The sequence below is a fragment of the Chiloscyllium punctatum genome, chromosome 34 (genome assembly GCF_047496795.1).
Source record: "Chiloscyllium punctatum isolate Juve2018m chromosome 34, sChiPun1.3, whole genome shotgun sequence".
NCBI lineage: Eukaryota > Metazoa > Chordata > Chondrichthyes > Orectolobiformes > Hemiscylliidae > Chiloscyllium > Chiloscyllium punctatum.
Window position 1 is genome coordinate 21,053,169 of NC_092772.1, and position 72,089 is coordinate 21,125,257.

The 72,089-nt window shown below is 49.7% G+C and overlaps 1 long non-coding RNA gene across 1 annotated transcript; it reads right to left on the reverse strand.

The window, feature by feature from the left end:
• Positions 1 to 22,916: 22,916 nt before the first annotated feature.
• LOC140458994 (uncharacterized) lies at positions 22,917 to 34,279 on the reverse strand. The gene is made up of 4 exons (XR_011953803.1): positions 34,207 to 34,279; positions 27,596 to 27,759; positions 24,208 to 24,333; positions 22,917 to 23,196 (listed from the first exon to the last, which is right to left on the reverse strand). It is a non-coding gene; the product is annotated as an uncharacterized lncRNA (long non-coding RNA).
• Positions 34,280 to 72,089: the final 37,810 nt, after the last annotated feature.

Below are 72,089 nucleotides of genomic sequence, written 5' to 3' on the forward strand. Positions count from 1 at the left end.
GTACTTCTACCTTCATCTATTCCTTTCCCTACTATTATTTTGGAATCCTTTATACCTGGCAATATTTAACACAAAGGTCTGCCATTGCCTGAGCCAGCTCTCGGTGATCAGTACATCAGATCTCCACACACCAATCTGCACCTGGAACGCCCCACATCCCGAGTATTCATGTCCATGTCCATAAGGCTTTCTTTCTCATTCCATCTTGCACTGATAAACTTGTTGTTGTAAATTAGTACCAACTATATCTCCCATTATTTTGAGATTCCTGGTAGTCTCCTCTACTATTCCTTTTTGGATCCTAAGCACACGCACAGTTATTTTCAATCACTCCCAAACACCCCGTAAGAAATTTAGTCCTGGTTCTGTCACGTTAGCCCATCCAGCTTGTACAGCTGCTGCCTTTCCCAGAATCAGTCCCAATGTCCCAGGAATCTGAAGCCCTTCCTGCTGCACCATCGTTCCAGTCACACTCTCATCTCCCTAAAACTCCGAGTTCTGTTCTCACTTGGACAAGGCACTGGCAGTAACCAAGGGACTGCTACATTTGAGGTCCTGCTTGCTAACCATACACCAAGCTCCCTAAATTCTGATTCCCAGACCACTTCAAACTTCCCTCCAAGGTCATTCCTACCAACATGGCTGCTCACTGTCCATCAGACGAATGTCCTGCAGACACCGTGACATTCTTCACTCCACTATCCTGGAATTACAGGAACACTGACACCTTCTTCAATTTCCTGACTCCCCTGTGCCTATTACTCCACCTTCCTTATCCCCCACATCCCCCCCCCCCCACCTCCTGTACAGTCAGGCTGCTTGTGGTGCAGCAGACATGGCTCCGACTGCCCTCCCTGAGCATCCAGCACCTTCATCAGCTTCCAAACCAGGAAACTGAATTGGGACGGAGATATCAGGATATTATCCCATTCCTTGAATGTTTCTCTTCGATTGTCTATTCCCCTGTTCACTTTCTTCTCCTCAGCTGCCATGTCTGCAGGGTGATCTACTCTGTGTGTGTACTATCCCCCTAACTCTCAGCATCACAGATGTCCCATTGAGTCTCTAGTCACTGTCTGAGCTCCAACACCCAGTGTCCATCTAGGACACGAGCAGGGGCTATAACATCCCAATGTAACAGAACACATTTTCCATCTGACAAATATGTCTTGTCATGTCTTAAAATGCAACATGTCTAGAGTAACTTCATTCTTAGTAATTAATTAAGTTAATATCAGGGAAATAACATTAATGGTTAACTCTCTAATTCCACTATGGCTTACTGAGGATAATTTATTATATTGGCTCAGAATTTCACTTCTTCCTCTTAGTTGTGAGTTCAACTCTTATTTCAGAAGTTGACAAAATACATTTGCTGACTTACAGCAGTTAACTGACAGTCGCTAATAACGGCGTCATTAGAAGCCAATGAAACTTATAGCCTTTTCTGTGATGGCTCGAGCCCTTCTGTCAAACTCGGTGCAGGCAGGTCCAAGTAGCAGAAAGTTATCTCTCTGACTCCCAGGGACGTGTAATCCTCCAGCTCCCACTGCACCCTGCTCCCTCACAGGGTCACCGTCTCTGTGACTCCCAGGTACGTGTAATCCTCCAGCTCCCACTCCACTCTGCTCCCTCACAGGGTCACCGTCTCTCTGACTCCCAGGTACGTGTAATCCTCCAGCTCCCACTCCACTCTGCTCCCTCACAGGGTCACCGTCTCTGTGACTCCCAGGCACGTGTAATCCTCCAGCTCCCACTCCACTCTGCTCCCTCACAGGGTCACCGTCTCTGTGACTCCCAGGTACGTGTAATCCTCCAGCTCCCACTCCACTCTGCTCCCTCACAGGGTCACCGTCTCTGTGACTCCCAGGTACGTGTAATCCTCCAGCTCCCACTCCACTCTGCACCCTCACAGGGTCACCGTCTCTGTGACTCCCAGGCACGTGTAATCCTCCAGCTCCCACTCCACTCTGCTCCCTCACAGGGTCACCGTCTGTGTGACTCCCAGGTACGTGTAATCCTGAAGCTCCCACTCCACTCTGCTCCCTCACAGTGTCACCGTCTCTCTGACTCCCAGGGATGTGTAATCCTCCAGCTCCCACTCCACTCTGCTCCCTCACAGGGTCACCATGTCTGTGACTCCCAGGCACGATTAGGCCTTGACCCTCAGTGCTGATTTATATCCTCCCACTTTGGTGCTTCTGTAACACCCAGGTGAGTGTGAGCCTCATGTTCCTGCTTCAAGTTGCTGCCTCACGTGGTCACTCCCTTGTGACTTGGTGCTGGTTTAGAGCCTCCTGCTCTGCTGTTTGTTCAACACCAAGTCCCAGTCGGCCCCGATCCTCGCTGCTGATTTATATTCTCCAGCTTTGTGCTGCTCAAGGTCAGGTTTTCTCCCTTTGTCATTCCCAGCTAATGGTAGGCCTCAAGCCTCAGCTGAGATGTATAATATCCCACTCCACACTGCTCCCACATAGGATCGCCGCTGTGCCTTGGAGGACAGAGGAAAAGAGGAGGTTTAGAGTATACAGAGGGTGTTACAGTGATTGAGCGAGCTGTCGGGGATGGAACAGGTTATCTGGAGAGGTAGGCAGACCTGCAGTGTCTAAAGCAGGTTACTGGAAGATACAGGGAGGATTGTAGGCACTGAGGGAGGCAAAATAAATAGAGGGATGGTGGTTTGTTGGTTACGGAGCCTTGTAGACTCTAAAGGGCTTTTTGTGAGCTCCTTACTGAGATGTGAAGACTTCAACAAATTCAAATTGACAGCCAGTAAGTGTTGTACGGTACTGGAGACTGTTGGATGTTACAGAGTTAGAAGACTCGCAGTAACTGGGGGGGTTACAGATGTTTGAAGCACTCGTGATATTCAAGGACCCTCAGGACATAAGGAGGTACAGAGAATGGGAGCATTGCAAATTAGTGGGATTGCAGCGGCTGGAAGAGCTAACATGGATAAGGGGGATGAAAGTACCAATTTAGCACAACCAGCCGCTGTAATTCACAGAGATTTAAGGAAGGGAACCTGTGCTGTCATTGATTACAGTTATATGGAGAGTTGCAGATACCGAGGGGTTACAAATTTAGAAAGGAAGAGGCTATAGATGATCAGAAGTTTAAACAAGAATAAAAAAATTGGAGAGATCATGAGTGTAGATGGGAATGGAGGTGGTGAGACATTCTGATGAACAATAAGTGTTGTCGGTAGAGGAAGATGTCACATATACAGGAAGAGCTGCATTGTCTGTATGAATTTACAGACATGAGGAGTGTTGTGGCGCCTGCTGGAGGGGATACAGATAACAGCATTTCCATCGGCTGGTGCAGTGGTTCAGGAAGGAAGCTCACCATCACATTATCAGGGACAACTCAAAATCAACAATACATCCAGCAATGCTCATGACCATGAGTGAATAAAGAAATAAAAGATCTTCAAGTAGCACTGAGGTCACTCAGGAAGGCTCTTTCAACAGTCCTTCACAAACCCGGAACCACTATACCCTGGAAGTACATTAGTTCCAGGTGCACGGGAACACCAGCATTTCAGTGACTGCCAAGCCACACTCCATCCTCCCAGCGCTGTATCTGTCCCTACACCTAAAAGGACTGCAGTGCGTCAGGAAGGCAGGTTACCATCACCTTCTCCAGGGAAGTACAAATGGGAAGGTAATGATGGCCGAGCAAGTGATGGCCACATCCCATCAATGAATTTGAACAAGGGAAACTCATGGACTGTTCATGTCCCCTTTGCTTCCTCCACACAACCCACATTCCTATCGAGTTCGATGTCAGCAACAAACATGGAATCAGTCGATTTTGTCCATCCATCAAATGTATCGAATCCCTATGTGAATAGTTAGGGGTCAAGCACTAATCCATTTATTCCCGCTTAGTTTTCAGTTAAAGAATTCCCATACCATGCCAGTACATTCCCTCCATCCCCACACGTGTTAATTTTGCTTATCCTCCTCTTCATTGGGACCTTGTTGAAATATTTATAAAATTCCTGACAAACTGTTCCTCCTTTTTACCTACTCTGCTGTTTACAGCCAGACAGGAAATCAAATCCGGCAGGGTTTATGAAATGGAATTTCAGGTTCAGAACAACATGCTTGGCATGGATAGAGGATTGGCTGATTGACAGAAGACAGGGAGTGAGTAAAAAGGCGTTGTTTTCACGATGGGATCTGGTGATGAGGGGAACTCCGCAGGGGTCAGTGTTGGGACCACGCTGTACATGTCATGCATTAACAGTCTGGAAAAAAATGTGAAGTGGTACAAGAACTAGTTTTCCAAGAATGAGCCCAGAATGAAATGCGTGTCATATGAGGAGCAGGTGAAGTCTCTGGATCTGTACTCGATGAGGTTTAGGAGGCAGTGGCTGAAACTCATTCAAACTTACACAATACTGAGGGGCCTAAATGGAGATGATGTGGGGAAGATGTTTCCACTCGGCAGAGAGACTAGGGGCCAAGGGCACATCATCCGTGTGAAGGTACGACCCTTTAGAATGGAGATGTGAAGGAATTTATTCAGCCAGAGGGTGATGGATCAGTGGAACTCACTACCTCATGGGGCTGTGGAGGTAAGTAATTCAGTGCATTTAACTCAGAGATAGATAGGCTGTTCATGAACGAAGAGATCAATGGTTACAGGGAGTAGCTGAGAGAATGGGGCTCACACAAAATACAGCCATATTTGAATGGTGTGGCAGATTCGATAGACTGAATGGCCTAATTCTATTCTTGTATCCGATGGTCTTGTGGACAGTGCTTATTCCATAGGATTCTAAGTATGCATTTGTCCTTTCTGCCATATCGTTTACCATGCATTCGGGCATTTTCCTAATTTTTGCAGTCACCTCTTGGTTTCAGACAGACTGCAGAAAGCTGCACCACAGAGTAAGGTGGGGATCCTTGTGTATAAACCTCAGAAAGGTGGTATACAAGGTCAGCAGGTCATAAAGAAGGCAAGTGGAATGCTGGGATTGATTCCAAAGGGAATGGAGAATAACAGTAGGGAAAGCCTGTAACAACTATAGAGGATTCCAGTCAGCTCACACTGAGAATACTGTGAACAGGTTCGGTCCCCTATCTTGAGGGGGAATGTTCTTGCATTGGAGGCAGCCCAGAGAAGGTTCAACAGACTGTTGCTCAAAATGGAAGGTTATTGATTGAGTAGGTGGAGAAGGTTGAACTTGAACTCATTAGAATTTAGAAAATGAGGCAAAATTATTCATACACCGAATATCCTTGTGTTCTTACAGGTTCGGTACTGAGACGTTGTTCCCCTGAGCAAGAATCTGTAACCGGAGATAATGGGGAAAGCAGGCACGAGGGAAGCTTACATAGAAAAGCAGGGAGACTGGAGGATGTTATAGAGTTCGGATGGTTTGAGATCACTGTTGGTGGTTAGAAATCAAATAGGTTGTCGGGATGAAAGATATCTCATAGAGGTAGAAGATTATCAGTCCAGAAGAAGTTACAGCGATAGGGAGGAATATAGGGACTAGAGATTACACAGATAGGGCTGGTAGGTGGAGCTCCAGGAGATACAGAGACTGGAAGGTGGTCGGGACTGGAGATTACACAGATATGGATGGTAGTTGGAGCGACAGGAGGTTTTGGAGAAAAGGAGGGGCGTAGGCACTGGAAATTACAGAGATAGTGGTGGTGGTCGGAGCTGCAGGAGTTTTTAGAGAAAGGGAAGATTTGAGGGACTGGAGATTGCACAGAAAAGGGTGACAATTGGAGATGCAGGACTTACAGAAATGGGGACGGTTATAGGTCTGGAGTGTACGCAGATAGGGATGGTGGTTGGAGCTTATGGAGTTTATAGGATAGGGAGGATTGTTAGTGCTGGGGATTACACTAACAAGGACAGTACTTGGATCTGCAGGGATCAGTGAGATAGGGAGGTTCAAAGTGGCTGGATAAGTTCACAGAGCCAGGGAGAATTTTTGCGATTTAAGAAGTCAGAGATACTGAGGATTGTAAGGCCACAGGAGTTCAGAGAGTTAGTGGGGTCTATGAAGGCAGGATTGCAGCATTCCCATCAGTTACAGAGATGTGGAGTGCTGCTATGGAGGAGGTTACAGAAATCAAGAGGGTTGGAGATGCTGGAAGATGTTACAAAGACAGTGAGCTGTAGTATTTGAGGAGGTTACAGCGACAGGGTGCATTGAGGAGTTGGAGGCTGCTACAGGTGTTAAACATGCTGCAAGGGATCAATAACCTTCCATCGATCAGGGGAGTTGGAATGTCTGGAGATAGAGAACGAGAATTGCATGGAATGAAGAATATCATTGTATTCAAAGGAGTCAGGGAAGATACAGGGAGATCTGAACGGACCACAGGTGATCAAAAGGACAGTGAGGCTTCTCACTGTAGGATGGGGCAGTTTACGCAGACAGTGAGTATTTTATGGAATGGTACAAGTTACTGAGATTACAAAGTTGTATAGAATTGAGGAACGAACAGAGATGTGAAAGGCTGTAGTTAATGAAGACATTTGTCAATGTCGGCTGCTAAGGTTCTGGAAATTAAATGGATGTGAGAGCTGGACAGTCTGTTAGAGCTTACAGAGACAGGAACATCAATAGAGCTTGGTGACAATAACACATATTAGGAAGCATTACACACACTGGAGGAGGTTCCTGCGGTAGAGAGGGTTCTGGGCGAGGGTGACGTTTACACAGATAGAGGTGTAAGAGCTGGAGAAGATTATGGACATGATTAGAAAGATAAAGAGACCACAGGAGCTTACATTGACAGGGCGGGTGAAGTGACGGGAGGAGGTTACATAGATAGAGAGTTTTGTAGGAACTGGATTGAGACAGTCACAGGCATTGGAGTGGGTTCCACAGATTGCGAGTGGTGCAGCAACCAAACGCAGAGGATGACGCAGATAGGGAGGATGGTAAGATCTCCACATTATCAGAGGGTTTTAGGACTGAAAGAGTTTACATAGAAAAGGAGGAATGTTGGAGCTGTCGGAGTTTACAGAGACAGGGCGGTTTGGAGGGTTTGGGGTTATTTATGGATAGAGATATATTTTTAGGGACTTTAATATGGAACGCAGAGGTAGAGTTTAGATTAGACTAAATCCCCTACAGTACTGAAACAGGCACTTTGGCCCAACAAGTCCACACCGACCTAACACGATGGACAAATTAGAATGGCCAATTCACGTAATCTGAATATCTTTGGACTGTGGGAGGAAACCAGAGCACCTGAAGGAAATCCACGCAGGCATGGGGAGAATGTGAAAGCTCCACACAGACAGTCACCCAAGCCTGGAATCAAACCTCAGTCCCTGCCACTGTCAGGCATCAGTGTTCATCACGGAGCCATCATGATGCCCCAAATTACAGAGTTACACAAAGAGAGAGTTTGAGATGGTGGGAGGGTTGTAGGATGTGGAGGAGCAAATAGAGGTATATGGTGTTGTTTCAGCTGGAAAATGGTCTGTAGCTGTTTACATAGATAAGGAGGTCTTTAGGGATGGGAGATGGTTACTGAGGTCGTGTGGTGCTATAGGCCAGGAGGCAGGAATATGATCGAGCCTGCAGAAGGTTACAGTGATATCATGGTCTCTTGGGGCTTGAGAAAGATACACAGGTCGGTATTTTGGTCCGGGCTGGAGGACTTTACAGAGACAGGGTGGACTGTAGTTGTTTTGCAAGACTACAGGAATAAGGATTATTGTACTGAGTCCAGGATGAGGTTATTGAGATTGGGCATGTTATTGAGACTGGAGCAATTTACAAATAGGGAGAGTCGTCAGTATTGGAGTAGGTTTCAAATATATAGCAGGATTATGGGACGGGTGGAGGTTACAGAAATAAGACATTTCCTGGGAATTACAAGCATTCAAGACACTAGTGCAGATGAGTTGGACCAAAAGGTGTGTTTCCTTGCTGTATGACGCTTTCACACGACAAGAGACAGTGTGAGAGGGGAACCTAGAACAGAAAGATCCCAGGTTTCAATACCACCTTCCTAAGGGAGGCCTGCTTTCCCCTCTGTTGTACTGATCCTCACTAAGACAGCACAGGCCTGGATTGATAACTGTGAACTTCCGATATTGTCAGAGGAAGGCTCAGTACAGCAGAGATGAAAGTAAACAAGAGGGTGGGGATTGAGCCTGGGATCTTCATGCTCTGTGTTCACCCTTCAACACTGTATCTGTATTGTGTCTTCTGTATCAAACATCAATCCCTTAAATACGCTCTGCTCTGTTCACTGTGAGTGACCGTACCTCATTGCAGTATTTACTGAAGGTTCCAGATCTCACAATTCATCTCTCTCTGGCTGACTAACCATCCTCAATGAGGTGATTGACGAGATAGGGGTTGAGAATTCTGCTGAGTCAGGAATATCCTGAGTACAGACAGAAGACAGAGAAATAGACAGAATGGGAAATTAGACTGATGCATTGAGGGTTACACATGGAGAATTACACTGAGTCCCAGAGATCTGAAATATCCCAGTCTCCATCCCTGGCCTGTGCTGCCTCGACTCTCTGAAGTGGAGAATTCTGTTGGCTCAGGATCTGGAGTAGCTGCAAAAGGTGGAATCAGAGACAGCAATTAGACCCTGACAGTGACAGATACCAAATGGACAGATACTGAGTGATATCACCAGAGTGCAGGAAGGCATCAGGATCAAACCACAGTCAGGAAGAAGAGTGTTTGATTCATGGTGAATTGGGATCAGTACTCAGGGATGAGGGAGCTATCAGTGAGCCAGGCAATGGTCTGGTGTTACTCTCACTAGACTGTTCATCCAGAATTTAATGCCGGTGTCAGGCATACCCATGTGAATATTCAATAGCCTTTATGGAAGGAAATCTGTTGTAGGCAGCTGGTCTGGCCTACATATGAATTCAGACCCACAACAATGGGACTGACACTCAACTGCCCTCTGACATGATCTAACAAGCCACTCAGCTCAAGGGCAGCTCGGGGTGGGCATGTCGTGCTGGCCAGCCAAAGACAGCAACATCCCATGAATGCTTTAAAACTAACCCTGCTGATAGCAGTATCCTGGCCAGTCATATCAGTAGGTTTATTTACAGAGAGGATTCGGGGATAGGGTTCAGGTGAAAGGAGCTTTCCAAATTCAGAGACGAAAGGTGAAGCATCGGAACAGCATGGGGAATGGGGCTGAAGACAAGCAGAAAGGAACGGGAAGGGACAGAGTTGAACTAAAACTGTACATCAGTGAATAGGTTTGTGACAGGACATTGTGGGAAAGAGTAAATTATAATGTTGTTTTCTGGAATTGCCAAAGTATCTGCAATAAGGTAATAGATTAGTGACATAGAGATAGCTGAGATTTAGTCACCAGACAGTCATAATTACAGTGTGAACAAAAGGTGGAACATAAATATTTAATGGTAAACAACCTTAATGGATCTCAGGCCGAATAGGAGCGCAGGAGCATAACCCTGACAGTGATGTGGTACAAAGGCAGTACAGAGATGATGTGGCTTAATCAGCCTGAATGTGAATTCTATGTCCTATGAGAGAAAAGCACAACAGAAGAACTTTTATTTTTAAGGCTCCCTAGCAGCATTTCGTTGTTCATCACTGCAATAAACAGGAATTTGTTGGAATTTGTAACAAAGGTGGTGTGATAATTTTGAGAGACTTCAATATTTGCATGATCTGGGACAGTCGCACTGGCAAGAATGATATTCTGCAAGCTCCTGTTTGAATGTTTTTGTCAGTGTTTCTTTGAGTAACATATTGTGCAAATGGCTAGGGATGTCACTATCTCAGATCAACCGTTGAGTGATGAAGCTGACTGAAGGAGTGATGTAACACAGAGATCCTCCAGGAGATTGCAATATGGTGGAATTCAAAGAGATTATCAAGTTTTCAAGTGACCATAAAGCACACACGAGCATCAGAAACAAAGCCAATTACATGAGTGCGAGTGGAGAACTGACCAAGGTAAACAGGGGAAACCGACTAAAATACATGGTTGTAAGTGAACAGTGGAAAACAATTAGGGTCATACAGTCATAGAGATATACAGCTGAGAAATAAGCCCCTCAGTCCAATTCATCCACGCCGACCAGATGTCATAACCATTCTTGTCCCATTTACCGGCATTTAGCCCATATCCCACTAAACCCTTCCTATTCATATCGCCATCCAGGTGCCTTTTAAATGTTGCAACTATACTAGCCTCCACCACTTCCTCTGGCAGTTGATTCTGTACATACAACTCCCTCTGCATGAAATATTTGCCCCTTAGGTCCCTTTTAAATCTTTCACCTCTCACTTGAACTTATGCCTTCTGTTCTGGACTCCCCTACCCCAGGGATAAGACCTTGTCTGTTTATTCTAACCATGCTCCACATGATATTATAAACCTCGATAAGGCCAGCCCCTCAGCCTCTGACACTCGACTGCTTTCTCTCGAGTCTTTGTTACAAATTCCAACAAATTCCTGTTTATTGCAGTGATGAACAATGAAATGCTGCTCGGGAGCCTTATAAATAAACGTTCTTCTGTTGTGCCTTTCTCTCCAGCTGACACGCTTCACTCCATTGGCTCATCTGATAAAGAGGAGACAGTGAGGTCTACAAATGTTGGAGATCAGAGTTGAGTGTGTATTGCTGGAAAAGCACAAGTCAGGCACCATCTGAGTAGCAGGATAGTCGATGTTTTGGGCTGGAGCCCTTCCTCAGGAATGAGGCTGGGAGCCTCGGGGGTGGAGAGATAAATGGGAAGGGGAGTTGGGGGAAAGGTCACTGAGAGTGCAATAGGTGGTTGTTGATGGGGATAAGATTGTTAGGTCAGAGAGGACGGTGGAGTGGATAGGTGGGAAGGAAGATTGACAGGTGGGACAGGTCATGAGGGTAGCGCTGAGCTGGATGGTTGGAACTCGGGTAAGGGGGGAGGGAGACGTCCACATTGATGTCATGGGGTTGAAGGGTCCCAAGGCAGAAGATAAGACGTTCTTCTCTCTTCCTTCCTCAGGTGGTGAGGGAGTGGCGAAGTTCTTGGCAGAGTGGGAGGGGGAGTTCAAATGTTTGGCCACAGGGCGGTGAGTTGATTTTCAGGTGTCGTGGAGATGTTCTGTGAAGCAAGATGTGAGAAGGCATCAGTTTCCTCATCTCCTCGCAGAGCACTTTAGAGAACATCTCCTAACACCTGCACCAATCAACCCCACCGCCCTGTTGGCGAGGATTCAAACCTGTGTGGGCAAGCCCCAATGGATTTCTAACCCATCGCCTAAACCACACGTCTACCACCACATGCTTACAGAGGATACAGAGCTAAGGAGGATTGTAGGGACTGGAAGATGTTTCACAGTTTAAGAGTGTAGTGGGGACTGGAGGAAAATACCAAAATCTGGAGGGTTTAAGATTGAAGGATTCTGCAGAGAAATGTTACAAGGTTAAAGCCAGGATTCTTGACAGTGAGGAGTAACAGAAAATTCTTGGGGTCAACGTCCAGAGATTCTTCAAAGTTGCCAACCAAGTTGTTAAGGGTTGTTAAGAAAGCCAATGATGTGTCAGCTTTCCTTAGTAGGGGATTGAGTTTAAGAGCTGTGAGGTTATGCTGCAGCTTGATACAGCCTGTGGTTAGACCACAATTGGAATATTGTGCTTAGTTTTGGTTGCCTCATTTCAGGAAAAACGTGGAAGCTTTGGAGATGGTGCAGAGGAGATTTATCAACATTCAGCCTGGACTGGAGGGGAGGACTTATGAAGAAAGGTTGAGGAGCCAGGGCTTTTCTGTTTGGAATAAAAAAGGATGAGAAGTGACTTGATAGAGGTGTATGAGATGATGAGAGGCATACATAGAGTGGGTGGCCTGAGTTTTTTTTTCCAATTGCGAAAATGGCTATATCTTGGAGGCAAAATTGTCAGGTAATTGGAGGAAGGTTGAGGGGTGATGTCAGAGGGAGGTACTTTAGACAGAGTGTGGTGGATGAGTGGAATGTATTGCCAGTATTGGTGGTAGAGTCAGATACATTAGGACATTTAAATACATTTTGGATAGGCACATGAATGACAGCAAAATTAATTTCTCAAAATGGAGACCTGTGACCAGTGGAGCAGTCCCAGCACGGACCACAGGGATCCGTGCTGGGACCACTGTTGCTTTCGATACATATCAATGATTTGGAAGAAGGTATCGGTTCCTTGATTAGTTTGCAGATGACACTAAGATTCGTGGAGTAGCAGACAGTGAACGGAACTGTCAGAGAATACTACAGAATATAAATGGATTGGAGAGGCGGGCAGAGAAACGGCAGATGGAGTTCAATCTTGGCAAATGCAAGGTGATGCATGTCGGAAGATCCAATTCAAAAGTGAACCCACAGTAAATGGAAAAGTCCTGGGGAAAATTGATGTACAGAGATGTCTGGGTATTCAGGTCTATTATTCCTTGAAGGTGGTAACGCAGGTCAGTAAAGTGGTCAAGGTGGCATACGGCATACTTTCCTTCATTGGACGGGGTATTGAGTACAAGAGTTGGCAGGTCATGTTACAGTTGCTTAGGAGTTTGGTTTAGAATATTACGTACAGTTCTGGTCTCCACATTACCAAAAGGATGTGCATGCTTTGGAGAGGGTGCAGAGGAGGTTCAGCAGAATGTTGCCTGGCATAGAGGGCGCTAGCAATAAGGAGAGATTGAATAGTTTTGGATTATTTTCATTAGAAATACAAAGTTTGATTGGGGACCTGATTGAGGTCTGCAAAATCATGGGATTTATAGACAAGGTGAATAGCAAGAAGCTTTTTTCCCCAGAGTGCGAAACTCAATTACTAGGGGTCACGAGTTCACAGTAAGAGAGGAAAGATTTAGGGCAGATATGCATGGCAGGCCCCCATACGCAGAGAGTGATGGGGTCCTGGAACACTTTGCCAGCGGAGGAGGAACAGGCAGGAATGATAACGTCAGTTAAGATGTATCCAGACAGATGCCTGAATGGGCAGGGAGCAGATCCTCACAAAATAGGTGAAGGGTTTAGACAGAGAATCTGGATCAGCGGAGTCTTAGTGGGCTGAAGAGCCTGTTCCTGTGCTGTGATTTTCTTTGTTCTTTCAATGGTCTGCAGGTTAAATTGATCTTAGAGTAGGATAAAAGATTGGCACAACACTGAGGGCTGAAGGGCTTGTACTCTGCTGTACTGTTCCTTGTTTTAAATAGGGAGAGTTACGATGGCAGAAAGAGGTTTCAGGAGGCTGGAGAGAATGGGATCTGAATGAATAGACACATTAGGAAGGGTTTACTAGGATTGTCGGAGGTAACAGAGACAGCAATAATCTGATCTGGAGAAGACGACCCAGACTGGGAGGGTTGTGGGGAGTGGAGGTGGTTTCACAGGGAGCACATAGAGCCCCAGGATGTTACAGAAATGTGGAGAGCTGTACTGTCTACATGTGTTCATGAAGATGGAGAGGTTGGGAGGGAAGGAGCAGTTTACAGGGAGAAGGATGTTAGTAGGATGGAGCGGTTTACACAGACAGGGAGGATTTTCGGTGAATGGAGGAGATCACAGAGATAAAGTGGATTGTATAAACTGGAGGACCAAACAGAGATATGGAGGGTAGTCGTGACTGAAGATGTTTACAGATATAGGACGTTTAACTTTGCAGATTATTTAGATATGAAGAGTGTGGAGTCTGACAGATTTTCCAGAAGGGCAGTAATTTTGGTTGGAGACAGTTTCACAGATTAGGGAGCATTAGTAACCTCCTCCAGAATGGTCAAAGTGGGAAGGGTTGTAGGGGAGGGCGACATTTACACAAGTAGGGGCGTAAATGCTGGAGAAGGTTGTAGAGATGAGTAAATGGATGGAGATACAGGAGGGGCTTACATTGAAAAGGTGGGTGTTAGCGATGGGATGATGTTACACAGAGAGTGAGTCTTGTCCGAACTGGTTCGCGAGAGTCACAGGCTTTCAGTGGGTTCGACAGATCGGGAGTGCTGCAGGGACCTGAGAGGGTTGTTGTGTCTCCACTGAGTGATCGTGTCTTTAGGACTGGAAGAGGTTACGTAGATACGGAAACATCGAAGACAATGTGTGACGCCTTCTTTTTCTTGAACAGAGCCTCAATATCCCCCATCAGCCATGGATCCCTAAACCTGCCAGCTTTTCCCGTCACTCTAACAGAGATCGCACTTTTAAAATCCTCCCATTTGCCAGTCATTCCATTTCCTTCAAACAGACTCACCCAGTTGACAGGAGCATGATGTGGAGGAGCTGGTGTTGGACTGGGATGGACAACATTAAAAACCCCCCAACCCCAGCTTACAGTCCAGCGGGTTTATTTGGAGGCACTGGGTTTCATCGCGCTGCTCCTTCAGCAGGTGGTTGTGGAGCACAATAATCAGGCACAGAATTTATAGCAACAGAATTGCAGTGTCATGGAATGTAATACCAAACATATTTAGTTGAAGTTTTCATCTTTCAGAATGATCACCTGGATTTCGAAAGCTGGTCCTTTGAATTAAACCTGTTCGACTATAACCTGGTGTTGTGTGATTTTTAATTCACCCAATCGACCTCTGCTCAATCTACCAAATAGCCCCAAAATTGGCCCCGCTCCAGATTAAGACCTTAATCTGTGGACCTGCCTGATCTTTTTCCATAACTATGTTAAAACGAGGACAGTTGTGGTCATTGGACCCAAAGTGCTCTCCGACTGACACTTCAGTCACTTGCCTGAACTCGTTTTCTGAGAGGAGGTCTCGTTTTCAGCTGCCTGAGTAGAGTGGGGCCCTCTCCATTTTGATCGAGGAAACTTTCTTGGACACATTTGACAAATTTCACCCCATACAGGACTTTTTACACTCCGGGTGGTCCAGTCAATCCAGGGGAAGGTAAAATCTCCAACCAATACTATTCTATTATTTCTATAGGTACCTGCAATCTCTCTACACATTTTCTCCTCTAGTACCCGCTGGCTATTTGTGGGTCCAGAACACAATCCCAGCAGACTGACCATCCCCTTTTTGATTCTAAATTCTAACCATATGACCTCATTTGATCACCCCGAAAGAGTATCCTCTCTCAGCACTGTTGTTATGTCCTCCCTTACCAAAAGGGACAACTCCCCCTCCTCACTTACTTGCCCTTCTATCACGCCTGTAGCTTCCGTGTCCTGGAACACTGAGTTGCCAGTCCTGGCCTTCTCCCAGCGATGTTTCTGTTATGGTTATAATATCCTAGTCCCCAGAGCCAATCCATGCTCTGATCTCGTCTGCCTTACCTGTCAGGCCTCATGTCTCAAAATAAATGTCCTTTAAACCAGAAGTCTTTTCCCTCCCTTTACTGTGCCCCTAGATATCCTGGATAGAAAACATGCTCTCGATGGCTGATGCATTTTTCCCTTGACTGATCAATGGGCCGTCTCTTACTTAGAGTCAAAAACCCTGCCAAACTAGTTTAAACCCTCTGGGGTAAGACAAACAAATCTCCCCCCAGGGATACTGGTGCACCTCTGGTTCAAGTCTAACCTGCCCCCCTTTTTCAGGTCACCTCTACCCCAGAAGAGATCCCAATGATCCAAGAACTGAAAACCCTGCCCCCTCCACCAGCTCCTCAGCCACGTATCCATCTCGCCAATCTTTCTATTTCTACCCTTATTGGCATGTGGCACTGGGAGTATTCTGGAGATCACAACCCTTGATTTATTGCTTTTTAACTTCTTTCCGCACTCCCTGTACGTATTTCACAGGATACCATCCCTTTGACTAACTGTGTCATGTGGACCAATGTGAACAATAACCTCTGAATATTTATCCTTCCACTTCAGAATGTTCTGTAACTGCTCAGAGACATCCTTGACCCTCATACCAGGGAGGCAGCACACCATCCTGGGGTCTCTTCTGCAGCCACACAACCTCCTGTCTGTCCCCCTCACAACTGAACCTCCTATCAGTATCACTATCAATAGAGAGGATCTGACAAACAGAGATTGGGAGGACTATCTGGAGTTGGGTCTATATTTGGAAAGTGGGAGTACGTTAAAGCGATGCAGTGAGAGTTCAGGGCCAGTGTGTTCCTGACGAGGGAATAGTAAAGGCAGCTGGTCCAGCAAATACTAATCAAGTGATATCGTGAGTTTGATAAACAAAATACACTGCAATAAATACAGGTGAAGCCATTAAAAAGTATAGGGAGTGCAAGTTGGGCTCCAGAAAAATGAATGTATTTTAGCAGTATAGTAAGGATAGGAAAATTACTGAGGGAAGAGTTGGAAACTAAAGGACCAATCTGTGCATGGAGCCAGAGGGAGTAGGTGAGAGCTTCAATTAATACTTCCCATCTGTATTCACACAGGAGAAAGGCATTGTACCCGGGGACTTCAGTTGGGATGGCAAGTTTCTCGAACGTGTTAAGATCAATAAGGCGGAAGTGTTCCATTTGTTCACATGCTTAAAGTTGGAGGAATCCCCAGTGCCCAATGAAATGTATTCCAGGCTGCTATGGGAGGTAAGGAAGGAGATTGCTGGGGCCCTGATGGATATGTTTAATACTTTGTTGGCCACAGGTGAAGTGTTGAATGACTGGAGAATCGCTAATGTGGTTCCTTTATTCAAGAAGGGCAGCAGGGATAGGCCAGGTAATTACAGAGCAGAGAGTCTGACAGCAGGGGCACGGAAATCATTCGAAACAATTCTGATTGACAGAATGAATCAACATTTGGAAAGGCAGAGATTGATTATGGATACTCATCACGAATTTGATAAAGATCCTGTCCCAAATTCAGCAGAGATTTTTGTTTGAAATTATGATTGAGGATTTTGATGAGGGCAGTGCAGAAGCTGTAGGTTACATGAAGTTCATTAAGGAGCTTGACAAAGTCCCTCATGGAACGCAGGTCTAACAGACCAATGGGATCCAAGGCAATTTGGCAACCTGGATCCATAACGGTGGAGGGTAAGTTTTGTGTTTGAAATACTTTCACCAGCGGGTGTACCACAGGGATCTGTGCAGCAACCATTGCTGTTTATTATAGAAAATAGAACATCGAAAAGTACAGCACAGAACAGGCCCATAGGCCCACGAAGTTGTGCTGAGATTTAATCCTAATGTAAAATATATTAACTTAACCTACGCACCCCTCACCTCACTGCTATCCATGTGCATGTCCAGCAGTCGCTTAAATGTCCCCAATGACTTCGCTTCCACCAGCACCGCTGGCAACGCATTCCATGCATTCACAACTCTCTGCGTAAAGAACCTACCTCTGTTGTCTCCATTATACCTTCCTCCTAATATCTTCAAACTATGACTTCTCGTACCAGTCAATCCTGCCCTGGGGAAAAAGGTCTCTGGCTATTGACTCTATGCATTCCTCTCATTATTTTGTACAGTATTATATGCATTTATGAGTTGGATGTGAAAGCAGAAGGTATCATTAGTAAGTTTGCAGCTGACGTGAAGGTGAGGGTGTTGTCCACAGTGAGGGAGATGGTCTCAGGCTACAGTCTGAAGGTTGAGGCTGGGACAGAATTTCAAGACAGGAATTTAAATAGAGGGAAAACTGATTAATTAAAGTGCATTTATTCGAAAGTAAAAAGCCTAACAGTTCAGGCAGATGAACTCAGTGCATGGACGGGAACATGGGACCGGGGTACCATGGTATGACAGAATCACAGCCGAGGGAGGGGCAGGACTGGGGGCTCAATGTTCCAGGGTACAGATTCTACAGGATGGAGAGAACAGGTGGTGAGAGAGAAGGGGGAGTGGAGTTTTTGATCAATGAAAACATTACAGCAGGACTTCGAGAGGATGTTCTAGAGAACGCCCAGTGAAGCCATAATGGTGCAACTGAGAAATGAGAATGGGTTATCAGTTTGATATGACTGTACGACAGGCCCCCAACAGTCAGTGGGAATTTGAGCAGCAAATATATCGGGAGATCTCAGAGATCTGTAAGAATGATAGGATTGTAATGGTCGGGGAGTTTAACTTTCCAAACCAAGACTCGGACTGCTAGAATGTTCAGCGCTTGGGAGCGAAGAATTTGTTAGTCATATTTAAGAAAACTGTCTCAGTCAGAATGTAAATGGTCAGACTGCAGAAAGGGGTAAAACCTGACCTCCCCTTGGGAAACAAGGAAAGGAAAGGGACTGAGTCATTAGTGGGGCAACACTTTCGCAAAGTTCTCACGATTCTATTAGTTTGAAAATAGCGATGGAAAAGGATAAGCCTGGTCCACAAGTTAAAGATCAAAACTGGCCTTGCTTCAAGAGCTTTTAACAATTGATTGTGGAGGATATTTGCAGGTAAAGGGACGTCAGGCAGGTGGGAAACTTTCAAAAGAGAGATAAAATGAAAGGTCAGGGCCAGCATATTCCTGTTAGTGTGAATGACAATGCTGACACAAGTAGGAACCATTGGATAAGGGGGGGGGGGGGTGGTATTGAGGCTCTGGTCAACAAAAGGGGCACATGTCACATATAGCCAGCTGGATTAAGGGAATTCATTGAAGAACATTGCGGGTGGAGTAATACATTTAAGAGGGAAATCACGAGGGCCCAAAGGGGACCTGAGAAAGCTTTGGCAAATCAGGCTGAGGAAAATCCAAAGAGATTCTACAATTATATTAACAACACAAGATTAAGTAGGGGGAGAATACGGCTCCTTGAAGATGAATGGAGCCAGCCACAGGAGATGGGTGAAATACTGAACGAAAATGTCACGTTTGAACTTACTGTGGAGGAAGACTGGTGAAGTCAGGGGGAAAAATGTGATGTCTTCAAAAGACTCCAGATAACAGGAGGTACTAGAGGTATTAAAATGCATATAAGGGAGACAAGTCCTTGGGAACTAATGCAGTATATCTCAGGATATTGTGAGAAGCTCAGGAAGAAATTGCGGAGTCCCAAAAAGAGAATTTTCTATCACTGATAGCCTGAAGTTATCAGTGTCTCCAGGGAGCCAGGAGGGGGGCTAATGTTGTGCCAGTGCTTAGGAAAGGCTCCGAGGGAAAGCCAAGGGACATCAACACCAATTGGCTTGATGTTAGTGGTGCATACATTGTTGGAAGCAAGTCCGCAGGACAGGAGTTATATGCATTCCAAAGACAAGGATTGATTAGGGATAGTCAGCACAGCTTTGGAGTACTGCATAGAATTCTGATCATCCTGATTTAGGAAGCATTTTCTGAAACTGTAAATGCTGCAAGGATTGATGAAGATGTTACTGATACTGGAGGGTGTGACAGAAACAGAGAGGATGGATAAGCTGGAAAGTAACATGGGGGTGGGGGGGATGAGATAGTTTTGGCAGATAAGGTAAAGGAGAATGCAACGGGTTTTCTACAGCACAAAAGTACAAAAAAGCAACTGGAGAGACACTAGGGCCCCTCAAAGATCAGTGAGGCCATCAATGTGTGGAACCACAGGAGATGGGCAAGAGCCAAAATGAGCATTTCATGTCAGAACGTACTGTGAACAAAAACTAGGAAACAAAGGAAAGAAACAGTGATGGCTTGTAAAGAGTCCCTATTACAGAAGAGGTGGCACTGGAGGTCTTAGAACACAAAGGAAGAGAAAGCCCTAGGTCCTAAACAAGTGTATCCCAGAACATTGTGACAGCGTAGTGGCAGGGACATGAGCAGGGATATTTATATCATTGTCTTTCTCATTTCCATTGGGTGTAGGTGCCTGAGGGGTGACCTTATAAAGGTTTAGAAAACCATGATGGGTACAGGAAAGTTGATTAGCCAACGTCTTTACCCCAGGGTAGTGGGGTCCATAACTAGATGGGATTGAACTGCAGAAGGAGAAGGTGTTAGCAATTCTGGAAAGTGTTAAAATTGGTAAGTCCCTTGCACTAGATAGGATTGATCCTTGGATTCTCTGGTAAGCCAGGAAGGAGATTGCCGAGCCTTTGGCTTTGATCTTTATGCCATCATTGTGTACAAGAATAGGGCCAGATGGCCGGAGGATAGCAAATGTTGACCCCTTGACCAAGAAGGGAAGTAGAGACAACCCTGGGTAATGATAGACCTGTGAGCCTTACTCCGATTCTGGGCAAAGTGTTGGAAAGGCTTATAAAAGAGGCTAGGATTTATAATCATCTGGAGGTGAATACGTTGATGAGGGATAGTCAGCACGGTTTTGTGAAGGGTAGGTCATGCCTCACAAACCTTATTGACGTATTTGAGAAGGTGACCTAACAGGTGGATGTGGGTAAAGCAGATATTGGTAATGCAGATCAACAGAGAGATCAGTGTGTCTATGGACATGGATTCATTGAAAGTCGCCACCCAGGTTGAAAGAGTTATTAAGAAGGCATTCAGCGTGTGAACTTTTATTGGTACAGGGATTGACTGTCAGAACCATGAGATAATGCTGCAGCTGTTCAAAACTCTGGTGCGGCCGCATTTGGAGTTAGACCATAAGACATAGGAGTGGAAGTAAGGCCATTCGGCCCATCGAGTCCACTCCGCCATTCAATCATGGCTGATGCGCATTTCAGCTCCACTTACCAGCATTCTCCCCGTAGCCCTTAATTCCTCTAGACAACAAGAACCTATCAATCTCGGCCTTGAAGACATTTAGCGTCCCGGCTTCCACTGCACTCCGTGGCAATGAATTCCACAGGCCCACCACTCTCTGGCTGAAGAAATGTCTCCCCATTTCTGTTCTGAAATGACCCCCTCAAATTCTAAGGCTGTGTCCACGGGTCCTAGTCTCCTCGCCTAACAGAAACAATTTTCTAGCATCCACCTTTTCAAAGCCATGTATTATTTTGTACGTCTCTATTAGATCTCCCCTTAATCTTCTAAACTCCAACGAATACAATCCCAGTATCCTCAGCCGTTCCTCATATGCTAGACCTGTCATTCCAGGGATCATCCGTGTGAATCTCCACTGGACACGTTCCAGTGCCAGTATGTCCTTCCTGAGGTGTGGGGACCAGAACTGGACACAGTACTCCAAATGGGGCCTAACTAGAGCTTTATAAATTCTTAGTAGTACATCTCTGCTTTTATATTCCAACCCTCTTGAGATAAGAGACAACATTGCATTCGCTTTCTTAATCACAGACTCAACCTGCATGTTTACCTTTAGAGAAACCTCGACTAGCACTCCCAGATCCCTTTATGCTTTGGCTTTATTAATTTTCTCACCATTTAGAAAGTAGACCATGCTTATATTCTTTTTGCCAAAGTGCAAGACCTCGCACTTGCTCACGTTAAATTCCATCAGCCATTTCCTGGACCACTCTCCCAACCTGTCTAGATCCTTCTGTAGCCTCCCCACTTCCTCAGTACTACCTGCGTGTCCACCTAACTTCGTATCATCGGCAAACTTCGCTAGAATGCCCCCGGTTCCCTCATCCAAATCATTAATATATAATGCGAACAGCTGTGGCCCCAGAACCGAACCCTGCGGGACACCGCTCGTCACCGCCTGCCATTCTGAAAAAGAACCTTTTATCCCAACTCTCTGCCTTCTGTTAGATAGCCAATCCTCAATCCATCCCAGCAGCTCACCTCGAACACCATGGGCCCTCACCTTGCTCAGCAGCCTCTCGTGTGGCACCTTATCAAAGGCCTTTTGAAAGTCCAGATAGACCACATCCACTGGGTTTCCCTGGTCTAACGTACTTGTTACCTCTTCAAAAAATTCCAACAGGTTTGTCAGGCATGACCTCCCTTTACTAAATCCATGTTGACTTGTTCTAATCAGACTCTGCTCTTCCAAGAATTTAGAAACCTCATTCTTAATGATGGATTCTAGAATTTTACCAACAACCGAGGTTAAGTTAATTGGTCTATAGTTTTCCATCTTTTGCCTTGATCCTTTCTTGAACAAGGGGGTTACTACAGCCATCTTCCAATCATCCGGGACCTTTCCTGACTCCAGTGACTCTTGAAAGATCTTAACCAATGCCTCTGCTATTTCCTCAGCAACCTCTCTCAGAACTCTAGGATGTATCCCATCGGGGCCAGGAGATTTATCAATTTTAAGACTTTTTAACTTTTCTAGCACTATCTCTTTCGTAATGGCAACATACTCAACTCAGCCCCGTGACACCCTTTAATTTTTGGGATATTACTCAGGTCTTCCACTGTGAAAACTGACGCAAAGTACTTGTTAAGTTCTCCTGCTATTTCCTTATCTCCCATCACTAGGCTCCCTGCATCAGTTTGAAGTGTCCCAATGTCTACTTTTGCCTGTCGTTTGTTTCTTATGTACTGAAAGAAACTTTTACGATTATTTCTAATATTACTGGCTAGCCTACCTTCATATTTGATCCTCTCATTTCTTATTACACTCTTTGTTATCCTCTGTTGGCTTTTGTATCCTTCCCAATCTTCTGATTTCCCACTGTTCTTAGCCACTTTATAGGATCTCTCTTTTTCTTTAATACATTTCCTGACTTCCTTTGTCAGCCAAGGTTGTCTAATCCCTCCCCGGTTAATCTTTCTTTTCTTGGGAATGAACCTCTGTAGTGTCCTCAATTATACCTACAAACTCCTGCCATTTTTGCTCTAGTGTCTTTTCGGTTAGCCTCTTCTTTCAGTCTATTTTAGTCAGTTCCTCTCTCATGCCTTCATAATTACCTTTATTTAACTGTAACACCATTACATCAGATTTTGCCTTCTCCCTTTCAAACTCCAGACTGAACTCTACCATATTATGGTCGCTACTTCCTAACGGTTCCCTTACTTTAAGATCTTTTATAGAGTCTGGTTCATTGCAAAGCACGAGGTCCAGAATAGCCTGCTCTCTTGTGGGCTCCATGACAAGCTGTTCCAAAAAGCCATCCTGTAAGCATTCCATGAATTCCCTTTCTTTAGATCCTTCCAGACTTATATACTCACTTTTCCTTCCCGGCTGCCCCTCTGCTCGCCGTCACTTCCTCTGCAGCTCCCGCTCTTTCTGTGGAGAGAGAGAGAAAAAAAAACACACCGCTGCCCGCTACAGGTAAGCAATTTTAAAACGAACTGTCTTACCTTTGCTGTAGTCTCCCGGGTTCGCTTTTACTTCGACGCTGCTCCCGCTCAAATTTTGACTATGGTTCATAGTCATAGTTTTGACTATGGTTCAGACCAACGCATTACAGGAAGGATGTTGAAGATTTGGATAGGGTTCAGAGGAGACTTACTAAGATTTTACCGAGTCTGGAGTGAAGGACTTATGAGTAATGCTGAGAGACTTGAATCTGTTTCTGGTCGTGAGAAGACATTTGAGGCCTATTAATTGAGACATATAACATAAACAGAGTTAGATGAGTTGGACAGTGAGAGCCTTTTGTCTTGGATCGCGATGCCTAATGCGAGGGGAGACAGTAAATTGAGGTAGATACTAATACTAATAAATAGATATGGGACAGATGCCAGAGGTAGGTTCTTTACTCAGAGTAGTCGGGCCATGGAATGCATTGCCGGCAACAGTGGTAGACTCGTCAACTTTAAGGGCATTTAAATGGTCATTGGATAGGCATATGGACAAGAATGGACTAGTGTTAGTTACTTGGGCTTCAGATTAGTTCCACAGGTCAGTGCAACATCGAGAGCTGAAAGGCCAGTACTGCACTGTCATGATCTGTGTTCTAGAGGGCATAAATATGAGATGGGAGAGGAAAGACTTAGATGGGATTGGAGGAGAACATTTTTCACACAGAGGATGGTGCAGGCATGGAATGGGTTCCCAGGGGAAGTGGTAGAGAAAAGTACAATAACAACATGTAAAAAACAATTGGGCAGGTACATGGAGAGGAGAAGGTTTGAAGGGATATGGGTCAAGTGCAGGGAAACATGACTTGTTCAGGGACTCTGGTCAGCATGGACTAGTTGGATCCAAGGAACCCTTTTATGCTGCATGGCTCTGTCTCCAGTTATTGGAGGAGGAGATAAGGCATGTGATAGACACTGTAGCAAGTCACAGTGATAGTGATTGTAGTCTGGAATGCAGTACATTTCAAATATGTGGAGGGGCTATCGGGAAGTGAGGAGGTTACAGAGACAGGAACTGTTATAGGAGTTACAAATTATTGAAGACACTGGTGCACAAGACATGCCACAGATATAGTGTTGCAGAGTAATGAGTCTTAGTACAACAGAACTTACAGTAGGTGTGGGGATTGAGCCTGAGGGGTGTGTGTACTGTGCTCCCCCTCCAGCACTGTATCTATGTCATGTCTTGTTGGCTGATGTTTGGAGCCCACCCTTGCTCTCTGCTCTGTGCGCTGTGAGTGATCTTACCTCATGCAGGATTTATTGAAGACTCCAGATCTCCCTTCCCTTTGTCTTTCTGGCTGACCAACTATATTCAATGTGGTGATGGACGAGACACCCAGCAGATGGGAAGTCTATTTAGTCATGAACCTACTGGAGACAGAGAAATAGACAGAATGGGATGTTAGACGGATGAACTGAGGGTTACACATACAGAATGGCACTAAGTCACACAGAGATCTGGAAAATCCCAGTCTGCATCCTTGGCCTGTTCTGCCTCATCTCTCTGGAGTGGAGAATTCTGTTGGCTGAGGATCTGGAGTAGCTGCAAGAGTGAGAGACACTGACAGCGGCAGCAGTTAGACCCCCACAGTGAGGGATACCACGTGGAGAGAGACTGAGTGATATCACCAGACTGCTTGAAGATGTCAGAATCAAATAATTGTGTAGGAAGAACGGGTTTTGCTTCAGTATGCACTGGCATAAACGATCAGGAATGAGCAACCTGTGAGCAGGTGAAGTGATGGCCGAGTGGTATTATTGCTAGAGCATGTATCCCAAACCTCAGCTAATGGTCAGGGGAGACAGGTTTGAATCCCACCAACAGAAATGGGGGAAGTTTAAATCAATAATTAAAAACAACTTGCAATTACAAATTCATGAATAAGTATGAAACCATTGCTGATGTCCAAAATAATCTTTGTTCATCAAAAAGACACTGGTCCTTAAGAGAAGAACATCTGCCTATCCTCACGTGGTCTGCACGACATACCCACAGTAAAGTGTTTGTCTCTCAATTTACCTCTGAAATGGCCGAGCAAGTTACTCAACTCAAAGGCAGCTCAGGCTGGGCAGCCAGAGACACCCATATCCCAGAAGTAAATAAAAACAATCCCATTGCACTGGGATCCAGTGGAACCATGATGAGAACGGAGTATTGGTAATTATGTTGGCAGGTTTATGGACAGAGCTTTAAATTGATAGAGAGGATGCAGGGACAGGGTTCAAGTGCAAGGAGCTTTCCAAATCCAAAGATAAAAAGTGAAGCATCAGAACAGCATGGGAATGTAACTGAAGTCAAGCAGACAGGAACAGGATGGAAAAACTTTAACTAAAACTGTACATCAGGTTTGTGACAGGAGATTATGGGAAAGAGTAAATTATGTTTTATTTTGGAATGGACAAAGTATTTTCAATAAGGTAGATGGATTTGTGACACAGAGATAAATGGGATTTAGACACTAGAGAGACATGGTTACAGGACGAACAAAAGGTGGAACATAAATATTCAATGGTTCACAATCTTGCGGGGTCTAAGGCAGAATGGGAAAGGACGGTTGGGTAACGCTGACAGACATGGGTAACAAAGGCATTACAGAGAAAGTATTTGGCCACAGATCATGAAGTAGAATCTGTCTGAATGTAAATTCTGGCTACTACTTGCCAAGGTCACAAGCAGCAGAACAGTTTTAGCCACCGAACAGGATTTCCTTGCTCATCATTGCATTAAACAGGAACTCATTGGAATTTTTAACAAAGGCATTGAGATAATTTTGGGAAACTTCAATATTCGCATAATCTAGCACAATCACACTGACAAGAGTGATATTCGAAGAGGAGAACTTTTTTTTCCCATCAGTGTTTCTTTGAATATCACATTGTGCAACTGGCGAGGGACGCAGCTATCTCAGAGCGACTGTTGTCTGATGAAGCTGAGTGAATGAGTAATGGCACACAGGGAGATCCTCTGGGAAACTTGGAAAAAGTGAAATTTAATTAATTCTAAAGCTTTAACATGAATCACAGAATGGACAAGACACAATGTGAAACAAAATAGCCCATTTACATGGGTTTGAGAGGAGAACTGACCAAGGGTGAACAGGATGAACAGACTAGAATGTGTGCCTGTAAGCAAACAGTTGAAAACACTTGAAGAATGATGTAAAACACTCAACAAAAGGACATTCCATTGAAACAGTCAAAATCTCAGCAAGAAATTTCCTGCTGTCCCTCACTCAGGACAAATGGATCTTATTAGATTATCAGGCTTAGAAGATCACCAAAAAGTACTAACAATTCTAAAGTGAGAGAGTGTTTAGGCAGTAAGTGTTAGAGGGATTGTGAACTGTTTGCTTGCAGGAGGGGGGCAGTGAGAAGGGAAATCATTGTCAGGGTTTGATGACACGTCAGGAACAGGGAGAGGTGAAGGTGCTGGAGGTGGTGAGAGTGTTACAGAGAGTGGTCAGGGCCTGAATGGTGTTACAAAGCCAGTACGGATTGTTGCAGCTGGAGGGGTTCACAGAGGAATGGAGGGACATATGTATTTAACTTATTCATTCATGGGATGTGGGTGTCACTACCAGAACCAGCATTCTTTGCCCCAATGCTAATTACCCAGAGGGCAGCTCCGAATCAGCCATATTGCTGTGGGTCTGGAGTAACATGACAGCCAGACCAGGTTAGAATGTCAGATGTCATTCCCTAAAGGATGTAAGTGAACCAGATGTATTTCTCCTACTGATCAACAATGCTTTTATGGTGACCTCACCAGTGTCCACCACAACATGACATCCCAACTCCTACTCTCAATGCTGTGACCAATGAAGGTAACCATCCCAAACACCTGCTTCACCAACCTGTCTCCCTGAGACACCACTTTCAAAGAGCTGTGTACCTGCATCTCTGGCTCGCTGACTGACAACACTACCCAGGGCCCGAACATTAACTGTACAAGTCCCGCCATGGCTTGGTTTACCAAAATAGAACACTTCACATTATTTAATTAAACTCCATCTGCTATTCTTCAGCCCACTATCCCAGCAGTACTGTTCATCCTGTTTTATCATAGTTAACCTTCTTCACTGTCCAGTATATCACTAATCTTAGTGCCACCTACAAACGTATTTACCAGGAAAGTAATATTCTCAGCCAAATCAATTATCCAAATGACAAACACCCCCAGTCAGAAAAACAAAATGTCTCCAATGACCCTCTGTCTCCTACCATGTGGTAAATTGTATATCCAGTTGACTAGCTCCTCCTGGATGCCGTATCCTTTTACTTTGATCAGAACATATTACCCAGTTTTCCATACGGAACGTAGAACATAAAACAGTACAGTATAAGGCCCTTGGGCCCTCAATGTTCTGCCGACCTTTTATCCTCCTCTAAGATCAAACCTACATACATTTCATTTTGCACTATCATCCATGTGCCTTTCCAAGACTCTTATTAAATGCCCTTAACGCACCTAACTACTACCACCACTGCAGTACATTCGACACACCCACCACTCTGTGGAGAACCAAACTCTGAAATCTCCTATTAACCTTCTTCCAGTCACCTTAATATTATACTCCCTTCTGATAGACATTTCTGCCATGGGGGAAAAAATCACTGTTCACTGTGTCTGCACCTCTTATTATCTTGTTCTCCTCGACCAAGACGTCCCTCATCCTTCTTCACTCCAATGAGGAAAGCCTTACCTCCCTCAACCTTTCTTCATAAGACATATTCTTCAGTCCAGGCAGCATCCTTATAAATCTTCTCTTTACCATCTCTTAAGCTTTCACATCCTTCCTGTAATGAGAGAATCAAAACTGAATATAATATCAAAGAGTGGTCTAAGCAGAGCTCCATAGAGCTGCAGCATAGCCTCACGGCTCTGAAACTCAATCCCTCAGCTAATGAAAGCCAACACAACGTATTCCTTCTTAACAACCCTATCAGCTTGGGTAGCAACTTTGAGGGATCTATGGACATGGAACCAAACATCCAACTGTTACTCCACATGCCAAGAATCTTACTTTTAACCCAATATTCCAAATTCAAGTTACGACCTTCCAAAACCAATCACTTCACACTTTTCCAGTTTGAACTCTTTCTGCCACCTCTCAGCCCAGCTCCCCATCATGTCAATACCCCGTTGCAACCAGCAACAGATCTCCACACTACCCACCACCACAACAATCTTTGTGTCATTGGCAAACTTACTAACCCAATCTTCCACTCCCACATCCAAGTCATTTATAAAAATCACAAAGAGCATGGTTCCGGGAACTGATCCCTGCAGAACACGACTGGTCACTGAACTCCAGGCTGAAGGTTTTGTATCTATCATCGTCCTCTGTCTTCTAGAGGCCAGGAATTCTGTATCCAGACAGATAGGTTTCCCTGTATCCCATGCCTCCGTACTCTCTGAATAGTTAGAGGTAATGAGGTGCTGTATGAAAGGATGGAGAAGTGCTGTGGGGACTGGAGAAGTTTGCAGTGATATCATGTGCTGGAGAGGCTGGAGGGTAGATCAGTAAGGGCTGGGTGTTACCGACAGAGTAGGTTGTAGATGCTGGACAGGATGATAGACAGAAGGATAAGGATTTTTGTAGGCTTTTTGGGATAGTGGACACAACACTAAGTGTCAAAGTCATTTTGGAAAGAAATAAGGATAGTGCAGAAGTGAAGGTGCCAAAATTTGGAGAAGCCCCTAATCATTAGAATATTACTGTCACTGGGCATTATCATTATCACGAGACAGGATCTGGCAAACACAGACTGGGAGGAACTATTTACAGTTGGGTTCATATTCGGATAAAGGAAGAAAGTTAAAGTGATACAGGGAGAATTCTGGGCCAGTGTGCTCCCAGAAGAGAAGAGTAAAAGACAAAGGCAGTAACTGCAGTGAATACTGGTCACCCGATATCGTGACCTGGATAAAGTAAGGACAGTGCGATGAAAACAGGCGAAGCACTTCAAAAGTATAGAGAGTGCAAGGGGTCCTTAAAAATGAGGAGCAAAGAATGGGCTTGAAATACCCTTGGGAGATACCGTTAAGAAAAGGCCACAAGGTATTTTATCAATACAGTTCGAGGAAGAAGATTACTAGTTAAATAGTTGTGCCTGTTAGAAACCAAAGGGATAATCTGTGCATGGAGCCAGAGGAAGTAGGTGAGGTCTCCAATGAATACTTCCCATCGTATTCACACAGGAGAAAGACATTGTAGCCGGGGATTTCAGTTGGGATGGTGAGGTTCTACAACATGTTAAGATCAATAAGGAGCAAGTATTAAATGTCTTCACAGGCATAAAGGTGGGGAAATCCCCAAAGCCCAAAGAAATATATCCCAGGCTGCTATGGGAGGTAAGGGAGGAGATTGCTGGGGCACAGGTGTATATATTTAATACTTTGCTGGACACAGGTGAAGTGCTGAATGACTGGAGGATCGCTAAGGTGGTTCCTTTGTTCAAGAAGGGCAGCAAGAATAGGCCAGGTAATTACAGAGCAGATAGTCTGACAACAGGGGGAGGGACATTTCTGGGAACAATTCTGAGGATGAATAAACACTTGAAAAGGCAGGGATCAACTTGGCTGAGTCATCGCGGATTTGGCAGAGGAAGATACTGTCTGAGGAATTCAGTTGCGTTTTTTTTAAACTGATCTCTCAAAATATTGATGAGGGCAGTGCAGATGATGTGGTTTACATGGACCTGAATAAGGCCTTTGACAAGGTCCCACATGGAAGGCTGGTCCGAAAGGGAAGAGCCACTGGGATTCAAGGCAAGTTGGTAAATTGGATACAAAATTCGTGGATAAACCTCTTCGTGTTTGAAATTCTTTCACCAGCGGGTGTACCACAGGGATCTGTGCAGGAACCAGCACTGGTTAATCTATTGAATAATAACTTCGATGTGAAAGCAAAAGTTATCATTCATAGGTTTGCAGTCGACATGAAAGATGAAGATGTTCACAGTGAAGGGGATGGTCTCTCGTTACAGTCTGATGACGATCAGATGATAATCTGAGCAGAGTTTACTTCTGATCAATGTGAGGTCATACCCTGTGGGAGGTATGATAAGCAAAGGGCAGACATAATGAATGGTTGGTTCTTGCCGACTACTGAGGAACGCAGGGACCTGACCAAATATCCCTAAAGGTGTCAGAACAGGTGGACTGGGTGGGGAAGGCACCTGAACTGGGAGCAGGAGGGGGACCCATATCCTGGTGGGGCGAATTGTGAGAGCTGCTTGAGAGGATATAATCCAATCTGGCAGGGTGTTGGACCGTAAACAGTCATAAGGTCAGAAAGAAGATTGAGGTTGGTGCACAAGTTAAAGACAGCAATTTCAACAGACAAGGCAGGCAAGAACATAGCAGGGAATAGTGGAAAACCGATGATTAAACTGCATTTATTTCATTGCAAGGGGCCTGACAGCTAAGGAAGATGAACTCAGGACATGGATTGGGACATGGGACTGGGATATTATAGTTATTACAGAAACACAGCTGAGGGAGGGGCAGGACTGGCAGCTCATTGTTTCAAGGTAGAGATGCTACAGGAAGGGGAGGCAAGAGAGGACGCGTGGTGGTGGGTTTTGATTGCATGAATCATCACAGCAGTACTTAGAGAGGATATTCCTGTGGGATCGCGCAGTGAAGCTATGTTAGTGGAACTGAGAATTAAGAATGGGTCATCACTCTGACACAATTGTCCTATTGACCCCGAATAATCCGTGGCAGACTGAGAAACAAATATGTCAGGAGATCTCAAATATCGATCACAATAATAGGGTTGTTATGGCAGGGGTTTTTAAACTTTCCAAACTGAGACTGGGCCTGCCAGTGTTCAGCATTTGCAAGGGAGGAATTTGGTAATTGCGTTCCAGAAAACTCCCAATCAATATGTAAATGGACTGAAAAGAGAAATGGGCAAAACCTGACCTCCACTTGGGAAACAAGGTAGGGAAAGGGACTGAGGCAGTTGCATGAGTTTGAAAATGGCTATGGAAAAGGACAGGCCTGGTCCACAAGTTCAAATTGTAAAATGGGGCCAGACTAATATTGATCGTATCAGCCAAGGAACTTTGAAAAGGTGATTGGAGAGTCCATTTACAGGGAAAGTGAAATCTGGCAAGTGAGAATATATTAAAAGTGAGATAAATTGAGCGTTCAGTGCCAGCATGTTCCTGTTTGTGTGCAGGTCAATGCTGACAGCATTTTGAAACACTGGCTGTCTGTTAAGAGTCCGGTCAAGGAAAAGGGGAACATGTCAGCTGGATGAAGGGAATCCACGAGGATCACAGGGGCTGGAGAAATACACTTTGGGTGGAAATCAGGAATGCAGAAAGGGTACATGAAATAGCCTCTGCAGAGAAGCATAAGGAGAATCCAAAAGTGGTTGTATAAATATATTAAGCGTAATAGAGTAACTTGAGACAAAATAAGGGCCCTTAAAGATGAATGAGGCAATTGATGTGCAGAAGTGCTGGATATTTCCTAAGACCCTAAACAATGTTTTCACTCCAGAACTTACTGTGGAGAAAGACTGGGGAACTCAGGGAACAAGAGCAATATGTTAGACCACAATTGAGTTCTCGGCAATTCCAGTCACCCTGCTATAGGAATGACGTTGTGAAATTTGAAAGTGCTCAGAAAAGATTAACAAGATATTGCCCGGGTTGTTGCTGAATAAGCTGGGGTTACTGTCACTGGAGAATCGGAGACTGAGGGGTGACCTTACAGAGGTTTATATAAACATGAGGGGTATGGATTGGGTAAACATTGAAGGTCTTTTCCCAGGGGTTGGGAGTCCAAAACTAGAGGGCATAGGTTTAAGGTTAGAGGGGAAAGATTTCAAAGGGACTGAAGGGACAGCTTTTTCATGCACATGGTGATGCGTGTATGGAATGAGCTGAGAGAGAAAGTAACATAGACTAATACAATTACAACATTTAAAAGGTATCTGGTTGGGTATATCATTAACAAGTGTTTTGAGGTACTTGGGCCAAATGCTGGTAAATGGGATGGATGCATTTAGATCTTCTGGTCAGCATAGATAAGTTGGACCGAAGGCTCTGCTTCCATGGTATCCATCTCTATGACTTGAAAAGAGTGCACATTATAGAAGAGGTGGTGCTGGAGGTTTTAAAACACAAAGGTATGGACAGCCCCACGACTTCATTAAGTGTATCATAGGACATTGTGGGATGCTAGGCAAGAAATTGTGGAGCACTGAGCAAAGGTATTTGTACAATTGACAGCCAAGTGTGAGGTGCTGGAAGACTGGAGGGTGGAATCGTGGACTGTGAAGGAGGTTTACTAAAATGGATCTTGATAATATGGCTGAAATGGCTGAGAAACCGTAGATGGAATTCAATCTGAATAAATGCGAGGTAGTGCACTTGGTAAAACAAACAAGAGTAGAGCTTATACAATTAATGTTCGGGCCTCGGTTAGTGTTTTAGAGCAGAGGGCCCTCCGGGTTCAGGTACATAAATCTTGAAGCTTACATCACAGGATGGATAAGACAGTGCTTGGCATGCCTGACTGTTGCTCAGTCCATTGAGTGGAGGATTTGGGACATCATGTTGAGATTGCACAGATATTGGTGAGGCCTGTTCTGCAATACTCTGTCCAGTTCTGGTCGCCCAGTTATTGTGAGGATATTATTAAGCTGCAGGGCGTTCAGAAGAGATTTACCAGGATGTGGCTGGGTATGGAAGGCTTGAGCTTTGAAGAAAAGCCCATCCAGCCAGTCTTTTTTCACTGGAGCCAGGAGGATGAGAGATGGCCTGATGGAAGTTTATGAAAAAGATGAGGGATATAGATAGAGTTAATGGCAGTTACCTTTTCCTCAGGATGGGGGAGTCTCAAGTGGAAGGGCCACATTTTTAGGGTGAGAAGAGGGACATGTTAAAAAAAAAACATGGGGGCTAATTGTTACACAGAGGGTGGTTTGAGAGTGGAATAAACTTCCTGAGGAAGTGGGGGGGGGGACTGTGGGTACAAATACAATGTTTAAAACACATTTGATTAAGTACAGGAATAGGGAGGGGTAAGAGGGATATGGGCCAGCAACAGGCAGCTGGGATGTGTTTAGTTTTAGGTAATGTTTGGTACCAACTGAAGGGTCAGTTTCCATGCTGTATGGCTCTATGGCAAGAATATAGTTTTATTCCATTATTTATGAAAGGCTGCAATGGAAAGCCAGGGAACTTAAGGCCAATTAGCCCAACGTCAGTGGTGGGTAAGTTGTGAAAGTGATTCTGCCAGATAGGAGTCACATTCATTTGGAAAAGCAAAGATTGATCAAAGATCGTCAGCAGGGCATTGTGCAGACAAAGTCAGGGCTCACTAACTTGATTGCTTTCGTTGAAGTTGTGACCAGATATTGTCTACACCAATGTCAGCAGGGCCTTTGACAGGGTTTAGCATGATACACTGGTTAGTAAGGTTAGATCACATGGGATCAGGGAGAGATCGCCAACTGGATACAAAATTGGCTTCACATTAGGAGACAGAGGGAGGTGGGAGAGGGTTGTTGTTCAGACTGGAGGCCTGTGACCAGCGGTGTGCCATAAGGATCAGGGATGGGCCCACTGATGTATATCATCTACATAAACGATTTGGATGAGAATAAAGGAGCCATTGTTTGTAATTTTATGGATGATCAAATTAATGGTGTAGTGGACAGTGAATACGGTTATCAAAGGGGATCTCGACCGAATGGTGCTGCATGCCTCTGTCTCCAGTTATTGAAGGAGGAGACTTCCGAGATAAGGCATGTTGTAGATACTGAAGCAAGTTACAGAGACAGGGATGGTAGGCTGGAATGCAGTACATTTCAAATATGTAGAGGGACGAAAGGGAAGGGAGGAGGTTACAGGGACTGGAACTGATGTAGTGGTTACACACTGTTGAAGACACTGTTCAAGGAGACATGACATAGATACAGTGTTGGAGAGGGAGCGCAGAACAGAAAGATCCCAGGCAGCAGTCCCACCCTCTCGTGGGAGGCCTGCTTTCCCCTTTGTTGTACTGATACTCACTAAGACAGCACAGACCTGGATCGATAACTGTGACACTCCCGATGCTGACTCAGTACAAAGTAAGTTAAAGTTGGGGCGGTGATTGAGCCTGGGGTGTGTCTGTACTGTGCTCCCCCTCCAGCACGGTATCTATGTCATGTCTTGTTAGCCGATGTTTGGACCCCTCTCATTGCTCCTTGCTCTGTGCACTGTGAGTGATCTTACCTCACTGCAGGATTTATTGAAGGCTCCAGATCTCCCTGCACTTTGTCTCTCTGGCTGACCAAACATCTTCAATGTGGTGATGGATGAAACACCCAGCAGCTGGGACTTCCACTGAGTCAGTAACTTCCTGAGTACCTATAGGAGACTGAAAGATAGATAGATTAGGAAATTAGACAGCAGCAGTGAGGGTTACACAGGGAGAATCATACTGTGTCCCACAGATATCTGGAAAATCCCAGTCTCCATCCCTGGCCTGTGCTGCTGTATCTCTCTGGAGTGGACAATTCTATTGGCTCAGGATTTGGAGTTGCTGCAAGAGTGAGAGACACTGACAGAGGCAGCAATTAGATCCAGACAGTGAGGGATACCACTTAGAGAGAGACTGAGTGATATCACCAGAATTCAGGATGATTTTAGGATCAAACAAGTGTGTAGGAAGAACGAGTTTAGCTTCATGATGTATCAGTGCTCAGGGTTGAGCAATCTGTGCACAGGTGAAGTGCTGACCTGGTATTATTGCTAGAGCATGTATGCCAAACCTCAGTGAATGTTCTGTGGAGGCTGGTTTAAATTCCACCATCAGAAATGGAGAAATTTTAAATCAATAACTAAAACAAATGGTAATTAACAATCCATAATTACGTATGAAAACATTGCTGATGTACAAAAAAAAGCCCAAACACGTGTCTTTTAGAGAAGGACATCTGCCCATCCTCATGTGGTCTGCACGACACACACACAGAAAAATGTTTGCCTCTCAATGACCCTCTGAACTGGCCGAGCAAGTTAATCAGCTCAAGGGCAGCGAGGTCTGAGCAAGAAAGGCTGGTCAGCCAGAGACACCCATATCCCATACCTGATTTAAAATAATCCATTCGGATGGTCCCACTGGAACTGTGCAGGGACCAGTATCTTGGCCAATAATGTCGGTAGGTTTATGGACAGGGCTTCAAACTGACAGAGAGGATGCTGGGACTGGATTCAGGTAAAAGGAGCTTTCCAAATCCACAGAGAAAAGGTGAAGTATAGGAACAGTGTGGGAATGTGACTGAAGACAAGCAGAAAGGAACAGGATGGGACAGAGTTTAACTAAACCTGTACATCAGGGAATCGATTTGTGAGAGGAAATTGTGGGAAAGAGTAAATTATGTTTATTTTGGAATGGATAATGTCTCTTCAATAAGGTAGATTCATTTGTGACACAGAGATAAAAGAGACTTAGACACCAGAGAGACGTGTTTACAGGGCAAACAAAAGGTGGACATAAGTTTTCAATGGATCACAACCTTGCGGAAACTCAGGCAAAATGGGTAACACTAACAATAATGGATAACATAGGCATTACAGAGAAAGCATTCGGTCTCAGATCATGAAGTAGAGTCAGTCTGAATGTAAATTCTGGCTACTACTTGCCAAGGACACAAGCAGCAGAACAGTTTTAGCCACTGAACAGCATTTCATTACTCATCACTGTATTAAACATTGTTAAAAAATTCCAAACACATTATGATAATTTTGGGAAACTTCAATATTCCCATAATCTGAGACAGTCACACTGACAACAGGAATATTGGAAGAGGAGTTCAGAGAACTTTTTTCAGTGTTGCTTTGAATAACAAATTGTGCAACTGGCTAGGGATATAACTATCTCAGTGCGATCGTTGTGTGATGAAACTTAGTGAATAAGTAATATCACCTGGAGAGATCCTCTGGGAAATTGTGATAAAGTGCAGTTTAAAGAAATATAAAGTTTTAAAGTGAATCACAGAAAGGACATGCGACAACTAGAAACAAAAATAACCAATTACATGGGTTTGAGAGGAGAAATGACCAAGGTAAACAGGCTAAGCAGACTGAAATGTGTGCCTGTAAATGAACAGTGGAAACCATTGAAGGAACAGTGTAAATCACTCAACGAAAGAACATTCCATTGAAGCAGACAGCACGAAATTCCCACCGGCCCCTCACTCAGGACAAAATGTATCATATTCGATTATGAGGATGAGCAGATCATCACAAAGTACTTAAAATGAGAGTGTGTTGAAGGAGTAGGTGTTAAAGGCATTGCAAAGGGTCTGCTAGCAGGGGATAGGCAATGGGAAGGGGAATCATTGTCAGGATTTAATGTCACAAAAGGAACAGAAAGAGGTGAAGGTGCTGGAGGTGGTAAGAGTGTTACAGAGAGTGGCCAGAGCATGAACAGTGTTACAAAGCCACACCGATTTGCTGCAGCTGGATGTGTTTGCAGAGGTAGGGACAGACGTATGTATTTTTATTTATCCATTCATGGGATGTGGGTGCCACTGCTAATTACCCAGAGGACAGCTCAGAGTCAGACATATTGCAGTGGGTCTGGAGTCACATGTTAGCCAGACCATGTTAGAATGTCAGATGTCCTTCCCTAAAGGAGGTAAGTGAACCAGATGAGTTCTTCCCACTGATCAACAATGCTTTTATGGTGACCTGACCAATATCTTGTACAGATACAACATGACATCCCAACTCCAACACTTAATGCTCTGCCCAATAAAGGAAACCAGCCCAAACGCCTGTTTCACCAGCCTGTGATACCACTATCAAAGAACTGTGTACCTGCATTCCTGGGTCACTGATTGACAAAACTGCCCAGGGCCCGAACATTAACTGTACAAGTCCCGCCCTGGTTTGTTTCACCAAAATGGATCACTTCACATTTATCTAATTAAACTCCATCTGTTATTCTTCAGCCCACTATCCCAGCAGTACTGTTCATCCTGTTGTATCACAGATAACTTCATCACTGTCCACTTTACCACCAATTCCAGTGTCACCCAAAAAACTTATTTAACGGGAAACCAATATTCCCATCCAAACCATTTATCCAAATAACAAACAACAGGGGACCCACTCCACCGCTGGTCACATGTCTCCAGTCAGAAAATAAACATGTCTCCCATCACCCTCTGTCTCCTACCATCAAGCCCAACTTCCTGTCCAGTTGATTAGCTTCTCCTGAATGCCATATCCTTTTACACTGATCTGAGCTCATTACCCAGTTTAAGATACGACAGTTAGAACACAGAACAGTACAGAACAAGACCCTTCAGCCATGGTGACATGCCAATCCTTTATCCGACCGTAAGATTAAAAAAGAGTGGCAGATAAAGTTTAATTCAAATAAGTGCGAGGTGTTCCATTTTAGGAAAGTACTTCTTAACAGGACTCAAACACTTAATCGTAAGGTCCTAGGGAGTGTTGCTGAACAAAGAGACCTTGGGGTACAGGTTCATAACACTTTGAAAGTGGAATCGCAGGGAGATAGGATAGTGAAGGCGGCCTTTTGTATGCTTTCCTTTATTGGTCAGAGTACCGTGTACAGGAGTTGGGAGGTGATGTTGCGACTGTACAGCACATTAGCTAGGCCATTGTTGGAATATTGCGTGCAATTTTGGTCTCCTTACTATCAGAAAGGTGTTGGGAAACTTGAAAGGGTTCAGAAAAGATTTGCAAGAATGTTGCCAGGGTTAGAGGATTTGAGCTACAGGGAGAGTGTCAGAGGCTGAGGGGTGACCTTAAAGAGGTTTACCAAACAATGAGGGGCATAGATAGGGTAAATAACAAAGTATTTTCCATAGGGTAGGGGAGTCCAGAACTAGAGGGCATAGGTTTAGGGTGAGAGGGGAAAGATATGAAAGAGACCTAAGGGGCAACATTTTCACACAGAGGGTGGTACCTGTATGGAATGAGCTGTCAGAAGAAGTGGTGGAGGCTGGTACAATGGCAACATTTAAGAGGTATTTGGATGTGTATATGAATTGGAGGGGTTTGGAGGGATACGGGCCGAGTGCTGGCAGGTGGGACTAGATTGGGTTGGGATATCTGGTCAGCATGGACGGGTTGGACTGAAGGGTCTTTTTCCATGCTGTACATCTCTATGACTCTAACTTCCATACCCTTCATTTTATTTACATTCATGTGCCTATCCAGAAGTATATTAAATGTCCCTAATGCATCTACTTTTACTGCCACCACTGGCAGTGCATTCCACATACACCAATCAGTCTGTAACGAGCCTACCTCTGAAATCTCCCCTTAACCATCCGCTAATCACCCGAAAATTATACCCCCTTGTCATAGCTATTTATGTCAGGGTAAAAAAATCTCTCTCTATTCACTCTATGACTCTCAGCACCTTGTTCACCTCTGCCAAGTCACCCGTCACCCTTCTTCACTCCAATGAGAAAAGCCTAATCTCCCTCAACCTTTCTTCATAAGACATGCTCTCCAGTACAGGCAGAAACCTGGTAAATCTCCTCTTTACCCTCTCTAAAGCTTCCACATCCTTCCTGTAATGAAGGGAACAGAACTTAACACAATATTCCAAGTGGGGTCGAACCAGGGCTCTGTACAGCTGCAGCATAACCTCATGGCATTAAAACTCAATTCTCAAACTAATGAAATCCAACACAATATATTCCTTTTTAACAAGCCTATCAGCTTGGGTGGCTACTTTGAGGGATCTAGGGACTTGGAACCCAAGATCCCTCTGTTCCTCCACACTGCCAAGGATCCTACCTTTAACGCTGTATCCTGCATTCAAATTCAATCTTCAAAATGAATGACTCCACACTTTTCCAGATTGAACTCCATCTGCCACTTCTCAGCCCAGCTCTACATCCTGTCAATGTCCCATTGCAACCGACAACAGCCCCCCACACTATCCACCACTCCACCAACCTTCGTGTCTTTGGCAAACTTACTCACCAACTCTTCCACTCACACATCCAACTTATTCATAAAATCACAAAGAGCAGAGGTCCTGTAACAACTCCCTGCAGAAAACCACAGGTCACTCAGCTCCAGGATGAATTGTTTCTATCGATCATCACCCTCTGTTTTGTGTGGGTCAGTAATCCCGTATCCAGACAGACAGGTTTCCCTATATCCCATGTCTCCGTACTTTCTGAATGAGCCATAAAGGTGTTTCATCACATTCTCAAAAGATTCAATAAGACATGTAAGGCATGGCCTACCCCTTACAAAATCATGCTGACTACCTCTAATCAAACTATGGTTTCCCAAGGAATAATAAATCCTGTCTCTCAGAGTCCTCTCCAATAATCTGCACACCACAGACATAAGACCGAGAGGTGTGCATTTCCCAGGATTATCCCTATTCCCTTTCCTGAACAAGGGACTAATATTTTCCTGCCTCCAATCATCTGGTAAGACTCCAGTGGACAGTGAGGGCACAAAGGTCATCACCAGGTGCGCAGCAATCCATTCCCTCGGTTCGTGTAGTAACTTTGGACGCATCTCGTCTGGTTCAGCGACATATCTATCCTTATCTTTTAGAAATTCTCAGCATATCGTCCTTCTTAACATCCACCTATACATGTACATCAGCCTGTATCATGCTGTCCTCACAAACGACAAGACCCTTCTCAGCAGTGAATACTGAGACATAGTATTCATGAAGGACCTCTCATTAAGGAGCTCCTTTATCTCAGAATCTCCTCGAACAACTTCCCCATCACTGGGCTCACCGGCTGTAATTTCCTGGCTTTTCCCTGCAGTCCTTAAGTGACGGAACAGCATTAACAACCCTCCAGTCCTCCAACACCTCACTGTGTCTGTTGATAATATAAATATCTCTGTTAGGGATTCTGTAATCTCTTCCCGAGCTTCCCACAATATTCTAGCACAGACCTAATGAGCTCCTGAGGATTGATCTACCTTTATTTGATTTAAGATTCCAACACTTGCTCTTCTCTGGTGAGGATTCTTTCCAACACATCACTATTTAACTCCCCAAGTTCCCGAGCTTCCATGTCTTTCGCCACAGTAAATTCTGACACGATTATTTTGTCCAAATATCTCACCCATCTCCTCTGGTTTCACACATTGGTGAGCTTATTGATCTTTAAGGGGCCCTATTCTCTACCAAATTACTCTTTAGCCCTTATTGAAACTTGTGTAAAGTTCAAATTCAAATACACCATATCCCCTATACCACTACACCCCTCCTACACCCTTACAATTCTGCCATTTATATTCACACCAACAAATTAAATCCAACAGGCTCAAAAACAAATTCTCTTTTATCAAATGTGTTTCTAAGTGGCCAGTTATTGCATATTGACATATCCTTTCTAACTATTTCAGCATGCTGGGGCCGATGCTGGGAAGTTAGAAAACTTAACAGTGCAGCACAGAAACAGACCATTCGGCCCAACACGTCTATGCTGTCTAAGATACTATTCTAACTCATCCCATCTGCCTGCACATGGTCCATATCCCTCTATTCTCTACCTGTTCATGTTTGTGTCTTAATCCCACTTGAAACCTTTACTCACATTTCTGCTTCTACGACCTCCCTCAGTAACATCCACTCTACACAAAAAAACACTTGCCTCACACATCTCGTTTAAACTTCCTCTTTCTCACCTTAAACCAGTATTTGAAACCAGCTCTAGTATTTGAAACTTACACACTAGAAAAGAGATTCTGATTATCTAAATTATCTAACCCTGTTCCAAATGTTATATTACTGTACCTGGTCACCTGTCAGCCTCTTATACTCTCATTAAACAATCCAACTTTGTATAATTTCCTCTTACACCAAACACACCCTTAAAAATCCCTAACACAGGCAATGTGCTGATAAACCCCTTTTGTCCCCTCTCCAAAGCCTCTACATCCTTCCTATTGTGTGGAGATGAGACATGCACCCAGTACTCCAAATGTGGCCAAACGACCATTTGATACAATGACAGCATCAGATGCAATCCACGATACCCAACGTTGTGACCGATGAAGGTCAGTGCTCCATTTGTTTTCTTTCCCAGCTTAAACACTTCTGTTACCATTTTCTGAGAGTTACTGACTTGCACCAAGATCCTTCTGTATATCAATATCCCTCAGTATGATAACTTTCTTATTGAATTTGACACTATCTCACACTTGTCCAGATTAAACTAAATTTGCCATTTCTGTCTATCTCTCCAACTGTTCTGTTATCTCCTGCAGATTTTAGTTCATCAGGGAAGCAAAGGTTTTGTGGAAAAGGCAGGAAAGTAGAGTTGAACAGCCATGATCTGATTGAAGGACAGAGCATACTCAATGGGCCAAATGGCCTCATTCCCCTCCTAAATCTCATGGTCAGGGCACAAACTGAATATATCCTGCATAATATTATTTGTCTCTGCTCACAAAACTCCTTTATAATGGGATTCTTGGATATTTATTAGTACACAGCATTTGATCTACAAATATGATATGATGTTATCGAAAACTCTCACCTACAATCCAGGATTCTATCCGTTACAGCACTGATACCCATTGCTGTATCAATCGGCATGGAGACCACTGTCACACACAGTTACTGTCCTGCTCTTGCTACAAGTACATTCAGTGTCCTGACTGTAACCATATTGACATTCCCATCACTGGGTGGTGCCTACAAAAGAATTTCTGCTAACAGTTGCTGCTGCTTGCTTATTCTCAGCTCTACTTTTCATATTCAGATCCAGATGTCTGTCTCATTAATGCATTAACCTCATCCTTCCTTCACAACTTGTTGGCTTTTTGCCTAGTCTGCCTATTGGGACTAGATTGGGTTGGAATATCTGCTCAGCATGGATGGGTTGGACCGAAGGGTTGGTTTCCGTGCTGCACATCTCTCTGACTCTATGGCTCTATCCCAACAACCCTTCAGTATTCACTTCCCAGCGATGGTCTTTCTTCAGCTAAATCTCCGGAATGACAGTTCCATCATATCTGATCACTGTCATTCCTTCTCCCTTATGGCGAATACAGGGAGTCATTCCTCGGTAGTGGGGAGTTGAACAGATGCGTAGAGGTTACAGAGATAGGAAGGCTTACAGGACTCGAGGATGTTAGAGTTAAAGAGAGTTACATCTGGTCAAGAATGTCAGTGGGACAAAGGAGTTTGGGGATTGGAGGAACTTTCAGAGATAGAAGAGGGAGCTGGATTAGATTCTGGAGATAAGGATAGGGATGGAGAAAGGAAGAGGTAAGCAGACGAAGAGGCACAGACAGGGGGCTGTTTCATCTCAGAGATTATTGTGTATACTAATAGAGATATGGAAGGTTGTCGTGACTGAAGACATTTACAGATATAAGAAGGCTTCTAGGCTCTGGAGGTTACAGAGATCAGAAGGCAATGGAGAATGCCAGGTTACTGGGATGGAGACAGTTACACAGATGGGGAGGGTTGCACAAACTGAAAGAGGTTCCTATGGTCGGGAGGGGTATGGTGTCGGGAATGAGAGTGAAATTTAACAAAATAAAGATCAAAGAATTGGAGAAAGATAAGGAGATTACAAATTTTTCACAGCTAAGGAAGGATTGTAGGAGCTGGAGAAGATTACATAGGTAGGGAGGGATGGAGAGGTTAAAGACAAATACATTGACATGGAAGGTGGTATTGGTGGGAGGAGCTTACAGGGATAGACAGGGCTGTCAGGGTTTATAGGGATGAAGGAATTTAGTATCTACTGGAGAAGGTTAGGGATTAGGGTGTTAGGGACTGGAGAACCTGACAGAGACAGAGACAGAGACACAGAGAATGATGTGGACTAGAGGAGATTCCAAACAGAGGAAGGATTATCGGGACTGGAGAATATTACAGAGATCACTAACACAGCATGGGCCAGGATTGATGCCTGCGATCCCCTGTGCTGTCGCATTGAGGACCAATACAGAAGAGGTGAAAGCAGGACCCTCACAAGATGGTGGGAATGAAACCTAGAATGTTGCTGTTCCTTGCCCAGCTCTGTATCTCTGTCCTGTCTTCCTGGTCTACCTCCACCCTGTGCTGTTTACTGTGAGCGATCTTAACAGCTGCAGGAATTACTGAAGGCCCCAGATCTCCCTCTCCATCTCTCTCTGGCTGACCAACCAGTTTCAATGAGGTGATGGATGAGACAGGAGTTAGGAACATCCTGATTACCTGCATGAGACAGAAATAGACAGAATGGGAAACTAGACTGATGCAATGAGGATAACACATGCAGAGTGGCACTGAGTCCAGCAGAGATCTCGATAATCCCAGTCTCCATCCCTTGCCTGTGCTGCTGCATCTCTCTGGAATGTTCAATTCTGTTGACTCAGGATCTCAGACCATCTGTAAGAGGGAGAAATGCTGACAGAGGCAGTAAATAGACTGACACAGCGAGGGATACCAGATGGAGAGATACTAAGTGATAGCACATTATTAGACACTGTATTAACAGGGAATTATTTGAATTTGTAACAAAGGCACTGGGATAATTGTGAGGGGATTCAACCTTCCTATCTCATCATCTCTTTGGCAGTGGCTCACAGATGAGACTGACCCTCTCCCACTCTCAGTGGGGGTGGGAGAGTCTGGAGTTGGCTGTACAGACCGATGTGACCTTCCACAGACTCGGTTACACTTGAGGCTGATGGTGGACATGGAAAGGGGGTGGGTGGGGCGTTGATATAACAGCGCGCTCCTTGTGTTGTTTTCTCCTGGATTCCCGTTTTCCCCACAGAAAGTCTCGAGGTGCTCGACACCTTCCCAATGCTCCTTCCCCACTTCAGACGGTCTTGGCCGATTTGATTAAGAGCTGAAAAAAAAACTGATCAATTCTGAAGTAACCAACATTTAGAAATGTGGAGGAGTGCAGTAGGAAGAGGAAACATTGTCAGTGTTTAATCAGAGTAGCGGAACAGGGAGAATTGAAGGTGCTGGAGTTGGTGACAGTGTTACAGAGAGGGGCAAAGGCCTGAACAACATTACAAAGCCAGTACGGATTGCTGCAGCTAGTGCCGTTTGCAAAGGTAGGGATAGACATCTGTATTTTTCATTGATTCATTCACGGCCTAAGGATGTCACCGGATGGACCAGCATACATTGCCCTCCTGCTAATTGCCCAGGTGCAGCTCAGAGTCGGCCATATTGTTGTGGGACTGGAGTCACATGTGAGCCAGACCAGGTAAGAATGTCAGATATCCCTCCCTAAAGGACATACGTGAACAAGTTGGTTTTTTCCAATCAACAATGCTTATACAGAGGCCTCACTAATGTCCTGTACAGATACACCATGATATCCCAACTCCTACTCTCAATGCTCTGCTCAATGAAGGGTAACCCTCCCAAACACCTGCTTCACCAGCCTGTTTATCCATGACGCTACTTTCAAAAAACTGTGTACCTGCATCACTGGGTCACTGACAACAGTAACCTGGGCCCGAACATTAATTGTACAAGTCCAGCTTGGTCTGCTTTACCACAATACAACATCTTGCATTTCTCCACCTGTTATTCCTAACCTCACTGGTCCAGCAGTACTGTTGATCCCATTGTACTCTTCGATAACCCTCTTTACTGTCCACATTATCACCAATTTCAGTCTCACTCACAAACTTGAGAACCATGGCGACTGTATTATCATCCAAACTGTTTATGTAAATGATGCACAACAGTGACCCAGCACCGAACCCCATGGCACATCGTTGGTCACAGGCCTGCAGTTTGAGCAGCAACCCTCTATGAACATGCTCTGTCTCCTACCATCAATCCTGTTTTGTATCCAGTTGGTGAGCGCTCCCTGGTTCTGTCTGATCTAAACTTACTAACCAGTCTGTCATGCAGAACCTTGTCAAAGGCCTTGATAAATTTCATGTGGACATCGTGTACTGCTCTGCTTTGACCTCTCACTTGTCTACCTCCACACTCAGGTTTGAGGCATGATTTCCCGTGCACAAAGCCATGCTGATGGTCATTAATCTGTCCTTATCTTTCCAAATGCACGATGATCGTTTCTCTCAGAATCTCCTCCAACAACTTACCACCCTGCCATCAGTCTCACTGGTCCGTAGTAGCTGTTGATGATACAAATATCTCTGGAAGGTGCCCTGTAATTTCCTCCCTCGCTTCTCACAAGGCGCTGGGATATATCTGACCATGTCCCAAGGTTTTATCTAACTTATTGCATTTTAAGACATCCAGCACCTCCTGTTCTCCAATGTGCACTCTTTTCAAGACATCACTATGTATTTTCCTAACTTACCGAGCTTCCATGTCTTTCACCACAGTAAATCCTAACGCAAAATATGTGTTCAGTATCTCCCCCATCAGCGGTGATTCCACACAGACAGCCTCATTGATCTTTCAGGGTCCCTATTCTCTCCCGAGCTAAGTTTTAGCCCTTGTTGAAACTTGTCAAAATACTTCTGAAATTTCAAATATCCCTCTACCACAACTAGCCTCCCCCAACCTTATCTATTCTGCATTTATAGTCACACCAAAATATAGAATCCAACAGATTTAAAAATATTCTCCTTTTATAAAATCATACATCTCCCATTGTTTCTAAACATCCAGTTATCATTTATTGTCATATTCTTTATAGCACATTCCAGCACGTTACCAACTTACTGTCAGGCTAACACCGTTTGGTTCAGACTCACTGCACAAAGGATTTTGGGAATCCATGTGCATCAATCTGAAACAGGTAGCTTCCAGGATCAGCAGGTCATAGAGAAGGCAAAGGGAATGGAGTCTAAAAATAGGGAGGTCTTGCTAAAACGATGCAAGGTACAAGTCAGACCACACCTAGATTATAATGAGCAGTATGCGTGCCCTAAGGAAAGACATTCTTGTGTTGGAGGCAGGCCAGGGAAGGTTCACTCGGCTGATTCTGGAGATGGCAGGATTTTCCAATGAGAAGAGGTGGAGTAGATTGACCTTGAACCTAATGGGGTTTTGAAGAACGGGAGAGAAATTGAATGAAACATCCAGGATTGTGAGGGGCTTTGACAGGGTGGATGCCGTGAAGTTAGAAACTAGAACAGTACAGCAGAGTAATAGGCCCTTCGGCCCACCATGGCTGTGCTGACCATGATGCTATTCTAAACTAATCCCATCTGCCTGCACATGGGCGATATCCCTCTCTTCTCTGTTTGTTCATGTTTCTGTCTAAATGCTACTTCAAAACTGAGTGACAGTCTGCAGAGAACAACAGAATCCATGAATCCCCGTTGCATGTATCAGGGTCAATGACAAAAGTTTCATTCTTTTAAAAATGACAACTCCTCAATTCCTGCATCTCATAAAACTGCCATTTAAAAATATTAAAATAAAGAACATTCTAAATGAAGGTTTTGATGCGGTGACCTCTGGTCAGTCCTGTCGATCTGTTTGTTACCAGATGCATGGAGAGTGCTTTTTACCAGAGCATCACCAGGTCAGTGTCAGGCACACAGACAGAACGGGCAAATAGATTCACACCTGAATTCACATCTCCCAGCCTGGCAATCGTAAGCTGTGCTCACCATTCCGTTAAGATCTCTAGAGACAGGACATCAGAGCCAGAAGACTGGAGGTTGGCTATCGTGTTGCTACTATTTAACAAAGGCAGTAAGGAAAAGCCATGGAACTATAGACTGGTGAGCCTGACATCGGTGTGTACGTTGTTGGAGGGAATCGTGAGGGGCAGGATGAACATGTATTTGGAAAGGCAAGGACTGATTAGGGATAGTCAATATTTCTTTTTGAGTGGGAAATGATGTCTCACAAACTTGATTGAGTTTTTAGAAGAAGTAACAGAGAAGATTGATGAGGGCAGAGCAGTGGATGTGATCTATATGGACTTCAGTAAGGCGTTCAACAAGGTTCCCCATTGGAGACTGGTTAGCAAGGTTAGATCTCACGGAATACAGGGAGAACTAGCCATTTGGTAAAGAACTGGATCACAGGTAGAAGACAAAGAGTGGTGGTGGAGGGTTGGTTTGCAAACTGGAGGTCTGTGACCAGTGGAGTGCCACAAGGATCGGTGCTGGGTCCAATATTTTGCATTGTTTCCATAAATGATCTGGATGTGAGCATAAGAGGCATAGTTAGTAAGTTTGCAGATGACAACAAAATTGGAGGTTAGTGGCCAGCACAAGAGGTTACTTCCAATTACAATGGAATCTTGATCAGATGGGCCAATGCGCTGAGAAGTGGCAGATGGATATTAATTCAGATAAATGCGAGGTGCTGTATTTTGCGAAAGCAAATCTTTGCTGGACTTATACACTTAATGGTAAGTTTTGACGGAGTGTTGCTGAACATAGAGATATTGGAGTGCAGGTTCATAGCTCTTGAAAGCAGAGTTGCAGGTAGGTAGGATAGTGAAGAAGGCATTTGGTATGCTTTCTTTTATTGGTCAGAGTATTGAGTACAGGCGTTGTGAGATCATGTTGTGGCTGTACAGGACATTGCTTAGGTCACTTTTGGAATACTGTGTGCAATTCTGGTCTCCTTTCTTTGAGAAAGATGTTGTGAAACTTGAAATGGTTCAGAAAAGATTTACAAGGATGTTGCCAGGATTGGAGGGTTTGTGCTATAGAGAGATTGAATAGGCTGTGGCTGTTTTCCCTGGAGCATCGAAGGCTGAGGGGTGATCATTTAGAGGTTTATAAAATCATTAGGGGCGACCATATAGAGTTGTATAAAACCATATAGAGCTTTATAAAGTAGGGGCATGGAGAGGCTAAAGCGACAAAGTCTTCACCCTCGGGAATGGGAGTCCAGAACTGGAGGACACAGGTTTATGGTTAGAGGAGAGAGATATAAAAGAGACTTAAGGGGCTTTTTTTCCACGCAGAGGGTAGTACGTGTATGGAATGAGCTGCCAGAGTAAGTGGTGGAGGCTGATACAAAGATATCCAGATGGGTATATGAATAGGAAGAGTTTGTATGAATATGGGCCAGATGCTGGTAGGTGGGACTGGATTGGGTTAGGATATATGTTCGACATAGACAGGTTAGACTGAAGGGTCTGCTTCCATGCTGTACATCTCTTTGACTCTAAGATCGGCTGAATGGTCCAATCGAAGATGATCTGTGATTCAAATCTTAACATCCTTCAGGGTCCACAACCCATTCTTGGTCCCATCCTGCAGGCTCTATGAATCCCACACTGTCTAACCTCCTGCAGGATCCACGTTCCTTCCTACATTAGTACCATCCTCCAGGTTCTGCAGCCCTTCCTACCTCCGTAACATGGCCCGGTCTCTACAAATCTTCCTTCCTTTGCAATGTTCCCCAGAAAGGCACTGGAGGATGGTGGCATTTACAGAGTTAGGGAGGGATATCGGGATTGGAGGATTTTGCAGGCATTAGGAATATAGGGACTTGAGGAGGTTTCACAGTTTATGAGTGTTATATAGATTGTAGGAAGTTACAAAGATAGGGATGGTTTCAGATTGGAAGAATCTGCAGAAAACGTTTACATGGTTAAAGGCAGGAACCTTAGCAGTGTGCACGAACAGAGTGATCCTGTGTCCCTGAAGTTACCACCCAAGTTGAGAGGGTGTTAAGAATGCATATGGTGTGTTGGCTTTCATTAGCAAGTATGGCTAAGACCCTAAACATTTGTTTTCCCTCCAGAACTTACTGTGGACAAAGACTGGGGAACACAGAGAACAAGAGTAATATGTTAGACCACAATTGGAGTTCTCTGCAATTCCAACCTCCCTGCTACAGGAAGGATGTTGTGAAGCTTGAAAGTGTTCAGAAAAGATTAACAAGATGTTGCAAGGATTTCTGCTGAATAAGCTGGGGTTATTTTCCCTGGAGCATCAGAGACTGAGGGGTGACCTGACAGAGATTTATATAAACATGAGGGGCATGGATTGGGTAAACAGTCAAGGTCTTTTCCCGGGGTTCGAGAGTCCAAACCTAGAGAGCATAGGTTTAAGGTTGAAGGGGAAAGGTTTAAAAAAGGGACTGAAGGGACAACTTTTTCATGCACATGGTGCTGTGTGAATGGAATAAGCTAAGAGAGAATGTAATGGAGACGGATACAATTATAACATTTAAAAGGTATCTGGATGGATATATGGACAGTCAGAGTTTAGCGGTACATGGGCCAAATGCTGGTAAACGGGATGATTTTATTTACATCTTCTAGTCAGCATGGATGAGTTGGACTGAAGGCTCTGGTTCCATGCTGTACACCTCTGTGATTTGAAAAGAGTGCATGTAATAGAAGAGGTGGTGCTGGAGGTTTTAAAACACAAAGGAATGGAAGGCCCCAGGACCTGATTAAGTGTATCACAGGACATTGTGGGATGCTAGGGAAGAAATTGTGGAGCTTCTAGCAAGGGTATTTGTACCATTGACAGCCATGTGTGATCGGCTGGAAGGCTGGAGGGTGGCATAGTGAATTTCTAAGATTCCAAAGGGATCTTGATGAAATGGGTGAATTGGCTGAAAAACCGCAGATGGAATTCAATCTGAATAAATGCGAGGTAATGCATTTGGTAAAACAAACAAGGGTAGAGCTTATACAATTAATGTTCAGGCCTTGGTTAGTGTTTTAGAGCAAAGGGACCTCCGGGTTCAGGTACATAATTCTTGAAGCTTGCATCACAGGATGGATAAGACAGTGCTTTGCATGCCTGACTATTACTCAGTCCATTGAATATAGGATTTGGGACGTCATCTTGAGATGGTACAGACATTTATGAGGCCTGTTCTATAATACCACATCCAGTTCTGGTCGCCCAGTTACAGGGAGGATATTATTAACCTGAAGGGTGTTCAGAAGAGATTTACCAAGACGTTGCTGGGTATGAAATGTTTGAGTTCTGAAAAATGGCTGGATATGCAGAGTTTTTTTTTTGACTGGAGCCTGGAGGTTGAGAGGTGACCTTATAGAAGTTTAAGAAAAAAGTTGGGATATACATAGAGTCAGTGGTAGCTGCCCTTTCCTTTGGGTGACGGAGTCACAAGTGGAGGGGCCACATTTTTCAGGTTAGAGGAGAGATATGTTCAAAAAAAAGGATATAAGGGGCAAATAGTTACACAGAGAGTGGTTTGGGTGTGGAATGAACTTCCTGAGGTGGATGTCGGTACAAGTACAACGTTTAGTTAAGTACATGAATACGAAAGGGTTGGAGGGATACAGGCCAGCAACAGGCAGCTGGGACGAGTTTAGTTTGAGATTATGGTTGGTATCAACTGAAGGGTCAGTTTCCATGCTGTACAGCACTGACAACACGATGGTTTTGATCAATTATTTAAGAAAGGCTGCAAGAGAAAGCCAGGGAACTGAAAACCAATTAGCCCAACGTCAGTGGTGGGTTAGTTGTGAAAGTGATTCTGCCAGACTGGAGTTACATTCGTTTGTAAAGACAAGGATTGATGAAAGATAGTCAGCATACAAAGTCAAGTCTCACTAACTTGATGGCTTGTGTTGAATTGGTGACCAGACATTGTCTACACCAACGTCAGCAGGGCCTTTGACGGGATTTAGCATGATTTAGGGTGTAGGTTTGCTCGCTGAGCTGTAGGTTTGATATCCAGATGTTTTGTTACCTGGCTGGGTAACATCATCAGTGGCGACCTCCAAGTGAAGTGAAGCTGTTGTCTCCTGCTTTCTATTTATATCTTTCTCCTGGATGGGTTTGTGGTGAACCCCAGGAACCCCATCCAGGATAAAGATATAAATAGAAAGCAGGAGACAACAGCTTCGCTTCACTTGGAGGTTGCCACTGATGATTTTACCGTGCCCAGGCAACGCAACGTCTGGATATCAAACCTACAGCTCAGAGAGCAAACCTACATCCTAAACCTCAATCTGAGCAACAAACCTTCATAAACCTTGCATTTAGCATGATATACTGGTTCGTAAGATTAGATCACATGTGATCAGGAAGAGCTAGTCAACTGGACACAAAATCGGCTTGACAGTAGGAGACAGGGGTTGGTGGGAGAGGGTTGTTGTTCAGACTGGAGGCCTGTGACCAGCGGTGTGCTACAAGGATCAGGGCTGGGACCACTGATGTGCATCATCTACATAAACAATTTGGTTGAGAATATTGGAGTCATTGTTAGTAATTTTGTGGATGATCAAATGAATGGTGTAGTGGGCAGTCAATACGGTTATCAAAGGGGATCTCGACCAACTGGGCCAGTGGACCAAGGAATGAAAGATGGATTTTAATTCAAGTATTGAGTTTTGGACGAACACAGGTAATGGTACAGCCCTGGGTAGTGTTGTCGAACAGAGAGAGACCAAGAGGTGCAGTTACATTGTTCTTTGGAAGTAGCATCACAGGTGGACAGGGTGGGGAAAGCGGTATTTGGTTCACTTGCTGTCATTGGCCAACGCTTTGATACATGAGTTGGAGATATTTGTAACATTGTCTTCAATATTTCCCTTGGAGAGAGGTGGCTTATAAGGGGTGACCTTATAAAGGTTTATAAAACCATATGGAGAGTAAGAATGGTGAATAGCCACGGGTAAGTCAGTCCAAAACTAGAGGGTATAAACGTGAGGCGAGAGAACAAAGATTTAAAGAGGGAGCTGAGGGGCAACATCCACAGAGGATGGTGCATAGATGGAATGAACTGTCAGGGGCACATGGGAGAAACAAGAACAATTACAACTTGGAAAAGAAATTTAGGCAGGCACATGGAGAAGGGAAGGTTTGAAGGGATATGGGCCAAACACAGGCAAATGCGACTCGTTCAGGTTTGGGGGAAATAGTCAGCATTGATGACCTGGACTGAAGGTTCTGTTTTCATGCAGCATGACCCTGTACCCAGTTAAAGAGGAGGAGAATCCGGAGATAAGGCATGTTATAGACACTGAAGCAAGGTATAGTGATAGGGATGGTAGTCTGCAATGCTGTACATTTCAAATATGCGGAGGGCCTAGATGTAAAGAAGGAGGTTACAGAGATAGGAACTGTTATAGGAGTTAAAAATTATTGAAGACACTGATCCACAAGACATACCTTAGGTACGGTGTTGGAGAAGGTACACAGAACAGAAAGATCTCAGGCAGCATTCCCACCCTCTCGTGGGAGGCCTGCTTTCCCCTTTGTTGTACTGATGCTCACTAAGAGAGCACAGGCCTGGATTGATAACTGTGAACTCTCTACGTTGTCTCACTACAACGTAAGTTAAAGTAGACGTGGTGATTGAGCCAGAGTTGTGTCTGTACTGTGCTCCCCCTCCAGTACTGTATCTATGTCATGTCCTGTTAGCTGATGTTTGGATCCCTCACATTGCCGTCTGCTCTGTGCATTGTGAGTGATCTTACCTCACTGCAGGATTTATTGAAGGCTCTAGATCTCCCTGCACTTTGTCTCTCTGGCTGACCAACCATCTTCAATGGGGTGATGGATGGAACACCCAGCAGCTGAGAAGTCTATTGAATTTCCCTGAGTACCTACAGGAGACAGACAAATAGACAGAATGGAAAATTACACTGATGTAGTGAAGGTTACACATGTAGAATGGCAATGAGTCCCACAGAGTCCCTGTGCTGTTGCATCTCTCTGGAGTGGAGAATTCTGTTAGCTCAGGATCTGGAGGAGCTGCAAGAGTGAGACACTGACAGAGGCAGCAATTAGACCCACACAGTGAGGGATACCACATGTAGAGATACTGAGTGATATCACCAGAGTTCAGAAAGTTGTCAGGATCAAACAATTGTGACAGAAGAAGATGTTTAGCTTCATGATGCACTGGTATCAGTGCTCAGGCATGAGCAACGTGCGAGCAGGTGAAGTGATGGCCGGGCGTGAGAGAGACCGGGGGCGAGAGAGACCGGGGGCGAGAGAGACCGGGGGTGAGATAGACCGGGGGCGAGAGAGACCGGGGGCGAGAGAGACCAGAGGTGAGAGAGAGACCGGGGGCGAGAGAGAGAACGGGGGCAAGAGAGAAACCGGGGCGAGAGAGAGACTGGGGGCGAGACAGAGAACGGGAGTGAGAGAGAGACCGGGGGCGAGCGAGAGACCGGGGGCGAGAGAGAGACTGGGGGCGAGAGAGACCGGGGGGGAGAGAGAGAACAGGGGCGAGAGAGAAACTAGGGGCGAGAGAGAGACTGTGGGCGAGACAGAGAACGGGAGTGAGAGAGAGACCGGGGGTGAGAGAGAGACTGGGGGCGAGAGAGATACTGGGGGCGAGAGCGAGACTGGGGGCGAGACAGAGACTGGGGGCGAGAGAGAAACCAGGGGCGAGAGAGTGACTGGGGGGTGAGAGAGAAACCGGGGGCAAGAGAGAGAACGGGAGCGAGAGAGAGATCGGGGGTGAGTTAGAGAACGGGAACGAGGGAGAGAATGGGGGCGAGAGAGAAACCGGGGGCAAGAGAGAGAACGGGAGCGAGAGAGAGACCGGGGGCAAGAGAGAGAATTGGAGCGAGGGAGACCGGGGACGAGAGAGAGACTGGGGGCGAGAGAGAGACTGGGTGCGAGAGAGAGACTGGGGGCGAGACAGAGAACGGGAGTGAGAGAGAGAACGGGGGCGATAGAGAGACTCGGGGCGAGAGAGAGACTGGGGGCGAGAGAGGGACTGGGGGCGAGACAGAGAATGGGAGTGAGAGAGAGACCGGGGGCGAGAGAGAGACTGGGGGCGAGAGAGAGACTGGGGGCGAGAGAGAGAATGGGAATGAGAGGGAAACCGGGGACTAGAGAGAGAACGGGAGTGAGAGAGAAACTGGGGGCGAGAGAGAGACTGGGGGTGAGAGAGAGAGTGGGGGCGAGAGAGAGACTGGGGGCGAGAGAGAAACCGGGGGCAAGGGAGTGAGGGGGGCAGAGACCGGGGTCAAGAGAGACCCGGGGATGACAAGAGACCAGGGGTGAGCGAAACCGGGGGCGAGAGAGAGAGACCAGGAGCGAAGAGAGACCGGGGGAGGCAAGAGAGACCGGGGGGGCAAAAGACACTGGGGGCAAGATAGATTGGGGTGGAGAGGGACCCAGGGGTGACGAGAGACTGGGAGCGATGAGAGAGAGATGGATGGCAAGAGAGACCGGGGGCGAGAGAGACCGGGGGCGAGAGAGACCAGGGGTGAGAGAGAGACCGGGGGTGAGAGACACCGGGGGCGAGAGAGACCGGGGGCGAGAGAGACCGGGTGCGAGAGAGACCGGGGGTGAGAGGGAGAGACCGGGGGTGAGAGAGAGAGAGCGGGCGTGAGAGAGACCGGGGGCGAGAGAGACCGGGGGCGAGAGAGACCGGGGGTGAGATAGACCGGGGGCGAGAGAGACCGGGGGCGAGAGAGACTAGAGGTGAGAGAGAGACGGGGGTGAGAGAGAGAGACCGGGGGTGAGAGAGACCGGGGGTGAGAGAGAGAGACCGGGGGTGAGAGAGACCGGGGGCGAGAGAGACCGGGGCGAGAGAGACCGGGGGCGAGAGAGACCGGGGGTGAGAGAGACCGGGGGCGAGAGAGACCGGGGGCGAGAGAGACCAGAGGTGAGAGAGTTACGGGGTGAGAGAGAGAGACCGGGGGCGAGAGAGACCGGGGGTGAGAGAGACCGGGGGTGAGAGAGACCGGGGGAGAGAGACCCCGGGGGTGAGAGAGAGAGACCGGGGGTGAGAGAGAGAGACCGGGGGTGAGAGAGACCAGAGGTGAGAGAGACCGGGTGTGAGAGAGAGAGAGACCGGGGGCGAGAGAGACCGGAGGTGAGAGAGACCGGGGGTGAGAGAGAGAGACCGGGGGTGAGAGAGAGAGACCGGGGGTGAGAGAGAGAGACCGGGGGTGAGAGGGACCGGGGGCGAGAGAGACCGGGGGCGAGAGAGACCGGGGGCGAGAGAGACTGGGGGCGAGAGAGAGACCGGGGACGAGAGAGACCAGAGGTGAGAGAGACCGGGGGTGAGAGAGAGACCGGGGGTGATGAGAGAGAGACCGGGGGTGAGAGAGAGAGAGACCGTGAGTGAGAGAGACCGGGGGTGAGAGAGAGACCGGGGGTGAGAGAGAGACCGGGGGTGAGAGAGAGCCCGGTCTGAGAGAGAGACCAGGGGGCGAGAGGGAGACCGGGGGTGAGAGAGAGCGGGGTTGACAGTGAGAACGGGGGGTGAGAGAGAAACCGGGGGCGAGAGAGAGACCGGGGGCGAGAGAGAGACTGTGGGTGAGAGTGAAACCAGCGGCGAGAGAGAGACCGGGGACGAGAGAGAAACCGGGGGCAAGAGAGGGAAGGGGGGCGAGAGAGAGACAGGGGGTAAGAGAGAATCCGGGGGTGGGAGAGAGAACGGGGGCGAGAGAGAGCCTGGGGGCGAGAGAGAAACTGGGGGCGAGAGAGAACGGGAGTGAGAGAGAGACCAGGGGCGAGAGAGAGATTGGGGGTGAGAGAGAAACTGGGGGCAAGAGAGAGAATTGGAGCGAGGGAGACCGGGGGCAAGAGAGAAACCGGGGCAAGCGAGAGAACGGGAGCGAGAGAGAGAATGGGGGCAAGAGAGAAACCAGGGGCGAGAGAGAAACTGGGGGCGAGAGAGAGACCGGGGGCAAGAGAGAGAATTGGAGCGAGGGAGACCGGGGACGAGAGAGAGACTGGGGGCGAGAGAGAGACTGGGGGCGAGAGAGAGAACGGGGGCGAGAGAGAGACTGGGGGCAAGAGAGAGAGAACGGGAGCGAGAGAGAGACAGTGGATGACGGAGAGAGACTGGGGGCGAGAGAGAAACCGGGGGTGAAAGAGAGACTAGTGGCGAGAGAGAGACTGGGGGCGAGAGAGAAACTAGTGGCGAGAGAGAGACTGTGGGCGAGAGAGAGACTGGGGGAGAGAGAGAGACTGGGTGCGAGAGAGAGACTGGGGGCGAGACAGAGAACGGGAGTGAGAGAGAGAACGGGGGCGAGAGAGAGACTCGGTGCGAGAGAGAGACTGGGGGCGAGAGAGAGACTGGGGGCGAGACAGAGAATGGGAGTGAGAGAGAGACCGGGGGCGAGAGAGAGACTGGGGGCGAGAGAGAGACTGGGGGCGAGAGAGAGAATGGGGCTGAGAGGGAAACCAGGGACTAGAGAGAGAACGGGAGTGTGAGAGAAACTGGGGGCGAGAGAGAGACTGGGGGTGAGAGAGAGAGTGGGGGCGAGAGAGAGACTGGGGGCGAGAGAGAGAACGGGGGCAAGAGAGGGAAACCGGGGGCGAGAGAGAGACCGGGGGCGAGAGAGAAACCGGGCGCGAGATAGAAACTGGGGGCGAGAGAGAACGGGGGCTAGAGAGAGAAACCGGGGGCAAGAGAGAGAACAGGAGCGAGAGAGAGAATGGGGGCAAGAGAGAAACCGGGGGCAAGAGAGAGAACGGGAGCGAGAGATAGACCGGGGGCAAGAGAGAGAATTGGAGCGAGGGTAACCGGGGACGAGAGAGAGACTGGGGGCGAGAGAGAGACTGGGGGCGAGAGAGAGAACGGGGGCGAGATAGAGAACGGGAGTGAGAGAGAGACCGGGGGCAAGAGAGAGAATTGGAGCGAGGGAGACCGGGGACGAGAGAGAGAATGGGGGCGAGAGAGAGACTGGGGGCGAGAGAGACACCAGGGGCGAGTGAGAGACAGGGGGCGAGATAGAGAACGGGAGTTAGAGAGAGACCGGGGGCAAGAGAGAGAATTGGAGCGAGGGAGACCGGGGACGAGAGAGAGACTGGGGGCGAGAGAGAGACTGGGGGCGAGAGAGAGACCGGGGTTGAGAGAGAGACTGGGGGCGAGAGAGACCGGGGGCGAGAGAGAGAACGGGGGCGAGAGAGAAACCGGGGGCGAGAGAGAGACTGGGGGCGAGACAGAGAACGGGAGTGAGAGAGAGACCGGGGGCGAGCGAGAGACCGGGGGCGTGAGAGAGACTGGGGGCGAGAGAGACCGAGGGTGAGAGAGAGAACGGGGGCGAGAGAGAAACTAGGGGCGAGAGAGAGACTGGGGGCGAGACAGAGAACGGGAGTGAGAGAGAGACCGGGGGCGACAGAGACAGGGGGTGAAGAGAGACTGTGGGTGACGAGAGAGACCGGAGGCGAGAGAAACTGGGAGCGAGAGAGACCGGGTTTGACGAGTGACCAGGGGCGAGAGATTCCGGGGGCGAAAGAGACTGGGGGTGAGTGAGACCAATGGTGAAGAGGGAGACCGAAGGACGATAGAGACTGAGGCCGAGGGAGACCGGGAGCGAGGGAGACCGGGATAGATGAGAGATCGGGGGTGACGATAAACCAGGAGTGACGAAACAGACCGTGGGCGAGAGAGAGAGAGAGAGACTGAGGGCGAGAGAGAAACCAGGGGCAAGAGAGAGAGAGACCGAGGTGATAAGACAGACTGGGGGCGAGAGAGAGAGGGACCGGGGAGATGAGGCAGACCGGGGGCGAGAGAAAGAGAGAGACTGGGGGCGAGAGAGAGACTGGGGGCGAGAGAGAAACCAGGGGCGAGAGAGAGACTGGGGGTGAGAGAGAGACCAGGGACAAGAGAGAGACCGGGAGCGAGAGAGAGACTGGGGGTGAGAGAGAGAGACTGGGGGAGAGAGAGAAACCAGGGGCGAGAGAGAGACCGGGGGTGAGAGAGAGTGGGGGCGAGGGAGAGACTGGGGGTGAGAGAGAAACCAGGGGTGAGAGAGAGACTGGGGGCGAGAGAGAGACTGGGGGCGAGAGAGAAACTGGGGGCGGGAGTGAGACTGGGGGTGAGAGAGAGACCAGGGGCAAGAGAGAGACTGGGGGCGAGAGAGAAACCGGGGGCAAGAGAGAGAACGGGGGCGAGAGAGAGAACGGGGGCGAGAGAGAGACTGGGGACGATAGACAGACTGGGGGCGAGAGAGAAACTGGGGGCAAGAGAGAGACTGGGGGTGAGAGAGAGACCAGGGGCAAGAGAGAGACCGGGGGGCGAGAGAGAAACCGGGGGCAAGAGAGACAATGGAGGCGAGAGAGAGAATGGGGGCGAGAGAGAGACTGGGGGCGAGACACACTGGGGGCGAGAGAGAACGGGAGCGAGAGAGAGACCGGGGGCGAGAGAGAGAATGTGGGCAAGAGAATCACCGGGGGCAAGAGAGAACGGGAGCGAGAGAGAGACCGGGGGCAAGAGAGAGAACGGGGGCAAGAGAGAAACCGGGGGCATGAGAGAGAATGGGAGCGAGTGAGAGAATGGGGGCGAGAGAGAAACTAGGGGCGAGAGAGAGACCGGCGGCAAGAGAGAGAACGGGAGCGAGAGAGAGAACGGGAGCGAGAGAGAGAACGGGGGCGAGAGAGAGAACGGGAGCGAGAGAGAGAACGTGAGCGAGAGAGAGAATAGGGACGAGAGAGAGAACGGGAGCGAGAGAGAGAACGGGAGCGAGGGAGACCGGGGACGAGAGAGAGACTGGGGGCGAGAGAGAGACTGGGGGCGAGAGAGAGACCGGGGGTGAGAGAGAGCGGGGGTGACAGAGAGAACGGGGGGTGAGAGAGAAACCAGAGGCGAGAGAGGGACCGGGGGCGAGAGAGAGACTGTGGGTGAGAGTGAAACCAGGGGCGAGAGAGAGACCGGGGATGGGAGAGAAACCGGGGGCAAGAGAGGGAACGGGGGCGAGAGAGAGACAGGGGCTAAGAGAGAATCCGGGGGTGGGAGAGAGAACGGGGGCGAGAGAGAGCCTGGGGGCGAGAGAGAAACTGGGGCCGAGAGAGAACGGGAGTGAGAGAGAGACCGGGGGCGAGAGAGAGATTGGGGGTGAGAGAGAAACTGGGGGCAAGAGAGAGAATTGGAGCGAGGGAGACCGGGGGCAAGAGAGAAACCGGGGCAAGCGAGAGAACGGGAACGAGAGAGAGAATGGGGGCGAGAGAGAAACCAGGGGCGAGAGAGAAACTGGGGGCGAGAGAGAGACCGGGGTCAAGAGAGAGAATTGGAGCGAGGGAGACCGGGGACGAGAGAGAGACTGGGGGCGAGAGAGAGACTGGGGGCGAGAGAGAGAACGGGGGCGAGAGAGAGACTGGGGGCAAGAGAGAGAGAACGGGAGCGAGAGAGAGACAGGGGATGACAGAGAGAGACTGGGGGCGAGAGAGAAACCGGGGGTGAGAGAGAGAGTGGGGGCGAGAGAGAGACTGGGGGCGAGAGAGAGAGTGGGGGCGAGAGAGAGAATGGGGGCGAGAGCGAGACTGGGGGCGAGACAGAGACTGGGGGCGAGAGAGAAACCAGGGGCGAGAGAGAGACTGGGGGGTGAGAGAGAAACCGGGGGCAAGAGAGAGAACGGGAGCGAGAGAGAGATCGGGGGTGAGTTAGAGAACGGGAACGAGGGAGAGAATGGGGGCGAGAGAGAAACCGGGGGCAAGAGAGAGAACGGGAGCGAGAGAGAGACCGGGGGCAAGAGAGAGAATTGGAGCGAGGGAGACCGGGGACGAGAGAGAGACTGGGGGCGAGAGAGAGACTGGGTGCGAGAGAGAGACTGGGGGCGAGACAGAGAACGGGAGTGAGAGAGAGAACGGGGGCGAGAGAGAGACTCGGGGCGAGAGAGAGACTGGGGGCGAGAGAGAGAATGGGAATGAGAGGGAAACCGGGGACTAGAGAGAGAACGGGAGTGAGAGAGAAACTGGGGGCGAGAGACAGACTGGGGGTGAGAGAGAGAGTGGGGGCGAGAGAGAGACTGGGGGCGAGAGAGAAACCGGGGGCAAGGGAGTGAGGGGGGCAGAGACCAGGGTCAAGAGAGACCCGGGGATGACAAGAGACCAGGGGTGAGCGAAACCGGGGGCGAGAGAGAGAGACCAGGAGCGAAGAGAGACCGGGGGAGGCAAGAGAGACCGGGGGGGCAAAAGACACTGGGGGCAAGATAGATTGGGGTGGAGAGGGACCCAGGGGTGACGAGAGACTGGGAGCGACGAGAGAGAGATGGATGGCAAGAGAGACCGGGGGCGAGAGAGACCGGGGGCGAGAGAGACCAGGGGTGAGAGAGAGACCGGGGGTGAGAGACACCGGGGGCGAGAGAGACCGGGGGCGAGAGAGACCGGGTGCGAGAGAGACCGGGGGTGAGAGGGAGAGACCGGGGGTGAGAGAGAGAGACCGGGCGTGAGAGAGACCGGGGGCGAGAGAGACCGGGGGCGAGAGAGACCGGGGGTGAGATAGACCGGGGGCGAGAGAGACCGGGGGCGAGAGAGACCAGAGGTGAGAGAGAGACGGGGGTGAGAGAGAGAGACCGGGGGCGAGAGAGACCGGGGGTGAGAGAGACCGGGGGTGAGAGAGAGAGACCGGGGTTGAGAGAGACCGGGGGCGAGAGAGACCGGGGGCGAGAGAGACCGGGGGCGAGAGAGACCGGGGGCGAGAGAGACCAGAGGTGAGAGAGACACGGGGGTGAGAGAGAGAGACCGGGGGCGAGAGAGACCGGGGGTGAGAGAGACCGGGGGTGAGAGAGACCGGGGGAGAGAGACCCCGGGGGTGAGAGAGAGAGACGGGGGGTGAGAGAGAGAGACCGGGGGTGAGAGAGACCAGAGGTGAGAGAGACCGGGTGTGAGAGAGAGAGACCGGGGGCGAGAGAGACCGGAGGTGAGAGAGACCGGGGGTGAGAGAGAGAGACCGGGGGTGAGAGAGAAACTGGGGGCGGGAGTGAGACTGGGGGTGAGAGAGAGACCAGGGGCAAGAGAGAGACTGGGGGCGAGAGAGAAACCGGGGGCAAGAGAGAGAACGGGGGCGAGAGAGAGAACGGGGGCGAGAGAGAGACTGGGGACGATAGACAGACTGGGGGCGAGAGAGAAACTGGGGGCAAGAGAGAGACTGGGGGTGAGAGAGAGACCAGGGGCAAGAGAGAGACCGGGGGGCGAGAGAGAAACCGGGGGCAAGAGAGACAATGGAGGCGAGAGAGAGAATGGGGGCGAGAGAGAGACTGGGGGCGAGACACACTGGGGGCGAGAGAGAACGGGAGCGAGAGAGAGACCGGGGGCGAGAGAGAGAATGTGGGCAAGAGAATCACCGGGGGCAAGAGAGAACGGGAGCGAGAGAGAGACCGGGGGCAAGAGAGAGAACGGGGGCAAGAGAGAAACCGGGGGCATGAGAGAGAATGGGAGCGAGTGAGAGAATGGGGGCGAGAGAGAAACTAGGGGCGAGAGAGAGACCGGCGGCAAGAGAGAGAACGGGAGCGAGAGAGAGAACGGGAGCGAGAGAGAGAACGGGGGCGAGAGAGAGAACGGGAGCGAGAGAGAGAACGTGAGCGAGAGAGAGAATAGGGACGAGAGAGAGAACGGGAGCGAGAGAGAGAACGGGAGCGAGGGAGACCGGGGACGAGAGAGAGACTGGGGGCGAGAGAGAGACTGGGGGCGAGAGAGAGACCGGGGGTGAGAGAGAGCGGGGGTGACAGAGAGAACGGGGGGTGAGAGAGAAACCAGAGGCGAGAGAGGGACCGGGGGCGAGAGAGAGACTGTGGGTGAGAGTGAAACCAGGGGCGAGAGAGAGACCGGGGATGGGAGAGAAACCGGGGGCAAGAGAGGGAACGGGGGCGAGAGAGAGACAGGGGCTAAGAGAGAATCCGGGGGTGGGAGAGAGAACGGGGGCGAGAGAGAGCCTGGGGGCGAGAGAGAAACTGGGGGCGAGAGAGAACGGGAGTGAGAGAGAGACCGGGGGCGAGAGAGAGATTGGGGGTGAGAGAGAAACTGGGGGCAAGAGAGAGAATTGGAGCGAGGGAGACCGGGGGCAAGAGAGAAACCGGGGCAAGCGAGAGAACGGGAACGAGAGAGAGAATGGGGGCGAGAGAGAAACCAGGGGCGAGAGAGAAACTGGGGGCGAGAGAGAGACCGGGGTCAAGAGAGAGAATTGGAGCGAGGGAGACCGGGGACGAGAGAGAGACTGGGGGCGAGAGAGAGACTGGGGGCGAGAGAGAGAACGGGGGCGAGAGAGAGACTGGGGGCAAGAGAGAGAGAACGGGAGCGAGAGAGAGACAGGGGATGACAGAGAGAGACTGGGGGCGAGAGAGAAACCGGGGGTGAGAGAGAGAGTGGGGGCGAGAGAGAGACTGGGGGCGAGAGAGAGAGTGGGGGCGAGAGAGAGAATGGGGGCGAGAGCGAGACTGGGGGCGAGACAGAGACTGGGGGCGAGAGAGAAACCAGGGGCGAGAGAGAGACTGGGGGGTGAGAGAGAAACCGGGGGCAAGAGAGAGAACGGGAGCGAGAGAGAGATCGGGGGTGAGTTAGAGAACGGGAACGAGGGAGAGAATGGGGGCGAGAGAGAAACCGGGGGCAAGAGAGAGAACGGGAGCGAGAGAGAGACCGGGGGCAAGAGAGAGAATTGGAGCGAGGGAGACCGGGGACGAGAGAGAGACTGGGGGCGAGAGAGAGACTGGGTGCGAGAGAGAGACTGGGGGCGAGACAGAGAACGGGAGTGAGAGAGAGAACGGGGGCGAGAGAGAGACTCGGGGCGAGAGAGAGACTGGGGGCGAGAGAGAGAATGGGAATGAGAGGGAAACCGGGGACTAGAGAGAGAACGGGAGTGAGAGAGAAACTGGGGGCGAGAGAGAGACTGGGGGTGAGAGAGAGAGTGGGGGCGAGAGAGAGACTGGGGGCGAGAGAGAAACCGGGGGCAAGGGAGTGAGGGGGGCAGAGACCGGGGTCAAGAGAGACCCGGGGATGACAAGAGACCAGGGGTGAGTGAAACCGGGGGCGAGAGAGAGAGACCAGGAGCGAAGAGAGACCGGGGGAGGCAAGAGAGACCGGGGGGGCAAAAGACACTGGGGGCAAGATAGATTGGGGTGGAGAGGGACCCAGGGGTGACGAGAGACTGGGAGCGACGAGAGAGAGATGGATGGCAAGAGAGACCGGGGGCGAGAGAGACCGGGGGCGAGAGAGACCAGGGGTGAGAGAGAGACCGGGGGTGAGAGACACCGGGGGCGAGAGAGACCGGGGGCGAGAGAGACCGGGTGCGAGAGAGACCGGGGGTGAGAGGGAGAGACCGGGGGTGAGAGAGAGAGACCGGGCGTGAGAGAGACCGGGGGCGAGAGAGACCGGGGGCGAGAGAGACCGGGGGTGAGATAGACCGGGGGCGAGAGAGACCGGGGGCGAGAGAGACCAGAGGTGAGAGAGAGACGGGGGTGAGAGAGAGAGACCGGGGGCGAGAGAGACCGGGGGTGAGAGAGACCGGGGGTGAGAGAGAGAGACCGGGGTTGAGAGAGACCGGGGGCGAGAGAGACCGGGGGCGAGAGAGACCGGGGGCGAGAGAGACCGGGGGCGAGAGAGACCGGGGGCGAGAGAGACCAGAGGTGAGAGAGTCACGGGGGTGAGAGAGAGAGACCGGGGGCGAGAGAGACCGGGGGTGAGAGAGACCGGGGGTGAGAGAGACCGGGGGAGAGAGACCCCGGGGGTGAGAGAGAGAGACGGGGGGTGAGAGAGAGAGACCGGGGGTGAGAGAGACCAGAGGTGAGAGAGACCGGGTGTGAGAGAGAGAGACCGGGGGCGAGAGAGACCGGAGGTGAGAGAGACCGGGGGTGAGAGAGAGAGACCGGGGGTGAGAGAGAGAGACCGGGGTTGAGAGAGACCGGGGGCGAGAGAGACCGGGGGCGAGAGAGAGAGACCGGGGGTGAGAGAGAGAGACCGGGGGTGAGAGAGAGAGACCGGGGGTGAGAGAGAGAGACCGGGGGTGAGAGGGACCGGGGACGAGAGAGACCGGAGACGAGAGAGACTGGGGGCGAGAGAGAGACCGGGGACGAGAGAGACCAGAGGTGAGAGAGACTGGGGGTGAGAGAGAGAGACCGGGGGCGAGAGAGACCGGGGGTGAGAGAGACCGGGGGTGATGAGAAAGAGACCGGGGGTGAGAGAGAGAGAGACCGTGAGTGAGAGAGACCGGGGGTGAGAGAGAGACCGGGGGTGAGAGAGAGACCGGGGGTGAGACAGAGCCCGGTCTGAGAGAGAGACCAGGGGGCGAGAGAGAAACCAGGGGCGAGAGAGAGACCGGGGGTGAGAGCGACCGGGGGCGAGAGAGAGACTGGGGGTGAGAGAGAATCCACGGGTGAGAGAGAGACTGGGGGCGAGAGAGAGACTGGGGGCGAGAGAGAAACTGGGGGTGAGAGAGAGACTAGGTGTGAGAGAGAGACAAGGGGCAAGAGAGAGACCGGGGGCGAGAGAGAAACCGGGGGCAAGAGAGAGAACGGGAGCGAGAGAGAGAATGGGGGCGAGAGAGAGACTTGGGACGATAGACAGACTGGGGGCGAGAGAGAACAGGAGCGAGAGAGAGACCGGGGGCGAGAGAGAGAATGGGGGCAAGAGAATCACCGGGGGCAAGAGAGAACAGGAGCGAGAGAGAGACCGGAGGCAAGAGAGAGAACGGGGGCAAGAGAGAAACCGGGGGCATGAGAGAGAATGGGAGCGAGTGAGTGAATGGGGGCGAGAGAGAAACTAGGGGCGAGAGAGAGACAGGCGGCAAGAGAGAGAACGGGAGCGAGAGAGAGAACGGGAGCGAGGGAGAGAACGGGGGCGAGAGAGAGAGAAGGGGAGCGAGAGAGAGAACGGGAGCGAGGGAGACTGGGGACGAGAGAGAGACTGGGGGCGAGAGAGAGACTGGGGGCGAGAGAGAGACTGGGGGCGAGAGAGAGACTGGGGGCGAGAGAGAAACCGGGGGCGAGAGGGAGACCGGGGGTGAGAGAGAGCGGGGTTGACAGAGAGAACGGGGGGTGAGAGAGAAACCGATGGCGAGAGAGAGACCGGGGGCGAGAGAGAGACTGTGGGTGAGAGTGAAACCAGCGGCGAGAGAGAGACCGGGGACGAGAGAGAAACCGGGGGCAAGAGAGGGAAGGGGGGCGAGAGAGAGACAGGGGGTAAGAGAGAATCCGGGGGTGGGAGAGAGAACGGGGGCGAGAGAGAGCCTGGGGGCGAGAGAGAAACTGGGGGCGAGAGAGAACGGGAGTGAGAGAGAGACCAGGGGCGAGAGAGAGATTGGGGGTGAGAGAGAAACTGGGGGCAAGAGAGAGAATTGGAGCGAGGGAGACCGAGGGCAAGAGAGAAACCGGGGCAAGCGAGAGAACGGGAGCGAGAGAGAGAATGGGGGCAAGAGAGAAACCAGGGGCGAGAGAGAAACTGGGGGCGAGAGAGAGACCGGGGGCAAGAGAGAGAATTGGAGCGAGGGAGACCGGGGACGAGAGAGAGACTGGGGGCGAGAGAGAGAACGGGGGCGAGAGAGAGACTGGGGGCAAGAGAGAGAGAACGGGAGCGAGAGAGAGACAGTGGATGACAGAGAGAGACTGGGGGCGAGAGAGAAACTGGGGGCGAGAGAGAGAATTGGGGGCGAGACAGAGAATGGGAGTGAGAGAGAGACCGGGGGCGAGAGAGAGACTGGGGGCGAGAGAGAGACTGGGGGCGAGAGAGAAACTGGGGGCGAGAGAGAACGGGAGTGAGAGAGAGACCGGGGGCGAGAGAGAGATTGGGGGTGAGAGAGAAACTGGGGGCAAGAGAGAGAATTGGAGCGAGGGAGACCGGGGGCAAGAGAGAAACCGGGGCAAGCGAGAATGGGAGCGAGAGCGAGAATGGGGGCGAGAGAGAAACCAGGGGCGAGAGAGAAACTGGGGGCGAGAGAGAGACCGGGGTCAAGAGAGAGAATTGGAGCGAGGGAGACCGGGGACGAGAGAGAGACTGGGGGCGAGAGAGAGACTGGGGGTAAGAGAGAGAACGGGGGCGAGAGAGAGACTTGGGGCGAGAGAGAGACTGGGGGCGAGAGAGAGAATTGGGGGCGAGACAGAGAATGGGAGTGAGAGAGAGACCGGGGGCGTGAGAGAGACTGGGGGCGAGAGAGAGACTGGGGGCGAGAGAGAGAATGGGAGTGAGAGGGAAACCGGGGACTAGAGAGAGACCGGGAGTGTGAGAGAAACTGGGGGCGAGAGAGAGACTGGGGGTGAGAGAGAAACCGGGGGCGAGAGAGAGAACGGGGGTGAGAGAGAGACTGGGGGCGAGAGATAAACTGGGGGCGAGAGAGAGAACGGGGGTGAGAGAGAGACTGGGGGCGAGAGATAAACTGGGGGCGAGAGAGAACGGGGGCAAGAGAGAAACCGGGGGCAAGAGAGAGAACAGGAGCGAGAGAGAGAATGGGGGCAAGAGAGAAACTGGGGGCAAGAGAGAGAACGGGAGCGAGAGAGAGACCGGGGGCAAGAGAGAGAATTGGAGCGAGGGAGACCGGGGACGAGAGAGAGACTGGGGGCGAGAGAGAGACTGGGGGCGAGAGAGAGAACGGGGGCGAGAGAGACACCAGGGGCGAGAGAGAGACCGGGGGGCGAGATAGAGAACGGGAGTGAGAGAGAGACCGGGGGCAAGAGAGAGAATTGGAGCGAGGGAGACCGGGGACGAGAGAGAGACTGGGGGCGAGAGAGAGACTGGGGGCGAGTGAGAGACCGGGGCCGAGAGAGAGAGTGGGTCGAGAGAGACCGGGGGCGATTGAGAGAACGGGGGCAAGAGAGAAACCGGGGCGAGAGAGAGACTGGGGGCGAGACAGAGAACGGGAGTGAGAGAGAGACCGGGGGCGAGCGAGAGACCGGGGGTGAGAGAGAGAACGGGGGCGAGAGAGAAACTAGGGGCGAGAGAGAGACTGTGGGCGAGACAGAGAACGGGAGTGAGAGAGAGACCGGGGGTGAGAGAGAGACTGGGGGCGAGAGAGATACTGGGGGCGAGAGCGAGACTGGGGGCGAGACAGAGACTGGGGGCGAGAGAGAAACCAGGGGCGAGAGAGAGACTGGGGGGTGAGAGAGAAACCGGGGGCAAGAGAGAGAACGGGAGCGAGAGAGAGATCGGGGGTGAGTTAGAGAACGGGAACGAGGGAGAGAATGGGGGCGAGAGAGAAACCGGGGGCAAGAGAGAGAACGGGAGCGAGAGAGAGACCGGGGGCAAGAGAGAGAATTGGAGCGAGGGAGACCGGGGACGAGAGAGAGACTGGGGGCGAGAGAGAGACTGGGTGCGAGAGAGAGACTGGGGGCGAGACAGAGAACGGGAGTGAGAGAGAGAACGGGGGCGATAGAGAGACTCGGGGCGAGAGAGAGACTGGGGGCGAGAGAGAGACTGGGGGCGAGACAGAGAATGGGAGTGAGAGAGAGACCGGTGGCGAGAGAGAGACTGGGGGCGAGAGAGAGACTGGGGGCGAGAGACAGAATGGGAATGAGAGGGAAACCGGGGACTAGAGAGTGAACGGGAGTGAGAGAGAAACTGGGGGCGAGAGAGAGACTGGGGGTGAGAGAGAGAGTGGGGGCGAGAGAGAGACTGGGGGCGAGAGAGAAACCGGGGGCAAGGGAGTGAGGGGGGCAGAGACCGGGGTCAAGAGAGACCCGGGGATGACAAGAGACCAGGGGTGAGCGAAACCGGGGGCGAGAGAGAGAGACCAGGAGCGAAGAGAGACCGGGGGAGGCAAGAGAGACCGGGGGGGCAAAAGACACTGGGGGCAAGATAGATTGGGGTGGAGAGGGACCCAGGGGTGACGAGAGACTGGGAGCGACGAGAGAGAGATGGATGGCAAGAGAGACCGGGGGCGAGAGAGACCGGGGGCGAGAGAGACCAGGGGTGAGAGAGAGACCGGGGGTGAGAGACACCGGGGGCGAGAGAGACCGGGGGCGAGAGAGACCGGGTGCGAGAGAGACCGGGGGTGAGAGGGAGAGACCGGGGATGAGAGAGAGAGACCGGGCGTGAGAGAGACCGGGGGCGAGAGAGACCGGGGGCGAGAGAGACCGGGGGTGAGATAGACCGGGGGCGAGAGAGACCGGGGGCGAGAGAGACCAGAGGTGAGAGAGAGACGGGGGTGAGAGAGAGAGACCGGGGGCGAGAGAGACCGGGGGTGAGAGAGACCGGGGGTGAGAGAGAGAGACCGGGGGTGAGAGAGACCGGGGGCGAGAGAGACCGGGGGCGAGAGAGACCGGGGGCGAGAGAGACCGGGGGCGAGAGAGACCAGAGGTGAGAGAGTCACGGGGGTGAGAGAGAGAGACCGGGGGCGAGAGAGACCGGGGGCGAGAGAGACCGGGGGTGAGAGAGACCGGGGGAGAGAGACCCCGGGGGTGAGAGAGAGAGACCAGGGGTGAGAGAGAGAGACCGGGGGTGAGAGAGACCAGAGGTGAGAGAGACCGGGTGTGAGAGAGAGAGACCGGGGGCGAGAGAGACCGGAGGTGAGAGAGACCGGGGGTGAGAGAGAGAGACCGGGGGTGAGAGAGAGAGACCGGGGGTGAGAGAGAGAGACCGGGGGTGAGAGGGACCGGGGGCGAGAGAGACCGGGGGCGAGAGAGACTGGGGGCGAGAGAGAGACCGGGGACGTGAGAGACCAGAGGTGAGAGAGACTGGGGGTGAGAGAGAGAGACCGGGGGTGAGAGAGACCGGGGGTGAGAGAGAGACCGGGGGTGATGAGAGAGAGACCGGGGGTGAGAGAGAGAGAGACCGTGAGTGAGAGAGACCGGGGGTGAGAGAGAGACCGGGGGTGAGAGAGAGACCGGGGGTGAGACAGAGCCCGGTCTGAGAGGGAGACCAGGGGGCGAGAGAGAAACCAGGGGCGAGAGAGAGACCGGGGGTGAGAGCGACCGGGGGCGAGAGAGAGACTGGGGGTGAGAGAGAATCCACGGGTGAGAGAGAGACTGGGGGCGAGAGAGAGACTGGGGGCGAGAGAGAAACTGGGGGTGAGAGAGAGACTAGGGGTGAGAGAGAGACAAGGGGCAAGAGAGAGACCGGGGGCGAGAGAGAAACCGGGGGCAAGAGAGAGAACGGGAGCGAGAGAGAGAATGGGGGCGAGAGAGAGACTGGGGACGATAGACAGACTGGGGGCGAGAGAGAACAGGAGCGAGAGAGAGACCGGGGGCGAGAGAGAGAATGGGGGCAAGAGAATCACCGGGGGCAAGAGAGAACAGGAGCGAGAGAGAGACCGGAGGCAAGAGAGAGAACGGGGGCAAGAGAGAAACCGGGGGCATGAGAGAGAATGGGAGCGAGTGAGTGAATGGGGGCGAGAGAGAAACTAGGGGCGAGAGAGAGACCGGCGGCAAGAGAGAGAACGGGAGCGAGAGAGAGAACGGGAGCGAGAGAGAGAACGGGGGCGAGAGAGAACGGGAGCGAGAGAGAGAACGGGAGCGAGGGAGACTGGGGACGAGAGAGAGACTGGGGGCGAGAGAGAGACTGGGGGCGAGAGAGAGACTGGGGGCGAGAGAGAGACTGGGGGCGAGAGAGAAACCGGGGGCGAGAGGGAGACCGGGGGTGAGAGAGAGCGGGGTTGACAGAGAGAACGGGGGGTGAGAGAGAAACCGATGGCGAGAGAGAGAGACCGGGGGCGAGAGAGAGACTGTGGGTGAGAGTGAAACCAGCGGCGAGAGAGAGACCGGGGACGAGAGAGAAACCGGGGGCAAGAGAGGGAAGGGGGGCGAGAGAGAGACAGGGGGTAAGAGAGAATCCGGGGGTGGGAGAGAGAACGGGGGCGAGAGAGAGCCTGGGGGCGAGAGAGAAACTGGGGGCGAGAGAGAACGGGAGTGAGAGAGAGACCAGGGGCGAGAGAGAGATTGGGGGTGAGAGAGAAACTGGGGGCAAGAGAGAGAATTGGAGCGAGGGAGACCGGGGGCAAGAGAGAAACCGGGGCAAGCGAGAGAACGTGAGCGAGAGAGAGAATGGGGGCAAGAGAGAAACCAGGGGCGAGAGAGAAACTGGGGGCGAGAGAGAGACCGGGGTCAAGAGAGAGAATTGGAGCGAGGGAGACCGGGGACGAGAGAGAGACTGGGGGCGAGAGAGAGACTGGGGGCGAGAGAGAGAACGGGGGCGAGAGAGAGACTGGGGGCAAGAGAGAGAGAACGGGAGCGAGAGAGAGACAGTGGATGACAGAGAGAGACTGGGGGCGAGAGAGAAACTGGGGGCGAGAGAGAGAATTGGGGGCGAGACAGAGAATGGGAGTGAGAGAGAGACCGGGGGCGAGAGAGAGACTGGGGGCGAGAGAGAGACTGGGGGCGAGAGAGAAACTGGGGGCGAGAGAGAACGGGAGTGAGAGAGAGACCGGGGGCGAGAGAGAGATTGGGGGTGAGAGAGAAACTGGGGGCAAGAGAGAGAATTGGAGCGAGGGAGACCGGGGGCAAGAGAGAAACCGGGGCAAGCGAGAATGGGAGCGAGAGCGAGAATGGGGGCGAGAGAGAAACCAGGGGCGAGAGAGAAACTGGGGGCGAGAGAGAGACCGGGGTCAAGAGAGAGAATTGGAGCGAGGGAGACCGGGGACCAGAGAGAGACTGGGGGCGAGAGAGAGACTGGGGGCAAGAGAGAGAACGGGGGCGAGAGAGAGACTGGGGGCAAGAGAGAGAGAACGGGAGCGAGAGAGAGACAGGGGATGACAGAGAGAGACTGGGGGCGAGAGAGAAACCGGGGGTGAAAGAGAGACTAGTGGCGAGAGAGAGACTGGGGGCGAGAGAGAAACCAGGGGCGAGAGAGAGACTGGGGGCGAGAGAGAGACTGGGGGCGAGAGAGAGACTGGGTGCGAGAGAGAGACTGGGGGCGAGACAGAGAACGGGAGTGAGAGAGAGAACGGGGGCGAGAGAGAGACTCGGGGGGAGAGAGAGACTGGGGGCGAGAGAGAGAATTGGGGGCGAGACAGAGAATGGGAGTGAGACAGAGACCGGGGGCGAGAGAGAGACTGGGGGCGAGAGAGAGACTGGGGGCGAGAGAGAGAATGGGAGTGAGAGGGAAACCGGGGACTAGAGAGAGACCGGGAGTGTGAGAGAAACTGGGGGCGAGAGAGAGACTGGGGGTGAGAGAGAAACCGGGGGCGAGAGAGAGAACGGGGGTGAGAGAGAGACTGTGGGCGAGAGATAAACTGGGGGCGAGAGAGAGAACGGGGGTGAGAGAGAGACTGGGGGAGAGAGATAAACTGGGGGCGAGAGAGAACGGGGGCAAGAGAGAAACCGGGGGCAAGAGAGAGAACAGGAGCGAGAGAGAGAATGGGGGCAAGAGAGAAACTGGGGGCAAGAGAGAGAACGGGAGCGAGAGAGAGACAGGGGGCAAGAGAGAGAATTGGAGCGAGGGAGACCGGGGACGAGAGAGAGACTGGGGGCGAGAGAGAGACTGGGGGCGAGAGAGAGACTGGGGGCGAGTGAGAGACCGGGGCCGAGAGAGAGACCGGGGGCGAGAGAGACCGGGGGCGAGAGAGAGAACGGGGGCAAGAGAGAAACCGGGGCGAGAGAGAGACTGGGGGCGAGACAGAGAACGGGAGTGAGAGAGAGACCGTGGGCGAGCGAGAGACCGGGGGTGAGAGAGAGAACGGGGGCGAGAGAGAAACTAGGGGCGAGAGAGAGACTGTGGGCGAGACAGAGAACGGGAGTGAGAGAGAGACCGGGGGTGAGAGAGAGACTGGGGGCGAGAGAGATACTGGGGGCGAGAGTGAGACTGGGGGCGAGACAGAGACTGGGGGCGAGAGAGAAACCAGGGGCGAGAGAGAGACTGGGGGGTGAGAGAGAAACCGGGGGCAAGAGAGAGAACGGGAGCGAGAGAGAGATCGGGGGTGAGTTAGAGAACGGGAACGAGGGAGAGAATGGGGGCGAGAGAGAAACCGGGGGCAAGAGAGAGAACGGGAGCGAGAGAGAGACCGGGGGCAAGAGAAGAATTGGAGCGAGGGAGACCGGGGACGAGAGAGAGACTGGGGGCGAGAGAGAGACTGGGTGCGAGAGAGAGACTGGGGGCGAGACAGAGAACGGGAGTGAGAGAGAGAACGGGGGCGATAGAGAGACTCGGGGCGAGAGAGAGACTGGGGGCGAGAGAGAGACTGGGGGCGAGACAGAGAATGGGAGTGAGAGAGAGACCGGGGGTGAGAGAGAGACTGGGGGCGAGAGAGAGACTGGGGGCGAGAGAGAGAATGGGAATGAGAGGGAAACCGGGGACTAGAGAGTGAACGGGAGTGAGAGAGAAACTGGGGGCGAGAGAGAGACTGGGGGTGAGAGAGAGAGTGGGGGCGAGAGAGAGACTGGGGGCGAGAGAGAAACCGGGGGCAAGGGAGTGAGGGGGGCAGAGACCGGGGTCAAGAGAGACCCGGGGATGACAAGAGACCAGGGGTGAGCGAAACCGGGGGCGAGAGAGAGAGACCAGGAGCGAAGAGAGACCGGGGGAGGCAAGAGAGACCGGGGGGGCAAAAGACACTGGGGGCAAGATAGATTGGGGTGGAGAGGGACCCAGGGGTGACGAGAGACTGGGAGCGACGAGAGAGAGATGGATGGCAAGAGAGACCGGGGGCGAGAGAGACCGGGGGCGAGAGAGACCAGGGGTGAGAGAGAGAC